The 72089-nt window shown below is 42.9% G+C and overlaps 2 protein-coding genes and 2 long non-coding RNA genes across 6 annotated transcripts in view; 1 reads left to right on the forward strand and 3 right to left on the reverse strand.

The window, feature by feature from the left end:
• Positions 1 to 15982: 15982 nt before the first annotated feature.
• On the reverse strand, positions 15983 to 19755 carry LOC134293946 (uncharacterized). The gene is made up of 2 exons (XR_010000905.1): positions 19014 to 19755; positions 15983 to 17385 (listed from the first exon to the last, which is right to left on the reverse strand). It is a non-coding gene; the product is annotated as an uncharacterized LOC134293946 (long non-coding RNA).
• A 12731-nt stretch (positions 19756 to 32486) lies between these two features.
• On the reverse strand, positions 32487 to 39676 carry LOC103282048 (uncharacterized). 2 transcript variants are annotated; one of them, XR_010000952.1, is made up of 3 exons: positions 38933 to 39676; positions 34838 to 35024; positions 32487 to 33468 (listed from the first exon to the last, which is right to left on the reverse strand). It is a non-coding gene; the product is annotated as an uncharacterized LOC103282048 (long non-coding RNA). The 2 variants fall into 2 exon arrangements; XR_010000953.1 differs by lacking the exon at positions 38933 to 39676 and adding an exon at positions 36148 to 36783.
• Positions 39677 to 46780: 7104 nt separating this feature from the next.
• fem1b (fem-1 homolog B) lies at positions 46781 to 54521 on the reverse strand. Its single transcript, XM_003227245.4, has 2 exons — positions 53695 to 54521; positions 46781 to 49760 (listed from the first exon to the last, which is right to left on the reverse strand). Exons 1-2 carry the CDS (start codon positions 53940 to 53942, stop codon positions 48125 to 48127), a joined length of 1884 nt encoding a protein of 627 aa, XP_003227293.1. The 5' UTR covers positions 53943 to 54521; the 3' UTR covers positions 46781 to 48124.
• A 6788-nt stretch (positions 54522 to 61309) lies between these two features.
• The window catches only part of cln6 (CLN6 transmembrane ER protein), a 17831-nt gene continuing 7051 nt past the window's right edge, over positions 61310 to 72089 (forward strand). The window contains exons 1-6 of one of the 2 annotated variants that reach the window (XM_062963079.1): positions 61310 to 63363; positions 65506 to 65573; positions 65833 to 65947; positions 68358 to 68528; positions 71454 to 71642; positions 71959 to 72014. In XM_062963079.1, coding sequence (XP_062819149.1) covers positions 63103 to 63363; positions 65506 to 65573; positions 65833 to 65947; positions 68358 to 68528; positions 71454 to 71642; positions 71959 to 72014 — 860 coding nt within the window. In that variant the 5' untranslated portion in view covers positions 61310 to 63102. The remainder of the gene's footprint in view (positions 63364 to 65505; positions 65574 to 65832; positions 65948 to 68357; positions 68529 to 71453; positions 71643 to 71958; positions 72015 to 72089) is intronic. The other variant, XM_062963078.1, reaches the window with a different exon arrangement.

A 72089-nucleotide genomic window follows, 5' to 3' on the forward strand; every position in this document is an offset into this window, starting at 1 on the left:
GTCAAATTTGTTGTAAAACGTGATGTTTTGGGGCTTAATTTGTAAAATCATAACCTATTTTGATGTTTAATAGGCTTTTCCTTAATCCCTCCTCATTATCCAACATATTCGCTTATCCAACGTTCTGCCGGCCCGTTTGTGTTGGATAAGTGAGACTCTACTGTATTTTTTCTGTCAAATTTGTTGTAAAATGTGATGTTTTGGGGCTTAATTTGTAAAATCATAACCTATTTTGATGTTTAATAGGTTTTTTCTTAATCTCTCCTCATTATCCAACATATTCGCTTATCCAACGTTCTGTCGGCCCGTTTGTGTTGGATAAGTGAGACTCTACTGTACTTTTTCTGTCAAATTTGTTGTAAAACGTGATGTTTTGGGGCTTAATTTGTAAAATCATAACCTATTCTGATGTTTAATAGGTTTTTTCTTAATCTCTCCTCATTATCCAACATATTCGCTTATCCAACGTTCTGCCGGCCCGTTTATGTTGGATAAGTGAGACTCTACTGTACTTTTTCTGTCAAATTTGTTGTAAAACGTGATGTTTTGGGGCTTAATTTGTAAAATCATAACCTATTTTGATGTTTAATAGGCTTTTCCTTAATCCCTCCTCATTATCCAACATATTCGCTTATCCAACGTTCTGTCGGCCCGTTTGTGTTGGATAAGTGAGACTCTACTGTACTTTTTCTGTCAAATTTGTTGTAAAACGTGATGTTTTGGGGCTTAATTTGTAAAATCATAACCTATTTTGATGTTTAATAGGCTTTTCCTTAATCCCTCCTCATTATCCAACATATTCGCTTATCCAACGTTCTGTCGGCCCGTTTGTGTTGGATAAGTGAGACTCTACTGTACTTTTTCTGTCAAATTTGTTGTAAAACGTGATGTTTTGGGGCTTAATTTGTAAAATCATAACCTATTTTGATGTTTAATAGGCTTTTCCTTAATCCCTCCTCATTATCCAACATATTCGGCCCGTTTGTGTTGGATAAGTGAGACTCTACTGTATATAAAAGCTTCACCAGCAATCTATGGTTTCTTGCCATAGATGTGGGCAAAACGTCAGGAGAGAATGCTTCTGGAACATAGCCATACAGCCCAGAAAACTCACAACAAAACCCAAAAATTTAGCCTTTTTTTTTCTTCTTCTCTGGAAAAGACCTTGTAATTTTTTTTGGTTTGATATAATAAAGTATTATTACCTAAAATAAATTGTTTTATATTTCACGAGGCTTTGCCGTTACTGAGGTAAAAGTTTGAGGTAAAGAAAGAAATGACTAAAATAATCAGGAAACAGACACGAATAAAGTGAAAAGATCTGGATTGCTTGAGGTAAAAGTTGTGGCTGAAAGAAATGTGGCTCTTCTGGCTCCATGAGGGTCTTTGGCAAGAAATAAACCAGATTATAATAAATAAAACGCAACACTATTTATCTCGTCCCTTCAGAAAAAGCTGTGCTAATTTTCAAAAGTTTTGCCTTTGTTTCTCCCTTCCGTTTCACAAGGCTCTGCCATTTCTGAGGTAAAGTCTGAGGTAACCATCTCTTACTAAATACAATTGGCATTTTCTTCTTTCTATTTCACAAGGCTTTTCTGAGGTAAAGGTTCGATAAAGAAATTCCTGAAATAATAGGGAAACGTGCATGAATAAAGTGAAAAGAAGTTCTCCAGATGACAGGAAAAACATATTCTGAGGTAAAACTTATTGCTCAGAGTAAAGCCACCTGGCTCTTTATGGCCCTTTGTAGGTCTTAAGGCTGGAAATAAATCAAATGGTGTAAATTTCCTAAAATGTTGTTCTTTGTCTTTCTCTGGACAAAGTTTTGTCATTTTTGAGGAGACAGGATATTAAAGTCTTCATCAACAAAGCAGGTATTATCTTCTATGTCGCCAGGAGAAATGGCACAGCTGAGGCAAGTGTGACAACTGAAGAGCCAAGAAGAAGCCCCGCCTCCCAATCCGGCCGCCTTTTTGGCCTTGGTCCCACCCCTTCCCCCTGGGCCGCCTCCCGATTGGACGATTCTCCCGCACGTCACAGGCTCAGACAGGGCTTCTCAAAATTGGGCGGGAAAGCAGGGAGCTGCTCAACGCATGCGCACTCCGTTGTCATCTAAAATATATGTTAGCCTGCCAATCCGGCCGCCTTTTTGGCCTTGGTCCCACCCCTTCTCCCTGTGCCGCCTCCCGATTGGACGACTCTCCCGCACGTCACAGGCTCAGACAGGGCTTCTCAAAATTGGGCGGGAAAGCAGGGAGCTGCTCAACGCATGCGCACTCCGTTGTCATCTAAAATATATGTTAGCCTGCCAATCCGGCCGCCTTTTTGGCCTTGGTCCCACCCCTTTCTCCCTGTGCCGCCTCCCGATTGGACGATTCTCCCGCACGTCACAGGCTCAGACAGGGCTTCTCAAAATTGGGCGGGAAAGCAGGGAGCTGCTCGACGCATGCGCACTCCGTTGTCATCTAAAATATGTTAGCCTGCCAATCCGGCCGCCTTTTTGGCCTTGGTCCCACCCCTTCTCCCTGGGCCGCCTCCCGATTGGACGATTCTCCCGCACGTCACAGGCTCAGACAGGGTTTCGCCGAATTGGGCGGGACAGCAGGGAGCAGCTCGACGCATGCGCTCTCCGTTTTCATCTAAAATATATATTATATATACTGCAACTTATGATATAGCACAGTATATTATGTAATACTAATCCTATAATATACCGGTGGTGTATGATATACATCGTGTTATAATACTATAGTGCAATATATATAATAATATAAAATAATTGGGTTGCTGTACCAGAAGCATCCTCTCCTGACGTTTCGCCCACATCTCTGGCAGGCATCCTCAGAGGTTGGGAAGTCTGTTGGAAACGAGGCAAGAGGGGTCCGATTTATCTCTTGATAAAATGTTTATTTTGTCCATTTTGGTTACAAGTGAGTTTGTGGCCCAGATCATATCGATTCTGGACCACGATTCGTGTCTATATTTGAATAAAACGTATAATCTCTTGTAGTTGGGTTTTTGATTATTTTTAGTCTATGTACACGTAAGAAAACTTCAATAAAAAGCATTTTAATAATAATAATAATAATAATAATAATAATAATAATAATAATAATAGTAATAGTAATAGTAATAATAATATTGAATGGAGAGGGCATCCTCCTCCTCCTCCTCCCTCTCCATTGAGATCAAGGCGGGGAATTTTCCAGTCCGCCTGCAATGCGCGCCTTTCACCACTGGATGGAGACAAACACACACAGCGGCTTCCTGGCCATTCATTTTCTCTCCGCCTGCAATGCGCGCCTTTCACCACTGGATGGAGACAAACACACACAGCGGCTTCCTGGCCATTGAATACCCTTGCAGCATCAAAGCCTGGCTGCTTCATACCTAGGGGACTCCATTGTCGGCCAACTTGAATCCCATTGAATAGCCTTGCAGCATCAAAGCCCGGCTGCTTCATACCTAGGGGACTCCATTGTCGGCCAACTTGAATCCCATTGAATAGCCTTGCAGCATCAAAGCCTGGCTGCTTCATACCTAGGGGACTCCATTGTCGGCCAACTTGAATCCCATTGAATAGCGTTGCAGCATCAAAGCCTGGCTGCTTCATACCTAGGGGACTCCATTGTCGGCCAACTTGAATCCCATTGAATACCCTTGCAGCATCAAAGCCTGGCTGCTTCATACCTAGGGGACTGCATTGTTGGCCAACTTGAATCCCATTGAATAGCCTTGCAGCATCAAAGCCTGGCTGCTTCATACCTAGGGGACTCCATTGTCGGCCAACTTGAATATCCTTGCAGCATCAAAGCCTGGCTCCTTCATACCTAGGGGACTCCATTGTCGGCCAACTTCAATCCCATTGAATAGCCTTGCAGCATCAAAGCCTGGCTGCTTCATACCTAGGGGACTCCATTGTCGGCCAACTTGATTCTCATTGAATAGCCTTGCAGCATCAAAGCCTGGCTGCTTCATACCTAGGGGACTCCATTGTCGGCCAACTTGATTCTCATTGAATAGCCTTGCAGCATCAAAGCCTGGCTGCTTTATTGTGGTATATGATTAATATAGTACAATGTAAGAAATAATAATTGGTTTTCCAGAAGCATTCTCTCCTGACGTTTCGCCCACATCTCTTATGCAACTTATCATTTAGCACTGGTATGTGACAGAATACGAATAATATAACATGCTAGTGGTGTATTATACATATTGTGGTATATGATTAATATAGTACAATGTAAGAAATAATAATTGGTTTTCCAGAAGCATTCTCTCCTGACGTTTCGCCCACATCTCTTATGCAACTTATCATTTAGCACTGGTATGTGACAAAATACGAATAATATAACATGCTAGTGGTGTATTATACATATTGTGGTATATGATTAATATAGTACAATGTAAGAAATAATAATTGGTTTTCCAGAAGCATTCTCTCCTGACGTTTCGCCCACATCTCTTATGCAACTTATCATTTAGCACTGGTATGTGACAGAATACGAATAATATAACATGCTAGTGGTGCATTATACATATTGTGGTATATGATTAATATAGTACAATGTAAGAAATAATAATTGGTTTTCCAGAAGCATTCTCTCCTGACGTTTCGCCCACATCTCTTATGCAACTTATCATTTAGCACTGGTATGTGACAGAATACGAATAATATAACATGCTAATGGTATATTATACATATTGTGGTATATGATTAATATAGTACAATGTAAGAAATAATAATTAGTTTTCCAGAAGCATTCTCTCCTGACATTTCGCCCACATCTCTTATGCAACTTATCATTTAGCACTGGTATGTGACAAAATACGAATAATATAACATGCTAGTGGTGCATTATACATATTGTGGTATATGATTAATATAGTACAATGTAAGAAATAATAATTGGTTTTCCAGAAGCATTCTCTCCTGACGTTTCGCCCACATCTCTTATGCAACTTATCATTTAGCACTGGTATGTGACAGAATACGAATAATATAACATGCTAGTGGTGTATTATACATATTGTGGTATATGATTAATATAGTACAATGTAAGAAATAATAATTGGTTTTCCAGAAGCATTCTCTCCTGACGTTTCGCCCACATCTCTTATGCAACTTATCATTTAGCACTGGTATGTGACAGAATACGAATAATATAACATGCTAGTGGTGTATTATACATATTGTGGTATATGATTAATATAGTACAATGTAAGAAATAATAATTGGTTTTCCAGAAGCATTCTCTCCTGACATTTCACCCACATCTCTTATGCAACTTATCATTTAGCACTGGTATGTGACATAATACGAATAATATAACATGCTAGTAGTGCATTATACATATTGTGGTATATGATTAATATAGTACAATGTAAGAAATAATAATTGGTTTTCCAGAAGCATTCTCTCCTGACATTTCGCCCACATCTCTTATGCAACTTATCATTTAGCACTGGTATGTGACATAATACGAATAATATAACATGCTAGTGGTGCATTATACATATTGTGGTATATGATTAATATAGTACAATGTAAGAAATAATAATTGGTTTTCCAGAAGCATTCTCTCCTGACATTTCGCCCACATCTCTTATGCAACTTATCATTTAGCACTGGTATGTGACATAATACGAATAATATAACATGCTAGTGGTATATTATACATATTGTGGTATATGATTAATATAGTACAATGTAAGAAATAATAATTGGTTTTCCAGAAGCATTCTCTCCTGACGTTTTGCCCACATCTCTTATGCAACTTATCATTTAGCACTGGTATGTGACATAATACGAATAATATAACATGCTGGTGGTATATTATACATATTGTGGTATATGATTAATATAGTACAATGTAAGAAATAATAATTGGTTTTCCAGAAGCATTCTCTCCTGACATTTCGCCCACATCTCTTATGCAACTTATCATTTAGCACTGGTATGTGACAGAATACGAATAATATAACATGCTAGTGGTGCATTATACATATTGTGGTATATGATTAATATAGTACAATGTAAGAAATAATAATTGGTGTTCCAGAAGCATTCTCTCCTGACATTTCGCCCACATCTCTTATGCAACTTATCATTTAGCACTGGTATGTGACAGAATACGAATAATATAACATGCTAGTGGTATATTATACATATTGTGGTATATGATTAATATAGTACAATGTAAGAAATAATAATTGATTTTCCAGAAGCATTCTCTCCTGACGTTTTGCCCACATCTCTTATGCAACTTATCATTTAGCACTGGTATGTGACAGAATACGAATAATATAACATGCTAGTGGTATATTATACATATTGTGGTATTTGATTAATATAGTACAATGTAAGAAATAATAATTGGTTTTCCAGAAGCATTCTCTCCTGACATTTCGCCCACATCTCTTATGCAACTTATCATTTAGCACTGGTATGTGACATAATACGAATAATATAACATGCTAGTGGTGCATTATACATATTGTGGTATATGATTAATATAGTACAATGTAAGAAATAATAATTGGTTTTCCAGAAGCATTCTCTCCTGACATTTCGCCCACATCTCTTATGCAACTTATCATTTAGCACTGGTATGTGACAGAATACGAATAATATAACATGCTAGTGGTATATTATACATATTGTGGTATATGATTAATATAGTACAATGTAAGAAATAATAATTGGTTTTCCAGAAGCATTCTCGCCTGACATTTCGCCCACATCTCTTATGCAACTTATCATTTAGCACTGGTATGTGACAGAATACGAATAATATAACATGCTAGTGGTATATTATACATATTGTGGTATATGATTAATATAGTACAATGTAAGAAATAATAATTGGTTTTCCAGAAGCATTCTCTCCTGACGTTTCGCCCACAATGTAATTTTATTGGTATCTATTTTTATTTCTGAAATTTCCCACTCTCAGCTTATACTGGAGTGAATGATTTCCCAGTTATTTGTGGTGAAATTAGGTGCCTCAGCTTATATTCGGGTCGCCTTATACTCGAGTATATACGGTAATGTAATTTTATTGGTATCTATTTTTATTTCTGATATTACCCACCCTCTGCTTATACTGGAGTCAATGATTTCCCAGTTTTTTTTGTGGTAAAATTAGGTGCCTCGGTTCATATTCGGGTCGGCTTATATTCGAGTATATAGGGTATTTGAAGAATATTCCATGGAGAGGCCTTCCTCCTCCTCCTCCTCCTCCTCCCTCTCCATTGAGGGCAATGCGGGGAATTTTCCAGTCCGCCTGCAATGCGCGCCTTTTACCACTGGATGGAGACAAACACACACAGCGGCTTATTCCCTATTCATTTTCTCCCCGCCTGCAATGCGCGCCTTTCACCACTGGATGGAGACAAACACACACAGCGGCTTATTCCCTATTCATTTTCTCCCCGCCTGCAATGCGCGCCTTTCACCACTGGATGGAGACAAACACACAGCGGCTTCTTCCCCATTCACTCTCTCCGCCTGCAATGTGCGCCTTTTACCACTGGATGGAGACAAACACCCAGCGGCCTCCTCTCCATTTACTTTCTCTCCGCCTGCAATGCGCGCATTTTACCACTGGATGGAGACAAACACCCAGCGGCCTCCTCTCCATTCACTCTCTCTCCGCCTGCAATGCGCGCCTTTCACCACTGGATGGGGACAAACACACACAGCGGCTTCCTGGCCATTGAATATCCTTGCAGCATCAAAGCCTGGCTGCTTCATACCTAGGGGACTCCATTGTCGGCCAACTTGAATCCCATTGAATAGCCTTGCAGCATCAAAGCCTGGCTGCTTCATACCTAGGGGACTCCATTGTCGGCCAACTTGAATCCCATTGAATAGCCTTGCAGCATCAAAGCCTGGCTGCTTCATACCTAGGGGACTCCATTGTCGGCCAACTTGAATCCCATTGAATAGCCTTGCAGCATCAAAGCCTGGCTGCTTCATACCTAGGGGACTCCATTGTCGGCCAACTTGAATCCCATTGAATAGCCTTGCAGCATCAAAGCCTGGCTGCTTCATACCTAGGGGACTCCATTGTCGGCCAACTTGAATCCCATTGAATAGCCTTGCAGCATCAAAGCCTGGCTGCTTCATACCTAGGGGACTCCATTGTCGGCCAACTTGAATCCCATTGAATAGCGTTGCAGCATCAAAGCCTGGCTGCTTCATACCTAGGGGACTCCATTGTCGGCCAACTTGAATCCCATTGAATAGCCTTGCAGCATCAAAGCCTGGCTGCTTCATACCTAGGGGACTGCATTGTTGGCCAACTTGAATCCCATTGAATAGCCTTGCAGCATCAAAGCCTGGCTGCTTCATACCTAGGGGACTCCATTGTCGGCCAACTTGAATATCCTTGCAGCATCAAAGCCTGGCTGCTTCATACCTAGGGGACTCCATTGTCGGCCAACTTCAATCCCATTGAATAGCCTTGCAGCATCAAAGCCTGGCTGCTTCATACCTAGGGGACTCCATTGTCGGCCAACTTGATTCTCATTGAATAGCCTTGCAGCATCAAAGCCTGGCTGCTTCATACCTAGGGGACTCCATTGTCGGCCAACTTGATTCTCATTGAATAGCCTTGCAGCATCAAATCCTGGCTGCTTTATTGTGGTATATGATTAATATAGTACAATGTACGAAATAATAATTGGTTTTCCAGAAGCATTCTCTCCTGACGTTTCGCCCACATCTCTTATGCAACTTATCATTTAGCACTGGTATGTGACAGAATACGAATAATATAACATGCTAGTGGTGTATTATACATATTGTGGTATATGATTAATATAGTACAATGTAAGAAATAATAATTGGTTTTCCAGAAGCATTCTCTCCTGACGTTTCGCCCACATCTCTTATGCAACTTATCATTTAGCACTGGTATGTGACAAAATACGAATAATATAACATGCTAGTGGTGTATTATACATATTGTGGTATATGATTAATATAGTACAATGTAAGAAATAATAATTGGTTTTCCAGAAGCATTCTCTCCTGACGTTTCGCCCACATCTCTTATGCAACTTATCATTTAGCACTGGTATGTGACAGAATACGAATAATATAACATGCTAGTGGTGTATTATACATATTGTGGTATATGATTAATATAGTACAATGTACGAAATAATAATTGGTTTTCCAGAAGCATTCTCTCCTGACGTTTCGCCCACATCTCTTATGCAACTTATCATTTAGCACTGGTATGTGACAGAATACGAATAATATAACATGCTAATGGTATATTATACATATTGTGGTATATGATTAATATAGTACAATGTAAGAAATAATAATTGGTTTTCCAGAAGCATTCTCTCCTGACGTTTCGCCCACATCTCTTATGCAACTTATCATTTAGCACTGGTATGTGAAAGAATACGAATAATATAACATGCTAGTGGTGTATTATACATATTGTGGTATATGATTAATATAGTACAATGTAAGAAATAATAATTGGTTTTCCAGAAGCATTCTCTCCTGACGTTTCGCCCACATCTCTTATGCAACTTATCATTTAGCACTGGTATGTGACAAAATACGAATAATATAACATGCTAGTGGTGTATTATACATATTGTGGTATATGATTAATATAGTACAATGTAAGAAATAATAATTGGTTTTCCAGAAGCATTCTCTCCTGACGTTTCGCCCACATCTCTTATGCAACTTATCATTTAGCACTGGTATGTGACAGAATACGAATAATATAACATGCTAGTGGTGCATTATACATATTGTGGTATATGATTAATATAGTACAATGTAAGAAATAATAATTGGTTTTCCAGAAGCATTCTCTCCTGACGTTTCGCCCACATCTCTTATGCAACTTATCATTTAGCACTGGTATGTGACAGAATACGAATAATATAACATGCTAATGGTATATTATACATATTGTGGTATATGATTAATATAGTACAATGTAAGAAATAATAATTAGTTTTCCAGAAGCATTCTCTCCTGACATTTCGCCCACATCTCTTATGCAACTTATCATTTAGCACTGGTATGTGACAAAATACGAATAATATAACATGCTAGTGGTGCATTATACATATTGTGGTATATGATTAATATAGTACAATGTAAGAAATAATAATTGGTTTTCCAGAAGCATTCTCTCCTGACGTTTCGCCCACATCTCTTATGCAACTTATCATTTAGCACTGGTATGTGACAGAATACGAATAATATAACATGCTAGTGGTGTATTATACATATTGTGGTATATGATTAATATAGTACAATGTAAGAAATAATAATTGGTTTTCCAGAAGCATTCTCTCCTGACGTTTCGCCCACATCTCTTATGCAACTTATCATTTAGCACTGGTATGTGACAGAATACGAATAATATAACATGCTAGTGGTGCATTATACATATTGTGGTATATGATTAATATAGTACAATGTAAGAAATAATAATTGGTTTTCCAGAAGCATTCTCTCCTGACATTTCGCCCACATCTCTTATGCAACTTATCATTTAGCACTGGTATGTGACATAATACGAATAATATAACATGCTAGTGGTGCATTATACATATTGTGGTATATGATTAATATAGTACAATGTAAGAAATAATAATTGGTTTTCCAGAAGCATTCTCTCCTGACATTTCGCCCACATCTCTTATGCAACTTATCATTTAGCACTGGTATGTGACATAATACGAATAATATAACATGCTAGTGGTGCATTATACATATTGTGGTATATGATTAATATAGTACAATGTAAGAAATAATAATTGGTTTTCCAGAAGCATTCTCTCCTGACATTTCGCCCACATCTCTTATGCAACTTATCATTTAGCACTGGTATGTGACAGAATACGAAAAATATAACATGCTAGTGGTGTATTATACATATTGTGGTATATGATTAATATAGTACAATGTAAGAAATAATAATTGGTTTTCCAGAAGCATTCTCTCCTGACGTTTCGCCCACATCTCTTATGCAACTTATCATTTAGCACTGGTATGTGACATAATACGAATAATATAACATGCTAGTGGTGCATTATACATATTGTGGTATATGATTAGTATAGTACAATGTAAGAAATAATAATTGGTTTTCCAGAAGCATCCTCTCCTGACATTTCGCCCACATCTCTTATGCAACTTATCATTTAGCACTGGTATGTGACAGAATACGAATAATATAACATGCTAGTAGTGCATTATACATATTGTGGTATATGATTAATATAGTACAATGTAAGAAATAATAATTGGTTTTCCAGAAGCATTCTCTCCTGACATTTCGCCCACATCTCTTATGCAACTTATCATTTAGCACTGGTATGTGACATAATACGAATAATATAACATGCTAGTGGTGCATTATACATATTGTGGTATATGATTAATATAGTACAATGTAAGAAATAATAATTGGTTTTCCAGAAGCATTCTCTCCTGACGTTTTGCCCACATCTCTTATGCAACTTATCATTTAGCACTGGTATGTGACAGAATACGATTAATATAACATGCTAGTGGTATATTATACATATTGTGGTATATGATTAATATAGTACAATGTAAGAAATAATAATTTGTTTTCCAGAAGCATTCTCTCCTGACGTTTCGCCCACAATGTAATTTTATTGGTATCTATTTTTATTTCTGAAATTTCCCACTCTCAGCTTATACTGGAGTGAATGATTTCCCAGTTATTTGTGGTGAAATTAGGTGCCTCAGCTTATATTCGGGTCGCCTTATACTCGAGTATATACGGTAATGTAATTTTATTGGTATCTATTTTTATTTCTGATATTACCCACCCTCTGCTTATACTGGAGTCAATGATTTCCCAGTTTTTTTTGTGGTAAAATTAGGTGCCTCGGTTCATATTCGGGTCGGCTTATATTCGAGTATATAGGGTATTTGAAGAATATTCCATGGAGAGGCCTTCCTCCTCCTCCTCCTCCTCCTCCCTCTCCATTGAGGGCAATGCGGGGAATTTTCCAGTCCGCCTGCAATGCGCGCCTTTTACCACTGGATGGAGACAAACACACACAGCGGCTTATTCCCTATTCATTTTCTCCCCGCCTGCAATGCGCGCCTTTTACCACTGGATGGAGACAAACACACACAGCGGCTTATTCCCTATTCATTTTCTCCCCGCCTGCAATGTGCGCCTTTCACCACTGGATGGAGACAAACACACACAGCGGCTTATTCCCTATTCATTTTCTCCCCGCCTGCAATGCGCGCCTTTTACCACTGGATGGAGACAAACACACACAGCGGCTTATTCCCTATTCATTTTCTCCCCGCCTGCAATGCGCGCCTTTCACCACTGGATGGAGACAAACACACACAGCGGCTTATTCCCTATTCATTTTCTCCCCGCCTGCAATGCGCGCCTTTCACCACTGGATGGAGACAAACACACACAGCGGCTTATTCCCTATTCATTTTCTCCCCGCCTGCAATGCGCGCCTTTTACCACTGGATGGAGACAAACACACACAGCGGCTTATTCCCTATTCATTTTCTCCCCGCCTGCAATGCGCGCCTTTTACCACTGGATGGAGACAAACACACACAGCGGCTTATTCCCTATTCATTTTCTCCCCGCCTGCAATGCGCGCCTTTCACCACTGGATGGAGACAAACACACACAGCGGCTTATTCCCTATTCATTTTCTCCCCGCCTGCAATGCGCGCCTTTTACCACTGGATGGAGACAAACACACACAGCGGCTTATTCCCTATTCATTTTCTCCCCGCCTGCAATGCGCGCCTTTTACCACTGGATGGAGACAAACACACACAGCGGCTTATTCCCTATTCATTTTCTCCCCGCCTGCAATGCGCGCCTTTCACCACTGGATGGAGACAAACACACACAGCGGCTTATTCCCTATTCATTTTCTCCCCGCCTGCAATGCGCGCCTTTCACCACTGGATGGAGACAAACACACACAGCGGCTTATTCCCTATTCATTTTCTCCCCGCCTGCAATGCGCGCCTTTCACCACTGGATGGAGACAAACACACACAGCGGCTTCCTGGCCATTGAATATCCTTGCAGCATCAAAGCCTGGCTGCTTCATACCTAGGGGACTCCATTGTCGGCCAACTTGAATCCCATTGAATAGCCTTGCAGCATCAAAGCCTGGCTGCTTCATACCTAGGGGACTCCATTGTCGGCCAACTTGAATCCCATTGAATAGCCTTGCAGCATCAAAGCCTGGCTGCTTCATACCTAGGGGACTCCATTGTCGGCCAACTTGAATCCCATTGAATAGCCTTGCAGCATCAAAGCCTGGCTGCTTCATACCTAGGGGACTCCATTGTCGGCCAACTTGAATCCCATTGAATAGCCTTGCAGCATCAAAGCCTGGCTGCTTCATACCTAGGGGACTCCATTGTCGGCCAACTTGAATCCCATTGAATAGCCTTGCAGCATCAAAGCCTGGCTGCTTCATACCTAGGGGACTCCATTGTCGGCCAACTTGAATCCCATTGAATAGCCTTGCAGCATCAAAGCCTGGCTGCTTCATACCTAGGGGACTCCATTGTCGGCCAACTTGAATCCCATTGAATAGCCTTGCAGCATCAAAGCCTGGCTGCTTCATACCTAGGGGACTCCATTGTCGGCCAACTTGAATCCCATTGAATAGCCTTGCAGCATCAAAGCCTGGCTGCTTCATACCTAGGGGACTCCATTGTCGGCCAACTTGAATCCCATTGAATAGCCTTGCAGCATCAAAGCCTGGCTGCTTCATACCTAGGGGACTCCATTGTCGGCCAACTTGAATCCCATTGAATAGCCTTGCAGCATCAAAGCCTGGCTGCTTCATACCTAGAGGACTCCATTGTCGGCCAACTTGAATCCCATTGAATAGCCTTGCAGCATCAAAGCCTGGCTGCTTCATACCTAGGGGACTCCATTGTCGGCCAACTTGAATCCCATTGAATAGCCTTGCAGCATCAAAGCCTGGCTGCTTCATACCTAGGGGACTCCATTGTCGGCCAACTTGAATCCCATTGAATAGCCTTGCAGCATCAAAGCCTGGCTGCTTCATACCTAGGGGACTCCATTGTCGGCCAACTTGAATCCCATTGAATAGCCTTGCAGCATCAAAGCCTGGCTGCTTCATACCTAGAGGACTCCATTGTCGGCCAACTTGAATCCCATTGAATAGCCTTGCAGCATCAAAGCCTGGCTGCTTCATACCTAGGGGACTCCATTGTCGGCCAACTTGAATCCCATTGAATAGCCTTGCAGCATCAAAGCCTGGCTGCTTCATACCTAGGGGACTCCATTGTCGGCCAACTTGAATCCCATTGAATAGCCTTGCAGCATCAAAGCCTGGCTGCTTCATACCTAGGGGACTCCATTGTCGGCCAACTTGAATCCCATTGAATAGCCTTGCAGCATCAAAGCCTGGCTGCTTCATACCTAGGGGACTCCATTGTCGGCCAACTTGAATACCCTTGCAGCATCAAAGCCTGACTGCTTCCTACCTACGGGGAATCCTCTTTATGCCACGAAGGAAACCCCACTAAGGACTACGCCACAGCAACGCGTGGCCGGGTACAGCTAGTTATATTATACGACTATATTGCAATATTATTAGTAATATTTCATATAATAAACATATACAATTATAGTGAATTATATGTACATCCTCTGGAGGAGAGAGGGCGGTCTAGAAATAAAGTTTTGTTGTTATTATTTTATTCTTATTGGAAAACTAAGCAAGGGGGGGTTATATCTCCTAGGCTCCAATGGCATTGAGCTGTTGTAGAGTTTGTATAGGATGGTGGGAGTTGTAGTTTGACAAGGCACCGGCACTCCTGGGCAGAAGACGGGAAAGACCTTGCAAAACCCTAACTCCCAGGATATTATTATTAGGAGTATTACTATTGTCATGTAATTAGATTTCCCAGATGGCTCAATGATATATCAATGGGATTCCTAATGTCTTTTCTCTTTGTCGCCCTCCTGTGGACAGAAGAATATTGCACTTGCCTTGGGATTCTGATTCTTCGCTCTCTGCTGCCATCAAATGGTCAGAGGCGGAAGTGCAGCCTCGAGCGTTGAAGGCGCCTTTGTGCTGCACTTTTCTATCTGACCATGTGATGGCAGCAGAGAGCAAGGAATCAGAGTTTCAAGGCAAGTGCAATATTCTTCTGTCCACAGGAGGGCGACAAACGGAAAAGCCATAAGGATTTAATGTAATATTGATATTTCTTTGAGCCATGACAGTTTAAAATAATACTAATATTAATAATAATAATCTTGGGAGTGAGAGGTTTGCAAGACCTGTCACGCCCTCCGCCCAAGAGTGCTGGTGCCTTGCCAGACTACAACTCCCACCATCCCATACAACCTCTGCAAGTTTGCATCCGCACAATACTATGGCCATGTTCCCGAAGCATTCTCTCCTGACATTTCGCCCACATTTATGGCATGCATCCTCAGAGGTTGTAAAACTAAGCAAGGGAGCTTTATCTATCTGTGGAATCACGTCCAGGGCGAGAGAAAGAACTCTTGTCTTGGAGGCAAGTGTGAATGTTGCCATTGGCCGCCTTGATTAGCATTGAATGGCCTTGCAGCTTCAAAGACTGGCTGCATTCCTGCCTGGGGGAATCCTTTGTTGTGAACGCGTTAGCTGGCCCTGATTGTTTCCTGTCTGGAATTCCTGTGGACTCGCAGGCCTGGGATAGTGAGCATTTATCGCACTTTAACTCTCCTTTTTATAAAGAAACAGCTCTCTCTTTTACACCAAGGTGGCCTTTGTGATCATTCGGAAGACCGTTTCCAGACTCAGGGCAAAATGCAACGGTTCTTCTCCCATCCTCTGTTCGTTCCCAGAGATTTTACTTAGTTTCAGGCGAATGGCGCAACAAGCAAAATGTCTGCATTTCCCTCCCCAATAAAAACACCCAAAACCTGGCCGTTGTGAAATAATAAACTTTATTGATTTCATGATGGGAGCCACCGTTTTGTATAGAAACAGAATCAAAACAAGCTCAGCGAGTTGTAACTCAGCCGTAAGGACAGACAAGTGAGAATTCAGGCGGCTCTTACGTGTGTTTTCCCTTTCAGGGTTTAAGAAATGGTGCCTGGGAAGGAAGGAAGAGGTTTCTCAAGGAAATTGCATACATTTGCAACCAAAGTTGGTGTAAAGAAGTGTGTGTTTTTATTTTGATTTATGGATGACACGTTTATTTGATTTTGTTTAAACAGTCAGGTTTGGTTAAGTTTATTTTTTTTATTTTTTTGTATCATTTTATTGAGAAGTTTCTTTTAAAACATCAAACATAAAACATAAGACGACATACGGCAGGGGAACAGGGAAGGGAGGGCAGGGGCAGGGCAAGTGTGTCTGGATTAGGGATTGTGAGAGGGGATATACACTAGCAATGGGGGGGGGGGGTTGACTTCCGATCTTTGTCACTAATCATTTATGTTCCCATTAGATAGTTCTTATCATCTTTTCTTAAGGTAATAATAATAATAATTTTAGTTTTATACCCCGCCCCATCTCCCCGAAGGGACTCGGGGCGGCTTACATGGGGCCAAGCCCAGATATCAGACAATATAAAAACATATCAATAAAACAAGTCAATCAACAATAAAACAAATCATAAAACAAATGAGGTCACATACAATAAATATACTGATAAAATCCCGGGTTGGCTCCAAAAAGTAATATCTCCTACCCAGAAAAGAAGAAACCAACAGAGAAGATGTGCTTGGGAGGGGGGGGGGGGGATAATTATACCATTGTATTACATTTTAAAAAGAACAAAAAATGTAATGCCTGCAAGACATTTGTGGAGGGGGAAAAATAACTAGACTTTCCTGCAATTTTTTTAATGAGGAAGAGCTTAAGGGTTAAACTATTACATATACCTCCCATTCTAAGATCCCCATGGATGCAAGTAAACCTTATATTTCGCTGATATTTGGGCCAGAAACATATCACAGAATTGCAGTGAAGAACATAGAGAGGCCTACAAACACTTTGGAGGGGAGAGTTTACTACAGTAAGTAAAACCATGCATATCAAATCTATAGATAAGGAGACTGTACTGCAATCAGTAAAATCTTCATTATGTTTACCTAAACTACAACTTCCCAGAAAATCTGAATACAACCTTGCTGGTTCCCTTCTCTGAAGTAACAAGGTAGTCTTCAAAGTTTGACCAGTCCGTGGCTCTTATAGCTCTTCCGTTGCTCTTTCTCATTCAGAAGGTAAGTTTGTCCATATCCTTTATTTCAGTCCATTTGGTCAGCCAGGCATCTTTCGATGGGGCTTTCTCACTTTTCCATTGTTTTGCGATTACCATCCTTGCTGCAGTAATAAAAAATGTAAATAGTTTATCTGTATTTAAATCTACCTTATGTAATTCATCATATAACCCTAGCAGGAGGAGCTCAGGCGTCTTCGCAAAGTTTGTGTTTAGAATTTTATTACTTTCGTCTAACATCATCGTCCAAAATTTTGCCATCTTTCTGCAACTCCACCACATATGGTGGTACGAGCCCACTTGAGATTTACATTTCCAGCATTTATTATTAGTATTTTTATACATAAATCCTATCTTTTGGGGGGTTAGGTACCATCTATGCATTACTTTCAGCCAGTTTTCTTTCATGTCCATGGAGTACGTGTATTTAATTTTTTTCCTCCAAATCGATTCCCACTCATGTAGGTAAATCGGACATATGAAATAACAGAATAATATAATAACGATGCAATATAATAATAATATAATATAATATGAAATAAGAACAAAATAATATAATAATGATGAAAAACAATAATAATAATATAAAATAATATAAGATCCAAATAATATAAGGATGCAAAATAATAGTAATATAATAATAATATAAAATAACAACATAATAATGCAAAATACTGTATTATAATAACACGAAATAACAGAATATAATAATGATGCAAAATAATAATTATAATACGTAATACGTAAGAACAAATATAAAAACGATGTAAAATAATAATATAATAATATAAAACAACAACATAATAATGCAAAATCATGTGTATAATAGTATGAAACAACAAAATTATATAGTATAATAATGATGTAAAATAATAATATAATATAATATGAAATATAAACAAAACGATATAAGAATGTAAAATAATAAAAATATAAAATATAAAATAAAAACCAATAAGGATGCAAAATAATAATAATATTATAATAATATAAAATAACATAATAATGCAAAATACTGTGAATTATAATAATATGAAATAACCGAATAATATAATAACGATGCAAAATAATAATAATATAATAAAATATGAAATAAATATAATATAATATGAAATAAGAACAAAATAATATAATATAATATAATAATAATGTAAAATGATAATAATATAAAAACCAAATAATATAAGGATGCAAAATAATAAAAATAATAATAATATAATATAAAATAACAACATAATAATGCAAAATCATATGTATAATAATATGAAATAATAACAACATAATAATGCAAAATACTGTGTATTATAATAATATGAAATAACAGAATAAAATAATAATGATGCAAAATAATAATATAATAAAATATGAAATAAATATAATATGAAATAAGAACAAAATAATATAATATAATAATAATGTAAAATGATAATATAAAAACCAGATAATATAAGGATGCAAAATAATAATAATAATAATAATAATAATGTTTGCTGTGTCATACAACATAATAATAATAATAATAATAATATAATATGAAATAACAATATAATAATGCAAAATCATGTCTATAATAATAATATGAAATAATAAAGAAATAATATATTATAAACGTGGTGTAACATAATATGTACGATAATAATATAATATGAAATAATAACACAATAATTTATAATATAATCTAAAGGCCTTTTCCTGCCGTTCTCCTCAGCGGAGCTTCGCTCGCCTCACTCACCCCGGCCGCCATCTTGGCTGTTCCCTTCCCCGGCTCTCACGCGCCAGGCCACGCCCCTTGCCCCGCCCCCAAGTCCCGGCAGGTCCATCACACACCCGTCCCTTCCGTCGCCAACCCTGACACATCCATACACCTAATATTCAAACAACATAATCATACGTAACGATTAGTAATAAGCTCGAAGACTATATATCTCTGATATTATATAATTCTTTATTTTGTATTATTGCGGCTACGATGGGAAACGCCCCCGCACTACATATCTGCCAGGACGCGCTTCGACCAATGAGGGAGCGAAGGAAGGGGAAAGGGGCGGGACCTCCCAAGCAACAACCAATGGGAGAAGAGAGCGGAGGCGGAGGGGGAAAAGGCGGGATAGGAGGAACATAGAGGTATGAAAAGTAAAGAGCGCCCCTGCAATGCGGAAATAGAACATAGAAGTATGAAAAGTAAAGAGCGCCCCCGCAATGCGGAAATGGAACATAGAGGTATGAAAAGCAAAGAGCGCCCCCGCAATGCGGAAAGTGAACATAGAGGTATGAAAAGCAAAGAGCGCCCCCGCAATGCGGAAAGTGAACATAGAGGTATGAAAAGCAAAGAGCGCTCCTGCAATGCAGAAAGTGAACATAGAGGTATGAAAAGCAAAGAGCGCCCCCGCAATGCGGAAAGTGAACATAGAGGTATGAAAAGCAAAGAGCGCCCCTGCCATGCAGAAAGTGAACATAGAGGTATGAAAAGCAAAGAGCGCCCCCGCCATGCAGAAAGTGAACATAGAGGTATGAAAAGCAAAGAGCGCCCCTGCAATGCAGAAAGTGAACATAGAGGTATGAAAAGCAAAGAGCGCCCCTGCAATGCAGAAAGTGAACATAGAGGTATGAAAAGCAAAGAGCGCCCCTGCCATGCAGAAAGTGAACATAGAGGTATGAAAAGCAAAGAGCGCCCCCGCCATGCAGAAAGTGAACATAGAGGTATGAAAAGCAAAGAGCGCCCCCGCAATGCAGAAAGTGAACATAGAGGTATGAAAAGCAAAGAGCGCCCCCGCAATGCGGAAAGTGAACATAGAGGTATGAAAAGTAAAGAGCGCCCCCGCAATGCAGAAAGTGAACATAGAGGTATGAAAAGTAAAGAGCGCCCCCGCAATGCAGAAAGTGAACATAGAGGTATGAAAAGCAAAGAGCGCCCCCGCAATGCAGAAAGTGAACATAGAGGTATGAAAAGCAAAGAGCGCCCCCGCCATGCAGAAAGTGAACATAGAGGTATGAAAAGCAAAGAGCGCCCCCGCAATGCAGAAAGTGAACATAGAGGTATGAAAAGCAAAGAGCGCCCCCGCAATGCGGAAAGTGAACATAGAGGTATGAAAAGCAAAGAGCGCCCCCGCCATGCAGAAAGTGAACATAGAGGTATGAAAAGCAAAGAGCGCCCCCGCAATGCAGAAAGTGAACATAGAGGTATGAAAAGCAAAGAGCGCCCCCGCAATGCAGAAAGTGAACATAGAGGTATGAAAAGCAAAGAGCGCCCCCGCCATGCAGAAAGTGAACATAGAGGTATGAAAAGCAAAGAGCGCCCCCGCAATGCAGAAAGTGAACATAGAGGTATGAAAAGCAAAGAGCGCCCCCGCAATGCAGAAAGTGAACATAGAGGTATGAAAAGTAAAGAGCGCCCCCGCAATGCAGAAAGTGAACATAGAGGTATGAAAAGCAAAGAGCGCCCCCGCAATGCAGAAAGTGAACATAGAGGTATGAAAAGTAAAGAGCGCCCCCGCAAGCAGAAAGTGAACATAGAGGTATGAAAAGCAAAGAGCGCCCCCGCAATGCAGAAAGTGAACATAGAGGTATGAAAAGTAAAGAGCGCCCCCGCAAGCAGAAAGTGAACATAGAGGTATGAAAAGCAAAGAGCGCCCCCGCAATGCAGAAAGTGAACATAGAGGTATGAAAAGCAAAGAGCGCCCCCGCAATGCGGAAAGTGAACATAGAGGTATGAAAAGTAAAGAGCGCCCCCGCAATGCGGAAAGTGAACATAGAGGTATGAAAAGCAAAGTGCGCCCCCGCAATGCGGAAAGTGAACATAGAGGTATGAAAAGCAAAGAGCGCCCCCGCAATGCGGAAAGTGAACATAGAGGTATGAAAAGCAAAGAGCGCCCCCGCAATGCAGAAAGTGAACATAGAGGTATGAAAAGTAAAGAGCGCCCCTGCAATGCAGAAAAGGAACATAGAGGTATGAAACGAAGAAAAGGAACATAGCAGAGCATTGGATGTACCAGCCTGGGCGCAGAATTCAGTAGAGTCTCACTTATCCAACATTTGCTTATCCAACATTCTGGATTATCCAACGCAGTCGACCTTTTAGTAGTCAATGCTTCTGTAGTCAATGTTTTCAATACATTGTGATGTTTTGGTGCTAAATTCGTAAATACAGTCATTACTACATAGTATTACTGCATATTGAAGTACTTTTTCTGTCAAATTTGTTGTATAACGTGATGATTTGGTGCTTAATTTGTAAAATCATAAACTAATTTGATGTTTAATAGGCTTTTCCTCAATCCCTCCTTATTATCCAAGATATTTGCTTATCCAACATTCTGCCAGCCATTTATGTTTGATAAGTGAGACTCTACCGTAATACTATTGGACCTCCGAGGCGGCCTTCCATGGTTGTGGGTGAAACATCAGGAGAGAATGCTTCACGCTTGCCTCCCACATGCACGAGTTCTTTCTTCCTCCCACCCTGGACATCATCATCCCACAGATAGATAATAAACCCCTCTTGCCTGGTTTCCAACAGACCTCACGACCTCTGAGGATGCCTGTCAGTAATGTGGGCGAAACGTCAGGAGAGAGTGCTTTTTGGATGGCCTTCTGTCAGGAGGGCTTTGATAGTATCCTTCCAGTCAGGCAGATTGGGGTTGGACTCGACGGGCTTCGGGGCCCCTTCAAACTCTAAAATTCTATGACAAGCTGGATGTCCACCTGTCGGGAGGGCTTTGATGGTGTCCTTCTTGCTTGGCAGGCTGGGGTTGGACTAGATGGCCTCTGGGATCCCTTCCAAATGTAGGATTCTATGCCTCTAAAGCCTTACTTCTCCATATCACTAATTAGAACAGTGAGGATGAATGGCCATCTGTCAGGAGGGATCAGATGGTGCCTTCCTACCTATAACATGATGTTTTGGTGCTTAATTTGTAAAATCATAACCTATTTTGATGTTTAATAGGCTTTTCCTTAATGTTTCCAACATATTCGATTATCCAACGTTCTGCCGGCCCGTTTATGTTGGATAAGTGAGACTCTACTGTACATACAATATATTATATTATTAGTACAGCACAAGACAAGCATTATATATTATTATATTGTACTATATGACTATATTGCAATATTATTAGTAACATTTCATATAATATAAATATATCATTATAATAGTGTATTATTATTATATTGTAATACATCGGAATATTATCAATATTATATGTATAATATAATATTAGTACAGCACAATACAAGCATTATATATTATTATATTGTACTATATGACTATATTGCAATATTATTAGTAACATTACATGTAATATAAATATATCATTATAATAGTGTATAATTATTATATTGTTATACATCGGAATATTATCAATATTATATGTATATTATAATATTAGTACAGCACTATATAAGCATTGTATATTATTATATTGTACTATATTACTATATTGCAATATTATTTGTAACATTACATGGAATATAAATATACAATAGTGTATTATTATTATTATTATTATTATTATTATTACATTGTATTAACCCTAGGGGAGTGGTGGCATATAAGTTTAAATAATTAATAAATAAATAAATAAATATTACATCCGAATATTATTATCAGTATTATATTATATGTATATACAATATATAATATTAGTACAGCACAATACAAGCATTACATATTATTATATTGTACTATATGACTATATTGCAATATTATTAATAACATTACATGTAGTATAAATATATCATTATAATAGTGTATTATTATTATATTGTAATACATTGGAATATTATCAATATTATATGTATATTATAATATTAGTACAGCACAATATAAGCATTGTATATTATTATATTGTACTATATTACTATATTGCAATATTATTTGTAACATTACATGGAATATAAATATACAATAGTGTGTTCTTATTATTATTATTATTATTATTACATTGTATTAACCCTAGGGGAGTGGTGGCATATAAGTTTAAATAATAAATAAATAAATATTACATCAGAATATTATTATCAATAATATATGTATATGCAATATATTATAATATTAGTACAGCACAATATAAGCATTATATATTATTATATTGTACTATATGACTACGTTGCAGTATTACTACTAACATTACATGTAATATAAATATTTAATTATAATAGCATATTATTATTATTATATTGTAATACATCGGATTATTATTATCAATATTATATGTATATACAATATATTATAATATTAGTACAGCACAATATAAGCATTGTATATTATTATATTGTACTATACGACTATATTGCAATATTATTAGTAACATTACATGGAATATAAATATACAATAGTGTATTATTATTATTATTATTATTGCATTGTTTTGCATCAGAATATTATTATCAGTATTATATGTATATACAATTATAATAGCGTATTATTATTATTATATAGTAATACATTGGAATATTATTATCAGTATTTTATACATTATAATAGTACAGCACAATATAAGCATTATATATTATTATATTGTACTATATGACTATATTGCAATATTATTAGTCATATTACATGTAATATAAATATACAATAGTGTATTATTATTATTATTATTACATTGTATTGCATTGGAATATTATTATCAGTATTATATGTATATACATTATAATATTAGTACAGCACAAAACAAGCATTATATATTATTATATTGTACTATAGGACTATATTGCAATATTATTAGTCATATTACATGTAATAAAAATATACAATTATAATAGTGTATTATTATTATTATTATTATTAAATTGTATTGCACTGGAATATTATTATCAGTATTATATGTATATACAATTATAATAGCGTATTATTATTATTATATTGTAATACATCGGAATACTATTATCAATATTATATGTATATACATTATAATATTAGTACAGCACAATATAAGCATTATATATTATTATATTGTACTATAGGACTATATTGCAATATTATTAGGAATATTACGTGTAATATAAATATATAATTATAATACCGTATTATTATTATTATTCTATTGTATTACATCGGAATATTATCAATATTATATGTGTATACAGTATATGATGAGTATAGTATAATATGAGTATTCTCTATTATTCTATTGTGAAATTGATACAGGAGGCATGATGGACAGGTGTCTTCCTGGTCCCGCCTTCTTCCTTCTGGTCTACTTTTTTACTTTCTCAAACCTATTAGTAGAGATAATTTCTAAGCCGAAGCGCCGGCGTTGTCCGTAGACACCTCCAGGGTCATGTGGCCACTGGCACGACGGCATGGAGCGCCGTTACCTTCCCGCTGGAGCGGTACCTATTGATCTACTCACACTCTGGAGGTTGGTGCTCACCTCCATTTATTTTTTTTAAATCATTTTTATTGAAAACTTTTTTTGGATACATAATTATTTTTAAAAAAAGGTCAGGAAAAAAGAAGAGGCCTGGGCGAACTTGGGACTCCAACTCCCACAATGCCTAGCAGCCAGCCTACGGGTTGGGAAGAGTCCCAAACTCCGGCAGGCAGGGAGGGCGCGCAGGCCAAGGGGGTTTTCCTGCCTGGGATTCCTTCCCCGCCTTGGCCTGCAAACGTCCGGGCAGGGAAGGGAGGCAGGCGCGGCCTCACGCCCAACCCCGGCTCGGTTTGGAAGGCCACGCTCCCGGCGCCCTTCCTCCTCCTCCCGGGCCTTGGCGACGAAGCCTCGACGGACCCGGGTCACCGTGGAAACGCCGCCCCGAACGCCTCTGACCGGGCCGGGCCGCCATCTTGCCGCCCTGTGACGGAGCTTCCGGTGACGCCGAGGAGGCCGCGCAGGCGCAGAAGGGAGGGAGAGGGATGCCTGTGGTGGGCGGGGCCAAGTTCGCTCTCATAGGGAGCAGCCCGCGCAGGCGCATAAAGGGATGCCCGCAGTGGGCGGGGCCAAGTTCGCTCTCATAGGGAGCAGCCCGCGCAGGCGCATAAAGGGATGGCTGTAGTGGGCGGGGCCACGTTCGCTCTCATAGGGAGCAGCCCGCGCAGGCGCATAAAGGGATGCCTGTAGTGGGCGGGGCCAAGTTCGCTCTCATAGGGAGCAGCCCGCGCAGGCGCATAAAGGGATGGCTGTAGTGGGCGGGGCCACGTTCGCTCTCATAGGGACCAGGCCGCACAGGCGCATAAAGGGATGCCTGCAGTGGGCGGGGCCAAGTTCGGTCTCATAGGGAGCAGTCCGCACAGGCGCATAAAGGGATGCCTGCAGTGGGCGGGGCCAAGTTCGCTCTCATAGGGAGCAGGCCGCACAGGCGCATAAAGGGATGCCTGCAGTGGGCGGGGCCACGTTCGCTCTCATAGGGAGCAGCCCGCGCAGGCGCATAAAGGGATGCCTGTAGTGGGCGGGCCAAGTTCCCTCGAATCGGGAGCAGGCCGCGCAGGCGCAGGAGTGTCTGCAGTGCCTTTTCTGTTGCATGCTTGCTGTGGGGCAGAGTGCTGGGCTTGGTGGTCCCTGTGTAGACTTGCCCACGGCTGCATGGGACAGGAAAGGCCCTGCAGACTCATCCTGCCAGAGAAGTCAACCATGAACCAACCTGGACACAGAATATTTATTTATTTATGACAGTATTTCTTCCCAAACCTTCTCACCCAATAAGGGGAGACTCAGGGTGGCTTACAAATAGAAAATACACATATAAACAATTACAATGACATTTCAATCCAATTTAAAATTCAGTGACATTAAAACTTTCATAAAATTATTATTATTAAGGCAAAAATTCAATGCCTTATTATACAAAGCAAAAAAAACATAACATAAAATCAATAGGAACAATCAACATATAAATACACTTTAGTGCCATGTAGGCAGAGTTAAATACTCTTTGGCACTTGCCAGAGGTACTTGGGGTGCAAGAAAATTATATTCCCGCTCCCATCTCCCCCAGGAGGACTCGGGGTGGCTCACATGGGAAACAAGCCCAATGACAGATGTAATAAACAGTCATACATTAAAAATATAAACAATATAAACAATTAAACCATATAACAGCATATCAGAACAATGAGTCTGAGCATAGTACAATATATATATATAGAGGCAAAAATTATACAGGTACTTTATTTGTAAAAACAAGGTCAGGTGTATAAAATGCAGTAACATAAACTGTCATGTAATCTAGATGTTTAATGCTGTCAAATATTTAACGTTGTGCCTTTGAATAATAACCAGAACACACTTTTTTGGGAAGAGTTTTATTCTTGAAAGCTGACATCGTTGGAAAGGGGTCGACCTCAGCAGCTCCGAAAAGGCAAGGCGTCCTGCTCTCCGCTCTCTCTCTGGGATCTCCCTCCGTCCGTCCGTCCGTCCGTCCGTCCTTGGCTCTTGTCCAGGAGGAGCCCCTCCCTCGGGGATTTTGGAGACATGGAACAAGGGAGAAGACAGGGGTCAGGAGGGCTGAACCAAGGGGAGCATCTCGCTTTTGGGGGGCTCTTGGGAACGACGGGAGCAAAGGCACCGCTTTACGCACGTGGCTTTTCCTCCTGCTAAGAGGAGAGGATCCCCTGTCACCAGGCATTTGTGGGGGTCCCTGGGGGGGTGGCCCTGCACGGAGACAAGGGGGGGGGTCCTGGGCCCCACGTTTGCATTCAGAAACAGGCTCCCGTGCGCCAGACCTTTGCGTGAGGAACGCGGCTGCCCCTGGGAGGGAGGGAGGGCCGTCCGTTGGCCCTGGGCGGATGGTGGGGGGCTTTCCTAGGCCGTCGGATGGGGGCAGAGCGGGGGCCAAGCCCGGTACCACAGGGAGGCCTCTGGGGGCCCGGGCGGGGGGCTCCCAGCACAGGGCAGGGGTCGGGGGGCCGGGGGGGGCGGAGCCCTTCTTCCCACGGGAGGCCCGGAGGCCCCCTCCCACTAGGTTCTTGCCAACAGGCAAAAACAGTCCTATTTAAAAGCCTAGCCTGCCCGGGTTAGAACTGGGTTAGTAGGGTTAGCGGTTAGTGCAGGGATTAATCTGAGCTACTACATCCCGGGGACGTTTTAAAATGCCCGTGACGTGGGCTGAGAGCGGCCCCTCGGGTCCCCAGGGGGGTGCCAAGGCCGGGCCCCCGCTCTCCCCCCAGCCGTGACCCCCTGCCTGTGCAGGGAGACCCCCCCCCACGACCTGCCCAGGGCAAAGGGAGGACCCGTCCGTCACCGAGTGGGGCCTCAACGCCACGCACAAGGGGAGCCGTGGGTGGTGTTCCTTGCGCAAAGGCCTAGCGCACTGCTCTTGAATGCAAAGGCCTAGGAGCCTGCTCTTTAATGCAAAGGTAGGCGTTAAATGCCTGGTCTAACATTAATGACAGGGGATCTCAGTGGGGGGGCCCTCTCCATCAGTGGGGGGCCCCTCCCCCTAGCAACAACATACTACTATATAACATACTAATATTGTGCTAGGATAATAATACACTCTATTGTATATTAATGTCATATTGATACTAATATGAATAAATAATATGAACATACATACTACTATATAACATAATAACATTGTGCTAGGATAATAATATACTCTATTGCAGGGGTCCCCAAACCTTTTAAACAGGGAGCCAGTTCACGATCCTTCAGACCATTGCAGGGCCAGACTATAGTTGGCCACCAAGCAATAATAATAATTAATAATAATAATAATAATAATAATAATAATAATAATTATGAGGGTTGGAAGGGTTGGCCATTGAGTCCAATCCCTTTCTGCCTTTGTGCACCGAAAGCACAAGCAAAGCACCCCTGACAGATGGCCACCCAGCCTCAATGCTAATGCTAATAATAATAATAATAATAATAATAATAATAATAATAATAATAAGGGTTGTGCTGTGGGGGCCGGATAAATGGCTTCGATGGGCCGCATCCGGCCCACGGACCTTAGTTTGGGGACCCCTGCTCTATTGTAAATTAATGTAATATTGATACTAATATGAATAACTAATATTAACATCTAATGACTAATACTGACATCTAATAACTAAGATGCTCCTAATAACATGCTATTCTAATTTTTATATACAGTAGAGTCTCGCTTATCCAACATTCTGGACTATCCAACGCATTTTTGTAGTCAATGTTTTCAAGACATCATGATATTTTGGTACTAAATTCATAAATACAGTAATTACTACATAGCATTGCCATGTATTGAACTACTTTTTCTGTCAAATTTGTTGTATGACATGAAGTTTTGGTGCTTAATTTGTAAAATCATAAACTAATTTGATGTTTACTAGGCTTTTCCTTAATCCCTCCTTATTATCCAAGATATTCACTTATCCAACGTTCTGCTGGCCCGTTTATGTTGGATAAGTGAGACTCTACTGTGTGTATATATATATATATATATATATATATAAAAGATATAATAATTACAACATATTGTATATACATATATTCATAATATTATATTGTAATACGTTATACTAATAATACAATATAATAATATTAATTATATATTATATTCTGCATGTAATATTACTAATAATATTTCCATATATTGATATAGTACAATATAGTAGTTTATTGCCAGTATTGTACTATGCTAACAATATAATATTGTATGTAAATTTAATTTTTAAGCCATTCTGAGTCCCCTTCGGGGTGAGAAGGGCAGCATATAAATGTAGAAAATAAATAAATAAATAAATAAATAAATAATGTAATATAATAATAACAATAATACAATATAATAATATTAATTACATATTATATATTAAATATAATATTGCTAACAATATTTCTATATAGTGGTATAGTGCAATGTAGTAATATATAATGCTAATATTGTGCTATGCTAATGAGATAGTGTATGTAAATATAACTTGTAAGCCGCTCTGAGTCCCCTTTAAGGGAAAAGAGGGCGGGGTATAAATGTAGTAAATAAATAAATACATAAATCTCCTTTTACCAGGCTTCAAATTAATAATATGGGGTCCCTTCATGCCTGGCTATGCAGTCATTGAGAATAAGGCTGGACCCCATAGGCCTGCATTGAGGTTAAGATTCTGCCAGGCATCCTATTAAAAATGGAGGGTCCCTCCCCTTACGTTAACCAGAGGGGATCTCCTTTATCCAACAAGAGAGGTTCCCACCTGCTAGGTTTGGCTTTAAACGCAGCGGGTCCCTCAGAAGGTTTTAAATTAATTGCAAACCTCCTATAACGAGGGTTTGCCTTACAAATATCGTTTTCCACGTGCCAGGCCCTTTTTATCAAGGTTGGCCCGGGCTGTGGCGCAGGCGGGAGACCAAGCCTGCTGCAATTAACTGCAATGAATCACTCTGACCAGGAGGTCATGAGTTCGAGGCCCGCTCGGAGCCTATGTTTGTTTGTCTTTGTTCTATGTTAAAAAGCATTGAATGTTTACCTATATGTGTGTAATGTGATCCGCCCTGAGTCCCCTTCGGGGTGAGAAGGGCGGAATATAAATGCTGTAAATAAATAATAAATAAAAGGGGCTCCACGTATACCTTGAATGGGTTCTCTTTGCGAGCGCTTGGCCGGAAGCCCCAAACTGCTTCAACGCATTTACAATGGCCAATCGCCAGAGTGGGAGTCCCCAATCTAGTGGGGGAGAGTCCCTGTGGGCCCCCAGCTGTATATGTATATGTGTGTATCGTGTGTGTGTCATGTGTGAGTCGTGTGTGTGTGTGCAAGGCAGCCTTGGAGGCTGGAAGGAGTGTCTCACCTGGCTTTGGGGCTCCGCTGTAGGAATCTCCTTCCCGGAATCTTCTTTTTACCTGTGTAGCAGATGCTTTCCAAACAGGAAGGATCCCTCTCGGCTGATGGGAGACGGTGTCCGGCAGGAGCCCTCCGGGAGTCCAGGCACATAAAACGGGAGAGAAAAGAGAAGGTCTATACCTGACTTTTCATGAAGAAAGAATATGATATCTCCCCAGGCAGGCCTTAAGGGTTAAAAGAACCAGGGATCTCCCCACGGTTGGCCTTAAGGGTTAAAAGAACCAGGGATCTCCCCACGGTTGGCCTTAAGGGTTAAAAGAACCAGGGATCTCCCCACGGTTGGCCTTAAGGGTTAAAAGAACCAGGGATCTCCCCACGGTTGGCCTTAATGGTTAAAAGAACCAGGGATCTCCCCACGGTTGGCCTTAAGGGTTAAAAGAACCAGGGATCTCCCCACGGTTGGCCTTAAGGGTTAAAAGAACCAGGGATCTCCCCACGGTTGGCCTTAAGGGTTAAAAGAACCAGGGATCTCCCCACGGTTGGCCTTAAGGGTTAAAAGAACCAGGGATCTCCCCACGGTTGGCCTTAAGGGTTAAAAGAACCAGGGATCTCCACATCGCCTGGCGTTACCTTAAGGAATAGGAGATCCCTATAGGCCAGGCCACCTTAGTTTAACAAAAGGAGATCCCTATAGGCCAGGCCACCTTAGTTTAACAAAAGGAGATCCCTATAGGCCAGGCCACCTTAGTTTAACAAAAGGAGATCCCTATAGGCCAGGCCACCTTAGTTTAACAAAAGGAGATCCCTATAGGCCAGGCCACCTTAGTTTAACAAAAGGAGATCCCTATAGGCCAGGCCACCTTAGTTTAACAAAAGGAGATCCCTATAGGCCAGGCCACCTTAGTTTAACAAAAGGAGATCCCTATAGGCCAGGCCACCTTAGTTTAACAACAAGAGATCCCTATAGGCCAGGCCACCTTAGTTTAACAAAAGGAGATCCCTATAGGCCAGGCCACCTTAGTTTAACAAAAGGAGATCCCTATAGGCCAGGGCACCTTAGTTTAACAAAAGGAGATCCCTATAGGCCAGGCCACCTTAGTTTAACAAAAGGAGATCCCTATAGGCCAGGCCACCTTAGTTTAACAAAAGGAGATCCCTATAGGCCAGGCCACCTTAGTTTAACAAAAGGAGATCCCTATAGGCCAGGCCACCTTAGTTTAACAAAAGGAGATCCCTATAGGCCAGGCCACCTTAGTTTAACAAAAGGAGATCCCTATAGGCCAGGGCACCTTAGTTTAACAAAAGGAGATCCCTATAGGCCAGGCCACCTTAGTTTAACAACAAGAGATCCCTATAGGCCAGGCCACCTTAGTTTAACAAAAGGAGATCCCTATAGGCCAGGCCACCTTAGTTTAACAAAAGAAGATCCCTATAGGCCAGGCCACCTTAGTTTAACAAAAGGAGATCTCTATAGGCCAGGCCACCTTAGTTTAACAAAAAGAGATCCCTATAGGCCAGGCCACCTTAGTTTAACAAAAGGAGATCCCTATAGGCCAGGCCACCTTAATTTAACAATAAGAGATCCCTATAGGCCAGGCCACCTTAGTTTAACAACAAGAGATCCCTATAGGCCAGGCCACCTTAGTTTAACAAAAGGAGATCCCTATAGGCCAGGCCACCTTAATTTAACAACAAGAGATCCCTATAGGCCAGGGCACCTTAGTTTAACAAAAAGAGATCCCTATAGGCCAGGCCACCTTAGTTTAACAAAAGGAGATCCCTATAGGCCAGGCCACCTTAGTTTAACAACAAGAGATCCCTATAGGCCAGGCCACCTTAGTTTAACAACAAGAGATCCCTATAGGCCAGGCCACCTTAGTTTAACAAAAAGAGATCCCTATAGGCCAGGCCACCTTAGTTTAACAAAAAGAGATCCCTATAGGCCAGGCCACCTTAGTTTAACAACAAGAGATCCCTATAGGCCAGGCCACCTTAGTTTAACAACAAGAGATCCCTATAGGCCAGGCCACCTTAGTTTAACAACAAGAGATCCCTATAGGCCAGGCCACCTTAGTTTAACAAAAAGAGATCCCTATAGGCCAGGCCACCTTAGTTTAACAAAAGGAGATCCCTATAGGCCAGGCCACCTTAGTTTAACAAAAAGAGATCCCTATAGGCCAGGCCACCTTAGTTTAACAAAAGGAGATCCCTATAGGCCAGGCCACCTTAGTTTAACAACAAGAGATCCCTATAGGCCAGGCCACCTTAGTTTAACAAAAGGAGATCCCTATAGGCCAGGCCACCTCAGTTTAACAAAAGGAGATCCCTATAGGCCAGGCCACCTTAGTTTAACAAAAGGAGATCCCTATAGGCCAGGCCACCTTAGTTTAACAAAAAGAGATCCCTATAGGCCAGGCCACCTCAGTTTAACAAAAGGAGATCCCTATAGGCCAGGCCACCTTAATTTAACAAGAGATCTCTATAGGCCAGGCCGCCTTAATTTAACAACAAGAGATCTCTATAGGCCAGGCCGCCTTAGTTTCTGGATAGGAGATCTCTATAGGCCTTACTTTAAGAATAGAGGATCCCCTTTAACCAGGCTTTAATTAGGAACAGAGGTCCCCTGGGTGGGTGGCCTTACATAAATAAAAGGGGGTCCCTACATGCCTATGTTTGCAGTCAAAAACCAGGTTGGCCATGTTCTGGCGGCCACGGCTGGCCTCCCCTTGTGTGTGGCGCCGAAGCTCCGCCCGGGGAGGGAGGGGGCGTCCGTTGGCCCTGGGCGGACGCTATACAGGCGGCAGGGGTCATGGGTTGGGGGAGAGCGGGGGGCCCAGCCCTGGCACCGTGGGGGGCACACTGAGGGCCCCAGGGGCTGCTCTCAGGACACCTTGCGGGCATTTTGAATGTCCTTCTAGGGGAGCCCTTCTACGGGGGGCCAGGAGGCCCCCTTCCCTCCCAGCTTGGTTCTTGCCAGCAGGCAAAACACAGTCCTATTTAAAAGGCCAGGCTGCCCTAGTTAGAATGGTGTTAGTAGCGTTAGTAGGTGAGTTAAGGTATTAATATTTTTATTACTAGCCACTGTCTAAGTTTAAGGGAGCTTTTAAAATGCCCGTAACGTGTGCTGCTCCCCGCGGTGCCAGGGCCGGGCCCCCCGCTGCCCCCCAAGCTGTGGCCCCTACGGCTTGTATAGGAAAACCCCCATCATCTGCCTAGAACAAAGGGAGGACCCGTCCGTTCCCGAGTGGGAAACTTCGATGCCACACACGAGGGGAACCGTGTTCTTCATGCAAAAGCCTAGCACACAGGTAGCCTGTTTTTTATTGCAAAGATAGACATTAAATGCCTAGCCTTACACCCATTACCCTGACAATGACCTTTTTGGGGGGCGGGCGGTGTCCTTGCGAGAGTGTCTTCAAGCATCTTCCGTCTTCTGTCTCTTCGACCTTTTGTTTCTTCCCTTTCTTCACTTTGACTTGAATTCAGCGCTGGGAGAAGAGTGAGTGGGAAGAAAGCTTTCAGAAAAAAAAACAGGCATTGTCTTCTTTCTATTTTGCAAGGCCAGGAAGACAGTTCCCATCTTGTCTCCCGTAACATGCTATGCTAATAATATAATATGTATTGTGTATATATAGTATATTGTATATAATATACAATATAATAGACAATGATATATCATAATATAATATATTGAATATAAATATAATATTGAGAATATTATAATGTAATACAATATAATTCAAATACTAATGCAATATAATATTAATTATTTTATATATTACATGTAATATTTCTAATAATATTACAGTATGATGGTATAGTACAATATAGTAATATATAATGCTATTATTGTGTATGCTAATATAATACTTTGTATGTACATATATAATTATATATAATATAATATATATAATATATAATCAATATCATTATATTGTATTATTATTATATTGTATTACATTACAATGTTACTATCAATATTATATGTATATACATTATATTGTATTATTAGATATATTGTCTATTATATATATATATATATATATATATATATATATATACACACACAAAATTTTCAGCATAGCATGTTATGGGTCTTAAGGCTGGAAATAAATCAGATTGGTAAAAAAATGCAATTATTATTCTACTCATTTCCGCTAGAAAGCTGTGTGAATTTTCAAAAATGTTGCCATGTGTTGTCAAAGGCTTTCATGGCCGGAATCATTGGGTTGTTGTGAGTTTCTGGGCTGCCACCTCAAAAAGCAGGGCCAGCTAACACCTCCAAACACAGAATTCCCCCAGGCAGGAAGCAGCCAGGCCTTGAAACTGCAGGCCATTCAATGCTAATCAAGGTGGCCAATAGCAGCATTCACATTGGCCTCCAACAGACAAGAGTTCTTTCTCCCACCCTGGACATTTCGCAGATATATAAAAACTTCACCAGCAATCTATGGTTTCCTGCCATAGATGTGGGCGAAACGTCAGGAGAGAATGCTTCTGGAACATAGCCATACAGCCTGGAAAACTCACAACAAACCAAAATTTTAGCCTTTTTTTCTTCTCTGGAAAAGACCTTATAATTTTTTGTTTGTTTGGTATAATAAAGTATTAATACGCAAAATAGAAATGGTTTTCTATTTCACAAGGCTTTTATCCTTTGATGGACAAAGTTTCTGAGGTAAAAGTTTGAGGTAAAGAAATAAATTACTAAAATAATCAGGAAACAGACATGAATAAAGTGAAAAGAAGTGATCTGGATTGCTAGAGGTAAAAGTTATGGCTGAAAGAAATGTGGCTCTTCTGGCTCCATATGGGTCTTTGGCAAGATTATAATAAATAAAATGCAACAATATTCACCTGGTCCCTTCAGAAAAAGCTGTGCTAATTTTCAAAAAAATTGTCTCTGTTTCTCCCTTCCGTTTCACAAGGATTTGTCATTTCTGAGGTAAAGTTTGAGATGACAATCTCTTAATAAATAAAATTGGCATTTTCTTCGTTTTATTTCACAAGGCTTTTCTGAGGTAAAGGTTCGATAAAGAAATTTCTGAAATAATAAGGAAACATACATGAATAAAGTGAAAAGAAGTTATTCCAAATGACAGGAAAAACATATTCTGAGGTAAAACTTATTGCTCAGAGTAAAGCCACCTGGCTCTTTATGGCCCTTTATGGGTCTTAAGGCTGGAAATAAATCAAATGGTGTAAATTTCCAAAAATTTTGTTCTTTGTCTTTCTCTGGACAAAAGTTTTGTCATTTTTGAGGTGATAGAATAATAAACTATTCATCAATAAAACAGATATTACAGTAGAATCCTGCTTATCCAACGTAAATGGGCCGACAGAAGGTTGGATAAGCGAATATGTTGGATAATAAGGAGAGATTAAGGAAAAGCCTATTAAACATTAAATTAGGTTATGATTTTACAAATTAAGCACCAAAACATTATGTTATACAACAAATTTGACAGAAAAAGTCATTCAATGTGCAGTAATACTATGTAGTAATTACTGTATTTACGAATTTAGCACCAAAATATCAGGATTTATTGAAAACATTGACTACAAAAATGCGTTGGATAATCCAAAACGTTGGATAAGCGAGTGTTGGAGAAGTGAGACTCTACTGTATTTGTGAATATTTTTTCTGAATATTTTGCTTATTTTTGGCAAATATTTCCGCAAATATTTGTATGATTTTTTTGGGTGAATATTTTATTTCAATGTTTGTGAATGTTTTCATGATTGTTTTTTTTTCTGAATACATTTGTGAATATTTTTCCCCAAATACTTTGCTTATTTTGGGCAAATGTTTCTGCAAATATTTTTTATGATTATGTTTTTGAATATTTTAATGATTTTGTAAATATTTCAGTGAACATTTTTTCCAACTGTATCTTCTCTCTTACTAGAGAAAGGCTTTGTGACGAGGTGATTTCTGAGGCAAAACCTCATTGAAGTCTTAATCAATGAAATAGTTTTCTTCTTTCTGTTTCACAAAGCCTTTATCCACCTTTATCTGGAGAAAGACCTGGTGCTATTTGAGGCCGTTTTTGAAAATTTAAGACCAGAGTAATATAATAAAACAGGCCTTTCCTCCTGTTTGTATTTCACTTTTGAGGGGATTCCTGAGGTAATGAAAGAACCCCCAAAACAACAAGGAAACCAACCTAAAATCGAGTGGGAGAGAGAGGGTCCTCTGGACGGGAAGAAAAGCCTTTCTTGAGGTAAAAGTGACTCCCCAAAGGAAAGGCGTCTCTCTCCTCTTTAAACTCTTTCCAGATGAATCCCCAAGAAAGTAGGCTGACCCAGGCGAGGCCACAGCACGGGCCCTGATTCACCTCTCTCTCCGGCTCTGGGTGGCGGGAGGAGAGAGAGAGAGAGAGAGAGAGAGCCCGCCCTTCCCGGCCTGTCTCCTCGGGGCCTTCCTTCCTTCCAGCCACGGCTGAGGGGACCCGGGCCGGCTCTTCCCTCCTTCCCAGCCCGGCCTGAACCACGGCTGCCAGGCCAGGCGCCCTTCTCTCTCTCTCTCTCTCTCTCTCTCTCGGAGGGAAAGGAAACGCCTGGGCGCCAAACGAGGCCCCGTTTCCTGAGGTAAATTAACGGCTGAGGCGCCAAGAAGAAGCCCCGCCTCCACCACGGCCGCCTTTTTGGCCTTGGTCCCACCCCTTCTCCCTGGGCCGCCGCCCGATTGGACGATTCTCCCGCACGTCACAGGCTCAGAGAGGGCTTCGCCAAATTGGGCGGGAAAGCAGGGAGCTGCTCGACGCATGCGCACCCCGTTGTCATCTAAAATATATATTATATATACTGCAATTTATGATTTAGCACAGTATATTATATAATACTAATAATATAATATACTAGTGGTGTATTATAGATATTGTAGTATATTAATATAGTAGTACAATATAAGAAATAATAATTGGTTTCCAGAAGCATTCTCTCCTGACGTTTCGCCCACATCTCTGGCAGGCATCCTCAGAGGTTGTGAGGTCTGTTGGAAACGAGGCCAGGTGGAGGCAAGCGGGAATGTTGCTACTGGCCAAAATAATACAAATAATACACACACATACAGTAGAGTCTCACTTATCCAACATTCTGGATTATCCAACGCATTTTTGTAGTCAACGTTTTCAATATATCGTGATATTTTGGTGCTAAATTCATAAATAAAGTAATTACAACATAACATTACTGCGTATTGAACTGTTTTTTCTGTCAAATTTGTTTTAAAACATGATGTTTTGGTGCTTAATTTGTAAAATCATAACCTATTTTGATGTTTAATAGGCTTTTTCTTAATCCCTCCTCATTATCCAACATATTCGTTTATCCAACGTTCTGCCGGCCCGTTTATGTTGGATAAGTGAGACTCTACTGTACTTTTTCTGTCAAATTTGTGGTAAAACGTGATGTTTTGGTGCTTAATTTGTAAAATCAAACCTATTTTGATGTTTAATAGGCTTTTTCTTAATCCCTCCTCATTATCCAACATATTTGTTTATCCAACGTTCTGCCGGCCCGTTTATGTTGGATAAGTGAGACTCTACTGTACTTTTTCTGTCAAATTTGTTGTAAAACGTGATGTTTTGGTGCTTAATTTTTAAAATCATAACCTAATTTGATGTTTAATAGGCTTTTCCTTAATGCCTCCTTATTATCCAACATATTCGCTTATCCAACGTTCTGTTGGCCCGTTTGTGTTGGATAAGTGAGACTCTACTGTACTTTTTCTGTCAAATTTCTTGTCTAACATGATGTTTTGGTGCTTAATTTGTAAAATCATAACCTATTTTGATGTTTAATAGGCTTTTTCTTAATTTCTCCTTATTATCCAACATATTCGCTTATCCACCGTTCTGCCGGCCCGTTTATGTTGGATAAGTGAGACTCTACTGTACGTTTTCTGTCAAATTTGTTGTAAAACTTGATGTTTTGGGTGCTTAATTTGTAAAATCATAACCTATTTTGATGTTTAATAGGCTTTTTCTTAATCTCTCCTCATTATCCAACATATTCGTTTATCCAACGTTCTGCCGGCCCGTTTATGTTGGATAAGTGAGACTCTACTGTACTTTTTCTGTCAAATTTGTGGTAAAACGTAATGTTTTGGTGCTTAATTTGTAAAATCATAACCTAATTTGATGTTTAATAGGCTTTTTCTTAATCTCTCCTTATTATCCAACATATTCGTTTATCCAACGTTCTGTTGGCCCGTTTGTGTTGGATAAGTGAGACTCTACTGTACTTTTTCTGTCAAATTTCTTGTCTAACATGATGTTTTGGTGCTTAATTTGTAAAATCATAACCTATTTTGATGTTTAATAGGCTTTTTCTTAATCTCTCCTCATTATTCAACATATTCGCTTATCCAACGTTCTGCCAGCCCGTTTATGTTGGATAAGTGAGACTCTACTGTACTTTTTCCGTCAAATTTGTGGTAAAACGGGATGTTTTGGTGCTTAATTTGTAAAATCATAACCTAATTTGATGTTTAATAGGCTTTTTCTTAATCTCTCCTCATTATCCAACATATTCGCTTATCCAACGTTCTGCCAGCCCGTTTATGTTGGATAAGTGAGACTCTACTGTACTTTTTCTGTCAAATTTGTGGTAAAACGTGATGTTTTGGTGCTTAATTTGAAAAATCATAACCTATTTTGATGTTTAATAGGCTTTTTCTTAATCTCTCCTCATTATCCAACATATTCGCTTATCCAACGTTCTGCCAGCCCGTTTATGTTGGATAAGTGAGACTCTACTGTATATAAAAGCTTCACCAGCAATCTGATTTCTTGCCATAGATGTGGGCGAAACGTCAGGAGAGAATGCTTCTGGAACATAGCCATACAGCCCGGAAAACTCACAACAACCCAAAAATTTAGCCTTTTTTTCTTCTCTGGAAAAGACCTTATAATTTTTTTTTGGTTTGATATAATAAAATATTAATACCTAAAATAGAAATGATTTTCTACTTCACAAGGCTTTTATCCTTCGATGGAGAAAGGCTTTGCGGTTTCTGAGGTAAAAGTTTGAGGTAAAGAAAGAAATTACTAAAATAATCAGGAAACAGACACGAATAAAGTAAAAAGATCTGGATTGCTTGAGGTAAAAGTTGTGGCTGAAAGAAATGTGGCTCTTCTGGCTCCATGAGGGTCTTTGGCAAGAAATAAACCAGATTATAATAAATAAAACGCAACACTATTTATCTCGTCCCTTCAGAAAAAGCTGTGCTAATTTTCAAAAGTTTTGCCTTTGTTTCTCCCTTCCGTTTCACAAGGCTCTGCCATTTCTGAGGTAAAGTCTGAGATAACCATCTCTTAATAAATACAATTGGCATTTTCTTCTTTCTATTTCACAAGGCTTTTCTGAGGTAAAGGTTCGATAAAGAAATTCCTGAAATAATAGGGAAACGTACATGAATAAAGTGAAAAGAAGTTCTCCAGATGACAGGAAAAACATATTCTGAGGTAAAACTTATTGCTCAGAGTAAAGCCACCTGGCTCTTTATGGCCCTTTGTGGGTCTTAAGGCTGGAAATAAATCAAATGGTGTAAATTTCCTAAAATGTTGTTCTTTGTCTTTCTCTGGACAAAGTTTTGTCATTTTTGAGGAGACAGGATATTAAAGTCTTCATCAACAAAGCAGGTATTATCTTCTATGTCGCCAGGAGAAATGGCACAGCTGAGGCAAATGTGACAACTGAAGAGCCAAGAAGAAGCCCCGCCTCCCAATCCGGCCGCCTTTTTGGCCTTGGTCCCACCCCTTCCCCCTGGGCCGCCTCCCGATTGGACGATTCTCCCGCACGTCACAGGCTCAGACAGGGCTTCTCAAAATTGGGCGGGAAAGCAGGGAGCTGCTCAACGCATGCGCACTCCGTTGTCATCTAAAATATATGTTAGCCTGCCAATCCGGCCGCCTTTTTGGCCTTGGTCCCACCCCTTCTCCCTGTGCCGCCTCCCGATTGGACGACTCTCCCGCACGTCACAGGCTCAGACAGGGCTTCTCAAAATTGGGCGGGAAAGCAGGGAGCTGCTCAACGCATGCGCACTCCGTTGTCATCTAAAATATATGTTAGCCTGCCAATCCGGCCGCCTTTTTGGCCTTGGTCCCACCCCTTCTCCCTGTGCCGCCTCCCGATTGGACGATTCTCCCGCACGTCACAGGCTCAGACAGGGCTTCTCAAAATTGGGCGGGAAAGCAGGGAGCTGCTCGACGCATGCGCACTCCGTTGTCATCTAAAATATGTTAGCCTGCCAATCCGGCCGCCTTTTTGGCCTTGGTCCCACCCCTTCTCCCTGGGCCGCCTCCCGATTGGACGATTCTCCCGCACGTCACAGGCTCAGACAGGGTTTCGCCGAATTGGGCGGGACAGCAGGGAGCAGCTCGACGCATGCGCTCTCCGTTTTCATCTAAAATATATATTATATATACTGCAACTTATGATATAGCACAGTATATTATGTAATACTAATCCTATAATATACCGGTGGTGTATGATATACATCGTGTTATAATACTATAGTGCAATATATATAATAATATAAAATAATTGGGTTGCTGTACCAGAAGCATCCTCTCCTGACGTTTCGCCCACATCTCTGGCAGGCATCCTCAGAGGTTGGGAAGTCTGTTGGAAACGAGGCAAGAGGGGTCCGATTTATCTCTTGATAAAATGTTTATTTTGTCCATTTTGGTTACAAGTGAGTTTGTGGCCCAGATCATATCGATTCTGGACCACGATTCGTGTCTATATTTGAATAAAACGTATAATCTCTTGTAGTTGGGTTTTTGATTATTTTTAGTCTATGTACACGTAAGAAAACTTCAATAAAAAGCATTTTAATAATAATAATAATAATAATAATAATAGTAATAGTAATAATAATATTGAATGGAGAGGGCATCCTCCTCCTCCTCCTCCCTCTCCATTGAGATCAAGGCGGGGAATTTTCCAGTCCGCCTGCAATGCGCGCCTTTCACCACTGGATGGAGACAAACACACACAGCGGCTTCCTGGCCATTCATTTTCTCTCCGCCTGCAATGCGCGCCTTTCACCACTGGATGGAGACAAACACACACAGCGGCTTCCTGGCCATTGAATACCCTTGCAGCATCAAAGCCTGGCTGCTTCATACCTAGGGGACTCCATTGTCGGCCAACTTGAATCCCATTGAATAGCCTTGCAGCATCAAAGCCTGGCTGCTTCATACCTAGGGGACTCCATTGTCGGCCAACTTGAATCCCATTGAATAGCCTTGCAGCATCAAAGCCTGGCTGCTTCATACCTAGGGGACTCCATTGTCGGCCAACTTGAATCCCATTGAATACCCTTGCAGCATCAAAGCCTGGCTGCTTCATACCTAGGGGACTCCATTGTCGGCCAACTTGAATCCCATTGAATAGCCTTGCAGCATCAAAGCCTGGCTGCTTCATACCTAGGGGACTCCATTGTCGGCCAACTTGAATCCCATTGAATAGCCTTGCAGCATCAAAGCCTGGCTGCTTCATACCTAGGGGACTCCATTGTCGGCCAACTTGAATCCCATTGAATAGCCTTGCAGCATCAAAGCCTGGCTGCTTCATACCTAGGGGACTCCATTGTCGGCCAACTTGAATCCCATTGAATAGCCTTGCAGCATCAAAGCCTGGCTGCTTCATACCTAGGGGACTCCATTGTCGGCCAACTTGAATCCCATTGAATACCCTTGCAGCATCAAAGCCTGGCTGCTTCATACCTAGGGGACTCCATTGTCGGCCAACTTGAATCCCATTGAATAGCCTTGCAGCATCAAAGCCTGGCTGCTTCATACCTAGGGGACTCCATTGTCGGCCAACTTGAATCCCATTGAATAGCCTTGCAGCATCAAAGCCTGGCTGCTTCATACCTAGGGGACTGCATTGTTGGCCAACTTGAATATCCTTGAATATCCTTAGCCTGCCAATCCGGCCGCCTTTCTCGCCTTGGTCCCACCCCTTCTCCCTGTGCCGCCGTCCGATTGGACGATTCTCCCGCACGTCACAGGCTCAGACAGGGTTTCGCCAAATTGGGCGGGACAGCAGGGAGCTGCTCAACGCATGCGCACTCCGTTGTCATCTAAAATATATGTTAGCCTCCCAATCCGGCCGCCTTTCTCGCCTTGGTCCCACCCCTTCTCCCTGGGCCGCCGCCCGATTGGACGATTCTCCCGCACGTCACAGGCTCAGACAGGGCTTCGCCACATTGGGCGGGACAGCAGGGAGCTGCTCGACGCATGCGCACTCCGTTTTCATCTAAAGTATATATTATATATACTGCAACTTATGATATAGCACAGTATATTATATAATACTAATCATATAATATACCGGTGGTGTATGACATACATCGTGTTATAATAATAGAGTGCAACATATATAATAATGTAAAATAATTGGGTTGCTGTACCAGAAGCATTTTCTCCTGACGTTTCGCCCACATCTCTGGCAGGCATCCTCAGAGGTTCGGAGGTCTGTTGGAAACGACGCAAGAGGGGTTTCTATAGCTGAGGAATGACGTCCCAGATGTGAAAAAGAACTCTTCTCTGTTGAAGACAGGTGTGAATGTTGCCATTGGTCACCTTGAGTAGCATTGAATGGCCCTGCAGGTTCAAAGCCTGGCTGCTTCCTGCCTGGGGGGGGGGATCCTGTGTGGAGAGGTGTTAGCTGGGACTGATTGTTTCCCAAGCAATTCCCTGTGTTCTGGGTGTCGCTATTTATTTGCTTTATTATTATTACGTGTATTATTCTGTTTTTATTATTATTATTATTATTATTATTATTATTATTATTATTATTAATACATTTATTATTTCACTCTGATATTATTATTATTATTATTATTACATTTATTATTCTACTCTGTTTATTATGACTTGTATTATTTTCCTGTATTTATTATTATTATTATTATTACATGTATTATTCTGTTTTATTATTAATAATAATAATAATACATTTATTATTTCACTCTGATATTGTTGTTATTATTATTATTATTATTATTATTATTATTACATTTATTATTTTACTCTGTTTATTATGGCTTGTATTATTTTCCTGTATTTATTATTATAATAATAATTATTATTACATGTATTATTTTACTCTATTATTAATTAAAAGGATACATAAGCACATTTATATTGAAGAAGGTGAGAATAATGATTTAATCAGGGCTGGACAGTCTTATCTTAAATTACAGTTTTATGTACATATTCCAAAATATTAAACCTATTGATGCCTCAATTAATGTAATTTTTGGCATCCATTTTTATTTCTGAAATTTCCCACCCTCGGCTTTTACTGGAGTCAATGATTTCCCAGTGGTTTTCTTTGTGGTAAAATTAGATGCCTCGGCTTATATTCGGGTCGGCTTATATTAGAGTATATACGGTATTTGAATAATATTGAATGGAATTGGCTATAGTATTTTCTAAATTCCTCTCTTATTTCTTCATCTGTCGTGTGTTCTTTAATTTTTATTATTTGTTGTTGCTGTCTTTTCTTTCTTATCTTTCTTGCCAACCATGCTCCCGGTTTATTGGCATTTTCAAAGTTATACTGTTTCGCCTAGGGTTCCTTTTGTAATTCATTGTCAACTCCATAGGGCTGTGGTCCGATTTATCTCTTGATAAAATGTTTATTTTGTCCATTTTGGTTACAAGTGAGTTTGTGGCCCAGATCATATCGATTCTGGACCACGATTCGTGTCTAATAATAATAATAATAATAATAATAATAATAATAATAATAATAATAATAATAACTTTATTTTTATACTCCGCCCCATCTCCCCGAAGGGACTCGGGGCGGCTTACATGGGGCCAGGCCCGATAAAACAAACAAATAACAGTAACAAAGCAATAAAACAATTATCCCAGTAAAAAACATCAACATCAATAAAAACAATTATTAAAATCAACAACTATATTTGAATAAAACGTATAATCTCTTGTAGTTGGATTTTTTATTCTTTTTAGTCTATGTACACGTAAGAAAACTTCAATAAAAAGCATTTTAATAATAATAATAATAAAAATAATAATAATAATATTGAATGGAGAGGGCTTCCTCCTCCTCCTCCTCCCTCTCCATTGAGAGCAATGCGGGGAATTTTCCAGTCCGCCCGCAATGCGCGCCTTTTACCACTGGATGGAGACAAACACACACAGCGGCTTATTCCCTATTCACTTTCTCTCCGCCTGCAATGCGCGCCTTTCACCACTGGATGGAGACAAAAACACACAGCGGCTTATTCCCTATTCACTTTCTCTCCGCCTGCAATGCGCGCCTTTCACCACTGGATGGAGACAAAAACACACAGCGGCTTATTCCCTATTCACTTTCTCTCCGCCTGCAATGCGCGCCTTTCACCACTGGATGGAGACAAAAACACACAGCGGCTTATTCCCTATTCACTTTCTCTCCGCCTGCAATGCGCGCCTTTCACCACTGGATGGAGACAAAAACACACAGCGGCTTATTCCCTATTCACTTTCTCTCCGCCTGCAATGCGCGCCTTTCACCACTGGATGGAGACAAAAACACACAGCGGCTTATTCCCTATTCACTTTCTCTCCGCCTGCAATGCGCGCCTTTCACCACTGGATGGAGACAAACACACACAGCGGCTTATTCCCTATTCACTCTCTCTCCGCCTGCAATGCGCGCCTTTCACCACTGGATGGAGACAAACACACACAACGGCTTCCTGGCCATTCACTCTCTCTCCGCCTGCAATGCGCGCCTTTCACCACTGGATGGAGACAAACACATACAGCGGCTTCCTGGCCATTCATTCTCTCCGCCTGCAATGCGTACCTTTTACCACTGGATGGAGACAAACACACACAGCGGCTTCCTGGCCATTCATTTTCTCTCCGCCTGCAATGCGCGCCTTTCACCACTGGATGGAGACAAACACACACAGCGGCTTATTCCCTATTCATTTTCTCTCCGCCTGCAATGCGCGCCTTTCACCACTGGATGGAGACAAACACACACAGCGGCTTCTTCCCTATTCACTTTCTCTCCGCCTGCACTGCGCGCCTTTCACCACTGGATGGAGACAAACACATACAGCGGCTTCCTGGCCATTCACTCTCTCTCCGCCTGCAATGCGTGTATTTCACCACTGGATGGAGACAAACACATACACAGCGGTCTCCTGGCAGAGAAGGTCCCCCTAAAGGGAACCCGGTCTAGAGAAGGTACCCGGGACAGAGAAGGTCCCCCTAAAGGGCATCTAGTGCAGAGAAGGTTGGTGGGGACGAGGGAGTACTGTGTCCAATTCTGGGCACCGCAATTGAATGGAGATATTGATAAGCAGGAAAGTGTCCAGGAAAGAGCGACTAAGATGATCAAAGGTCTGGAGAACAAGCCCTATGAGGAGTGGCTTAAAGAACTAGGCATGTTCTATCTGTCTAGGGACAACCTGGCTACGGTGATCCAGGCCATGGTCATCTCGAGACTGGACTATTGTAACGCCCTTTACATTGGCCTTCCTGTGTCGGTGATCCGGAAGCTCAAATTGGTGCAAAATGCAGCTGCCCGGCTCCTTGCGGGAGTCCCGATGAGATGCCACATAACACCAATCTTACGGCAGCTGCACTGGTTACCAACTGAGCACCGGATCACTTTCAAAGTGATGGTACTTACCTTCAAGGCCTTACATGGTCCAGGGCCGATGTACCTGAGGGACCGCCTCACTCCCTACAAACCCCAGAGATCCCTCCGTTCTGAGGACCAAGACCTGTTGGAAGTCCCCAGTTTTAAGACCTTGCGTCTAATAGCAACTAGACGCAGAGCCTTCTCAGCAGTGGCACCATCTCTCTGGAACTCCTTGCCACCTGAAGTCCGTGCCTTGCAGGACTTGTCGGCTTTCCGCAGGGCATGTTAGCCACACCTGTTTCGGCAGGCGTTTGAGTTCTGTTAGATGTTTAAAAGGTGCTTTTAGGATGTTTTAAGATGTTTTTTAAAGATGTTTTAAGATGTTTTAAAATTGTTGATTTTAGCCGGTTCTTGTAAGCCACCCCGAGCCCTAGGGAAGTGGCGGCATAGAAGTTTGAAAAATAAATAAATAAATGTTTAGTCCGCAGAAGAGAAGGCTGAGCGGAGACATGATAGCCATGTACAAATACGTGAAGTCATAGGGAGGAGGGAGCAAGATTGTTTTTTAGACTAGGACACAGAACAATGGCTTCAAACGACAGGAAAGGAGATTCCACCTGAACATCAGGAAGAACTTCCTCACCGTGAGAAGGGCTGTTCACCAGTGGAACTCTCTGCCCCGGACTGTGGTGGAGGCTCCTTCTTTGGAGGCTTTGAAGCAGAGGCTGGATGGCCATCTGTCGGGGGTGCTTTGCATGCGATTTCCTGCTTCTTGGCAGAATGGGGTTGGACTGGATGGCCCATGAGGTCTCTTCCAACTCTACGATTCTAGGATTCTAAGAAGGGAGGGAAAAAGAGAGGGAGGGAGGGGGGGAGAGGGGGGGGGAGGGGGAAGGGAGGGGGTGTTGCTTTTGGCAGAAAAGGGTGCCCAGCCCCATCTTATTTGGAAAGAGTCACGTGGGAACACCACCACAAAAGTCAACCACCCCTCCTCCTTTCAGGCCTCCCCTCTCGTGTTCCGGATGGAAAACCACAAGGATTTCCGCACATTTCCCTTCCAACCGAGCAAATGTGCAAGTCAGATACTAGATCATTTCTGTCCCTCAACGACACCTGACGAAAGCAGCAGCGACAAACTGCTCTGCTGCAGGAAAAGGCGGAACTAGGAGATGATTTCACATTCAAGATTTTATTTGTTTTGCAAACATACACACCAGTGCCTGGAATGCCCTTTTTGCTCTTATTTTTAATCAAAGTTCTTTCATTCATTTCTTTTTAACAGATGACTGCAAAACATTATTTCATTGCTCGACTGTTAGAAAGAGGCCTGTAAAATAATTGCAAGTATATTCCGAAGCCTGTCGAAACAAAAAATTGAACCTGGATCTGCGGAGGCTTTTGCCAGGAGATTCGTTCCACAGGCCTCACCTTCCTCATTTAATAAAGACACGGCTCCTCGTGATTGAAAAGCGGCCTTGTTGTTTTAGGGAGAGAGGAGTAGTCTCACAAGTCATCCGTAATAAAAGGAGCAGAGACACAGAACCTGGCTGCCAATACCCTTTCCTATTCCTCCCTGATTGTATTTCCATTTCAAAAAATTAAAACTTCATCCTCTGAAAATATTCTTCTTTACCAGCTAGTTAAAAGGTCTCTGGAAAATGCCTTTCAGCTGACTATTTCAGGTGTGGGACTGAGAACGGTCCTCAAGCAGACCTTTAGAAAACAACGATAAGACATACAAACCCACACACACACACACACACTAAAGTCCTGCGTGAGTGTGACTTTCGTTTTTAAAAAACATGTCCACCCTTTGAAGAAGGAATGATCTGCAGAGGTATGCCTGGCTTTTCCCCCCTCAGTCTCAACAAAAAGAAATCATCTTCAGTTAGGCCACTCAAACACCTGAATTTCCACCTGCATTTTCCTGCTCGGTTTTTCCCATTTTCATTTCATGGCAAATGGAAATTTTAAAAATAAAATTTGTTATGAACCAAAAGGCATTAAAAAGAGGCTGGTGAGCAATAAATGTTTCCCTGGGTCGCTTTGCACATTTCAGTACATTCTCAACACGTCCCTTCCTTCCTCCCTGCTTCCCAAACGGCTGCATAGGCAACAGGCGGGTCCAGTCGCTTCAACACAAATGATCTTTGCAGGTAGCTGCTTAAAAATGCATTCTTGGCTGTCAATGGTACAAAAACCCGTGTGAATCGGAGTATCAAAACACACTCTGTTTTCATGGTGAGTCTGACTTCTCTCCCTGTCCTTTCTCTGCCCAAAATCACAAAAAGAGAGGAAGAGGCTGGAAGGTAACAAACCAAAGAAAGATGGCAAGTTCCTGAGGGCATGAAGGGTGTGCGCTTGGCTTTGGAAAGAAGGGAGCGGAAAAAGGAAACCCAGAATCTCTGCCTGGTTTTTTATTGTGCGGCGTATGGAAGGGAGGTGAGACGGTGCACCGCCGACCCACCAAAACCCACTTCCCACCCCATTCCTTCCCCAAGAGATATCTCTGCCCTAGTGAAACTCTACAAACTCTTCCAGTGTCTTGGGGATCTGGTTGCGATAGCTGATATGATGGGCCCGCACGGCTCGGGCGGCCAGGCACTTCAGACTCAGCTTCATTTGAGTTTTCAGGAGGATTTCGGAGACGCCGGTGGTGCTCTTGTCCAGCGGCGTCTTCTTCTGCTTGTTGGCCATGTCCGTGTGCGCCCCGGCCTCCACCAGGCCGATAATGATGGAGTGCAAAGTCAAGAAGTCACTGATGGGCCGGTTGTACTGGACGATGACGTGGAGCGGCGTGTTGCCTTCGAGGTCTGCTGCGTTGACGCTGGCCCCACAGTCCAGGAGCAGCTTGGTGACCAGCGCGTTGGGGAAGCTGCAGACATCGTTGGTGTGGAAGTCGTCCACCGGCGTACCGGAGTTGACCGCGTGGTGGAGCAAGCTGGACCCGTCTCGCGTCCGGGGGTCCAGCTGGATCAAAGTATAAATCTGCTTGTTGATCCGTGCTTGCTCCTCCTCCCGGCACTGCGTCTTGGTGGAGATGCACACCAAGTACAAGAAGGTGAAGATGTTGCACTCGTAGTTGTCCAGGGCGGTGTGGAGCTCGGCCTCTTGGGAGCTTTTAACCCGGGCCATGCCCTGCTCGATCTCCAAGACGCTGCACCTCAAGACGCTCTCGATGTCCTTGGCCCTCACCGGCTCATTCAAGTGGATCATCTGAGAGAAGACCTGAGCGAACCGGAGGAGGTCCTTGTGAGTGTTCCTGTTGCCCTTCTGCCGGAGATGCAAGGCGTGGAGCCAGAGCTTGATGCACTGCTCAAACTGCATGTTGTCCGCGTACACGGCGCCGCGGTAGATGATGGGGTGCGAGACGTCAATGTTGTCGGAGCCCAGAATCCGCTCCCGGACAATGAGGCCCTCCATGTGGAGGGCGTCTCTGTCCTGCCGAATGACCTCCAGCTCCTGAGGAGTCCGGCACTCGGTCCTGCCACCATAGGCTTCTATCGGAGGCAGGACCTCCTTCTCAATAATGTTCTCGCTGTCCCTGTATCGCTCCAGCATGGCTAAATATAAATAGTGGTAGGTTTTCATTATGTCGTAGTTCTCTCTGTCGTTGGCGAACGAGGCGCCCAGCAGCTCCAAAGCTTCGATCCGGCTCTTGCGGGTACAGTCGGCATGAGCCAGCAGCATCTCCACCACGTCCGCCTTGCAGCTCTCAGCAGCCACTTTCAAGGGCGTCATGCCGTGGCCATTCACCATCATGGCGGACTTCCACTTCACCAGTTCGCGGACGATCTCCAAGTGGCCTGCCTCGGCAGCAAAATGTAAGGCCGTGGCGCCACAGTGAGCTTTGGCGTTGGGGTCAGCATTCTGCTCCAGGAGGTAGCGCACCACATCCACGTGCCCCTTGTACGCAGCGATCATAAGGCAAGTGTTATCATACTTGTTGGCGATGCTGATGTTGGCATGGTTCTCTACCAGGTACCTCACGATGTCAAGTCTGCCGTCAAAGCAGGCGGCCCGCAGCGGAGTGGAGTTGGTCACTGTAGTGTGGTTGACGTTGGCCCCATGGCTCACCAGGAGCTTCACGACTTCAAAGTGGCCGGCTCCAGCTGCGCACCACAGTGCCGTGGCACCGTCGATGACGTAGCTGTGGAAAAAAGACCAAACATTAGAGCTGGCATAACGTCCAAAAACCAACCCATGATAAGCCGTTTCCCAGTATGGAGAAATATGTTTGGAGAGGAGATTATGCAATTCAAGAGAGATACGTGACAAACTGGAATGTGTCCAGAGTAGGGCAACTAAAACGATCAAAAGTCTGGAAACCACGAATCCCTCTGAGGAGCAGCTCAAAGGGCTGGGTCTGTTTAGCCTGATGAAGAGAAGGTTGAGGGAGACATGACAGCCATGTATAAATATTGAAAAGGATGTCCTAAGGAGGAGGGAGCAGGCTTCCTTTCTGATGCCTTGGAGACTAGGACTCGATGGAGCCATGTGTCCAAATGGCAGGAAGGAGATTCCATTAGGAAGAACCTCCTGACCGTCAGAAGGGCTGTTCAACAGTGGAACTTCCTGCCTTGGAGTCCGGTGGAGGCTCCTTCTTTGGAGGGCTTTAAACAGAGGTTGGATGGCCATCTGTCGGGGGTACTTTGTGCTTTTCCTGCATGGCAGAAGGAGGTTGGACTGGATGGCCCCTGAGGTCTCTTCCAACACTATGATTCTCTGATTCTATATTCCCAAGACAAACCCTGGTAGCAAATCCCTATATAGTGCAGTTGAGAGAAAGGGCCCAAAAATCACCACTATAGTTTTAGAGCATGCGCACTATAAGACGATAGAGTACATGCTCTCTGTGAGAAAGAGCCACATTCATTCCCTGCAGTGGAAAATCTGTTTTCTCAATGACATAATTGTACGAGGCTCACTTCATATTAACAGATACCCTGTTTATACAATTTTGCAACTGGCTTCCAAACAGGTTGGGAATGTCTGCATGCCATCTGGGCAAGAGAAGCCCAAAGCATGTTGTCATTGATGACTCACCATAGTTTAAACAGGAGAAGATACAACAATTACAAGTCATGTTGCAACATATCAGGACCACAATGCACCCCGCCATTTTCAAGGTGTCTCAAAAGAAGCAAGAAACTGGAGACCTTATTTCTCAGCAAGACTAATAATCTCTGTTAGAGGGAGAGAGAACTTGGGAAAGAGTTGATACTTGGACCCCCAAGTCCACATCCCTGCCTCCAGCTACAATGTGTGTGTGTGCCGCCTTCAAGTCACCCATCAACTTATGGCAATTCCACAGATTTCATAAGGTTTCCTTAGGCAAGGAATACTCAGCTACTATGCCGGGGTTCCTCTCCTAGTTTACAAAGTGCTGCAGTTTCTTTAAAAGGATGACGAGCCCTGGCAACGAGCCTCACCCAACTGGTGACAAACAACAGGCTTCAACAAACCTGTTTCAGTGTCGGATCTGAACACACAATGAGCTGCTTCAACAAAACTCACCTTTCTACACTTCTTCTTATAGCCTATTGGAATGATACCAAATAAGGGAACTATGAACACAATCTGTTCCCTGCTTCCTTCCAAGCTGGGCTGAAATTCAACTTTACAAACTCTTTGACTCCATAGTATTTTCCTCAGATCCTTCCTGGCTCCAAGATTTTATTGCCATTTCATTTCTGCCCCCCAAAAATTCCATTCAACCAAGATTCTGTTGTCAACGGATTCCTCCCTCCAAAAATCCATGCTGCTAAGGTGTCTAGATCTCATCTGAGAGTACATGAATGTCCTTGTCCATCATGCTTCTTTGACCGAAGCCTGCACGGCTATCCTCCTACCTAGTCCATTTCAACAGGTGAGTCTGGCTGCACCGTGGGTCAATCTGGGCTCCCCCCTTGATGACAGGCTTCCCAGCTCTCAGCAACCAGTGCCTCAGCGATGTCACAGAAAGGGAGTGTCAGGCCAAAGCAAAAGGAAAGCACCTCTCTTACACAAAGGGCAGGCAGTACAGGAAAAGGCCCAACTTCTCCACATCTTGGAAAGTAACCGGTTGTTCTCAGTCTCAGACGTTATGATGACAAGAAAAGGTAACTTGGTAGAATACATATTATACTGCTTGTTACTTTCCATTACTTTGTTACTTTCCGGGCACACAAAATGGGAAAAGCATTAAACTTGAAACTTATTTTCAAAATGCTTTGGAAAGGAGCTTTAAAAGAACTAGAAACGGTTTGCTTGCTGTGCCAAACTTTGTTATACTGCTTTTAAAAATGTTACTTCGTTATATTTAGACAAAATAACTAGTTGCAAAGGCAGCCTGAGGTGCTCAAAGTCTGTTACCTCTTTTACAAATTTTACTTTATTATAGTACTTAGACAAAGTAACTACTGTAGTTCCCAAGTTCAGTACAGTAGAGTCTCACTTATCCAACATAAACGGGCCGGCAGAATGTTGGATAAGCGAATATGTTGGATAATAAGGAGGGATTAAGGATAAGCCTACTAAACATCAAAATAGGTTATGATTTTACAAACGAAGCACCAAAACATCATGTTAGACAACAAATTTGGCAGAAAAAGTAGTTCAATACACAGTAATGCTATGTAGTAATTACTGTATTTATGAATTTAGCACCAAAATATCATGATATATTGAAAACATTGACTACAAAAATGTGTTGGATAATCCAGAACGTTGGATAAGTGAGTGTTGGATAAGTGAGACTCTACTGTACTTTTGTTTGCCAAACTTCAGAAAATTGAAGCAAATATGTAAACTACTTCCACAACTAATAGCTAGTTTTGCTCTCTTTTTTTGAGTACTGAAGCGAAACAAGACATACGCAAAAATCTGCATTATTATCTCTTGGTTTGAAAGACGCCAAAACTTATCCTGAAGTCTTCCAAGCGAGGCCTCTGAGCCTCTTCTCTCATTTGTTATCTGTGGCGTTTTTTTAGACTGTCAGCACATCTGCATATGTTTTCTCCCGTTTCCTACCATAAACTGATATAGACCACTGGTTATGCTGCACCCTACTCTGCTATTCCTACAGGTTATGGACTCAACAGACTTCTGCCACACTCTACTCCGCTACAGATAACAAACAATCCTACACGAGCAACCTACACAATTCCATCCATTGAGCAAGACTGGCATAATAACACCCAGAACTCAGTCGTTAGAAACTAATGTACCCTATTTACTCGAATTTAATGCTCACCTTTTTTGGCTAAATTACTCTGCCAAAATTAGGTTGCATATTAGATTATGGTCATCTTCATGCTGAGCCAAAGTCCAAGGGGAAGCTGCTTCGGGAGCTATTGGAGGGACTTCCATCTCTGATTTAATGGCCACGGCTCAATATTATGCATTCCTGGGAATTGTAGTTTGGCGAGGTACCAGCCTTCTTTGCCAGAGAAGGCCCACAGCCTTGTCAAACTACAGCCCCCACGATTCCATAGCTCTAAAACAAGGCAATTAAAGTAGATTCAATCTACAGCATAGATGCACCCCAAGATTTTATTTTTCATTGCTGGAAGCTTTGGTGCTCTAACACTTTTGTTTTTGAAGAAGGCATTCTAAGTATGCAGCAACTGTAATGGCCGGGTTACGAAGAGGGCACTTTTTGTCGCTGCACATTACATTTGGCAGCAAATACTTTTTTGGTTTCAAGATTTTGAAAACGGAAGTGCACATTAGAAATGGGTATTTTGAAACATCTCTTCTTCCTACCAGGAGAACCCCAGTAGGAATGGATCATAGAATCATAGAGTTGGAAGAGACCACATGGCCCATCCAGACCAATCCCCTGCAATGCAGGCAAAGCACAATCAAAGTATCCCTGACAGATGGCCATCCAGGCTCTGTTTAAAAGTTTCCAAGGAAGGAGCTTCACTCCAAGGCAGAGAGTTCCACTGTTGAACAGCTTGTAAAATCAGGAAGTTCTTCCTAATGTTAAGGCGGAATCTCCTTTCCTGTAATTTGAACCCACTGCTCCTAGTCCTAATTTCAAGGGCAACGGAAAATAAGTCTGCTCCCATTTTAAGCATTCACACCTCCCGAGAACGTACCCATCAAACCGGACGGTGCCTGTCTGCTGGGTCTGGACGTGGTAGTGTTCTAGGAGCAGCCGCACCACTTTGGTGTGTCCGTTGCGGGCGGCGATGATGAGCGGCGTGGAGCGCTGCCCGCCTTGGTGGGTGACGAAGCCCAGCAGGTAGCGGACATCGCTCTCGGAACGGTTCAGGAGCAAGGCGGCCAGCGTCAGCACCCGCCCCTCACTGGCCGCCTTGTAGACGTAGCCGGCCAGGCTCTCCATGGCCACCTGCTCCTCCCGGGAACGCCAACGCCAACCCACGGCGCTGGCGGCACTCTCCCCGGCCGGCGCCAGGGCTGGGCCGGGCAGCTCCTCTTCCTCCTCCTCGTCTTCCTCCTCCTCCTCCTCCTCCTCCTCCGTGGCTCTGCAGCAGGGAGGCGCATGCGGGCCGACCCCCGCGGGGTCCGGGGGGGCGCCGGGGCTTCTCGTCGTGGTGCCGGTCCCGCCGCCGCCAAGGGACACGGGTTCAGGGCGGCCCCCGAGGCAGCGGCGCCCAAGCTCTAGCAGGCCCTGCGGAGGGCGGGGCTCATCCTCCTCAGGGCTGGCAGCCCCGTTGGCGTGAGGGCCGCGAAGCCGGCCTCCTCGGGGTCTGGAAGCGGATGCCGCGCGGTCAACGCCGTGGCCCTCCAAGTGAGAAGGAAACGGGGACGGGTCAGGGTTCTGAAGTGGGGCCAAACTCAGTCCAAGGGGGCCACGGACACGAGGGGGCGGTGCAGGCCCAACGGAAGCCTCAGGGCAGGGCCTCAAAGAAGCCCCGGGGGAGGACGAGGCTCCCCGGGACGGAACGAGGGCCAAAGCCCGCAGGATCCGGGCGCGGAGCCAGCCTCATCCGAGGGCGGAGGGGCGCGGGCCGGCCTGCTCCAAAGAGGCTGAACGCGGGCCCAGGTCCTGTCAACACAAGGCTTCCGGCGAGGAGGAGAAAGCAAGGCCTCGGCGCCCCTGGGAGTGCGCGTGGGCCAGGCCGAGCCGCCCTTTCCCCGGGAGCAAGGCCAGGCCTCCGTCCCTTCCTTGGCCCAGGGCCGGAGGAGGCGCTTGCGGCCTGCCCGGGCCCTCGCTGCCGAGGCCGGAGCCTTCTCGCCGGAAGCGGCCCAGGAGGCCTCTCGGAAGGAGACGCGCGCGGCGGGGCCTCGGCTCGCCTCCTCAGCCAGGCCGAGGGCGAAGGAGCCGCCGCGGCAGCTACGGAAAGCCGGAAGGGCCCCGACAGTCGCCTCGCTCGGCTTTCGCCTTCCTAACGCGGCGGCGGCGGCTGCTGTTGCGGAACCCGGAAGCGGATTCTGCGGCAGCTCGGTGTGTTTCGAGAATATGTCGTACTGGGAAACCGCTCCCCATGAACAATAGTTCCGGGAGCGAGCAGTCGCATTCCAGGGTGGCTGTGAGTTTTCCGGGCTTTTTTTTGTTTTTTGGTGTCAGGAGCAACCGGAGTTGCTTCTGGAGTGAGAGAATTGGCCGTCTGCAAGGACGTTGCCCAGGGGACATTGCCCGGATGTTTGATGTTTTACCATCCTTGTGGGAGGCTTCTCTCATGTCCCCGCACGGGAAGCTGGAGCTGATAGAAGGAGCTCATCCGTGCTCTCCCCGGGTGGGATTGGAACCTGGCAGCTTTCAGGTCAACAACCCAACCTTCAAGTCACGAGGCTTTTATCCCCTAGGCCATCGGAGGCTCCTAGTTTTCCGGGCTGTCTGGCCATGACCCAGAAGCATTCTCTCCTGAGGTTTCACCCATATCTATGGCAGGCATCCTCAGAGGTTGTGAGGTCTGTTGGAAACTAGGCAAGATATCTGTGGAATGATTTCCAGGGTGGGAGAAAGGACTCTTATTTTGTACATGTTGCAATTGACCACCTTGATTAGCATTGAATGGTCATGCAGCTTCAAGGCCTGGCTGCTTCCTGCCTGGGGGAATCCTTTGTTGGGCAGTGTTAGCCAATGCTTCAATCAGACTCAGAGGCAGAGAGTTCCAATGCTGAACAGCTCTTCTTACAGTCACGAAGCTATTCCCAATGTTCAATGAAATCTCCTTCCTTCTCTGTAATTTGAACCTGTGGCTCCATGGAGTTCTAGTTTCCAGGGCAGCAGAAAACACCGCATCAGCTCTGGTTTTTAAGATATGATTGTTAAAGGACATTATGTTCTGTATCTCAAAAACTAGAGCTGATGGGGAGAACAGGCACTGTTTTGGAATCAGCAGTTCAAATAAAAACAGGGCTCACAGGTGAGGCACCCCAATGTGTGTTGGTCAGTGTTGTCCATCTCATCTTGGGGCCTCGCGCAGCCCTTCTTTGGCCTCAGTGTAGAACCAGGCCTTGAGAGGCAAGTCTTGCCGGGAACTGGTTGGCTTTCCCTCCTCTTTGAGACTGCAAGAGAAAGAGCTTTTAACATCTGAAGGGGTTGATGATGCCTCCTTCCGAGGGCATCCGCCTTTATTTGAGTGATTATATTGCTTCTGTGTGTTGTCGAAGGCTTTCATGGCCGGGATCACAGGGTTGTTGTATGTCTTTCGGGCTGTGTGGCCATGTTCCAGAAGTATTCTCTCCTGACGTTTCACCCACATCTATGGCAGGCATCCTCAGAGGTTGTGAGGTATGGAATAGGCAACCTCTGAGGATGCCTGCCATAGATGTGGGCGAAACGTCAGGAGAGAATACTTCTGGAACATGGCCACACAGCCCGAAAGACATACAACAACCCTATATTGCTTCTGTTTATGTGATTGTTTTAGTCAATTGTTATGTTTGTTTGTTTTTTATTCTTATAGTGTTTTATAATGTTTTCAGTGTTTTTATTGTACAATGTTTTATGCTGATTTTATATTGGAAACCGCCCTGAGTCCCTTTCGGGAGAGAGGGCGGTATACAAATAAACTTTTGCTTACTTACTTACTTTCCAGGTACAGAGGCCGCAGCCCTTTCCCCACAAGCCCGCTCCTCCTCTCTCCCATCTCAGTTTCCAGGGGTCTTGGGGAGGGACCCCAAACTATTGTCATCTGCTCAAGCCAGCTGGCAGGGTTAGTAACTGGATCTGGCTCATTGGACCTCAGGCTGAGTCAGCGCCATTGTTTGGCAGAGGTTTCAATGACAACTCCATGAATAGTTAATCTGGAGTCCATGCAACTGGATCCTCCGTCCCAGGTGGAAACTGCAGCCGGGCTGGCCATGCATTATGCAGCAGCAGGCCCTCCGTGTGCCGTACACAGAAGGAGAGAAAAAACAAGGCTTGGAAAAGAGCACAGCATACTGTGGGACTGCAATTTGCCCTCCTTGAACAAATAAAAGTAGCAGCATTTCATTATTTATTTATTATTATTATTATTATTATTATTATTATTATTAATAATATTATGAAGGAGCAAAGATGTAAAAATACTCCTCTTAATCCAAGGTCAAAAGCAGGAGGCCCATTTTCTGTGGAGAGGGCGAAGAAGGACACCACGAAAGTTGGATCTTCAAACTGCCAAAGAACTATTTATTGCGAGCTTAGCAATGTGACAAAACATGCATACATGCAGTCAAAGGATTTGTCCACTTTCAAAATGGTTGCAAGTGTTTTTATCACTTTCACAGAAAATAGTAAGCATATCCTTATTAGCTTGCAGAGATCATTTACCCCATTCGTCTAATGTTGGCTACATCACAAGCATCTTAACCATCATGCACTTCCATTGGTTTTCTATGCTGTAACAACATGTGACTCTTTAGACAATGGTGCTTTCATGTTATTGACCCTGATCTCAGTACCTCCTTATCTTCCTCTTGTTGCAAGTATAGGTTCAAAACCGTATGATCATCTAGGGAGTAGTGGGTAACTGGTTCTGACTTGATGTATTGTTATTATTTGAAAGTAACTTCTTTTTTTCTGAAACGACTCTTTTCCCTTTCCATCATCATCATTATTATTATTATTATTATTATTATTATTATTATTATTATTATTTTATTATGACACAGCAAACAAGATAGATATGCTGGATTTCATATCACAAAATCACAAGTCGAACACTTCCCAAGTGTCTAGGACTCTGTGATGTATTTTCGGATGATGCGTGCAGATCCCAGCAGGGTGGCCTTTTGCAGCTGGCAGATCGTAATTTTGTCAATGTCTGTTGTTTCCAAATGCCGGCTGAGATCTTTTGGCACGGCACCCAATGTGCCCATCACCACCAGGACCACCTGCACTGGTTTCTGCCAGAGTCTTTGAAGTTCAGTCTTGAGGTCCTGATAGCAGCTGAGTTTTTCCTGTTGTTTTTCGTCAATGCGACTGTCACCTGGGATGGCGACATCAATGATCCAAACCTTTTTCTTTTCCACAACTGTGATGTCTGGTGTGTTGTGTTCCAGAACTTTGTCAGTCTGGATTCGGAAGTCCCACAGTATCTTTGCGTGCTCGTTTTCCAAGACTTTTGCAGGTTTGTGATCCCACCAGTTCTTTGCTGCTGGGAGGTGGGACTTGAGGCATAAGTTCCAATGAATCATTTGGGCCACATAGTTGTGCCTCTGTTTGTAGTCTGTCTGTGCGATTTTCTTACAGCAGCTGAGGATATGATCCATGGTTTCGTCGGTTTCCTTGCAGTTTGCATTTTGGGTCATCAGCTGATTTTTCAATCTTGGCCTGAATTGCCTTTGTCCTGATGTCTTGCTCCTGGGCTGCAAGGATCAGGCCTTCGGTCTCCTCCTTCAGGGTCCCATTCATGAGCCAGAGCCAGGTCTTTATTATTATTATTATTATTATTATTATTATTATTATTATTATTAATGGCCTTTGTCCAGATGTCTTGCTCCTGGGCTGCAAGGATCAGGCCTTCTGTCTCCTCCTTCAGGGTCCCATTCATGAGCCAGAGCCAGGTCTTTATTATTATTATTATTATTATTATTATTATTATTATTAAGCACACAACACCCTAGCGATTCCGGACGTGAAAGCCTTCGACAATATTATGATTGTTGTTGCTGATTTTGACTTAAGGCAACCCTATAAAGGAAAGACTTTCAAGAGTACACTCATGAGTGCTTTTCATCAGGTCTTGCAAATTAAGTCTGGATTCCACCCAGCTAAGTATATAATGCCACCTTCCTCTTTTACCTCCAACTTTAACCATCAATATTGCCTTTTTCCAGTCGGTCCCATCATCTCATCATCTCTCCCAAAGTACAACCGTCTCCGTTCAGATCTCTAACTTTTAGGATTAATTCAGGCCGGATCTGCTCTTGAAGCTATTGCTTTCTCTTTGGGGATTGTCTGTAGTATCTGTATGACTCTCCTCCAGGACCACATTTTGCCCCAAACTCCGTAGAAGCTTCAAGAAAATGCTGTATAACCAAAACACACACAATTTTTGCATATACAGTAGAGTCTCACTTATCCAAGCTTCTGGATAATCCAAGCCATTTTTGTAGTCAATGTTTTCAATATATTGTGATATTCTGGTGCTAAATTCGTAAATACAGTAATTACAACATAACATTACTGTGTATTGAACTACTTTTTCTGTCAGTTTTGTTGTATAACATGATGTTTTGGTGCTTAATTTGTAAAATCATAACCTAATTTGATGTTTAATAGGCTTTTCCTCAATCCCTCCTTATTATCCAAGATATTCGCTTATCCAAGCTTCTGCCGGCCCGTTTATCTTGGATAAGTGAGACTCTACTGTATATATATTTTCTCTCCCTCAGACAGCTTTCTGCCTCTCTTCCTTGCCCCCTTCTCTCCGCCTAATCTCCCAGAGAGGGATTATTTTAGTGCAATAATCTATGAGCAGACATTCCCCGGAATCAAATCAATGTTTCCACTCGCAGGCCAAGAGGTTGAGTGCAGAGGATTTACCACTTGTGTTTATGATCGGCAGAGATTACCGGCTTCCTTCTCTGAAACCCCAAATGTCCCTTTCAATCCCAACTCTGGCTGCCTACAACATTTTTTTTGTATTTTGGTTTCGTGTGAGCAAATCCAAGCAGTGCGTAGTGCAATTTTGGATGCAACTCTCTCTGGGTTTCATCCGAAGCAAAGCTCAAGGATCCCAAACTGAATCCAGAAGGGTTGGTTGGTGTCCGAGGTTCGACCATGCTGTTGAGTGGCTTCCAGGTCCTTTGGAGGCACTACATCTGCTCCGGGTTTTAGTCTAAACTGTATAAAGGAGTTAGCTAAATGCTTGCTGTCGTTGACATTCATCTTCAAGTTAAGTCAAGACTCGCTCCCCAGGGAAATTAGACCGGCTTATTATTATTATTATTATTATTATTATTATTATTATTGACACAACGACATAGTATGACACAGCAAACAAGATAGATTTGCTGGATTTCGTATCACAAAACCACAAGTCGAACACTTCCCAAGTGTCTAGGACTGTGTGATGTATTTTCGGATGATGCGCACAGATCCCAGTCGGGTGGCCTTTTGCAGTTGGCAGATCATTATTTTGTCAATGTCTATTGTTTCCAAATGCCGGCTGTCACCTGGGATGGCAACATCAATGATCCAAACTTTTTTCTTTTCCACAACTGTGATGTCTGGTGTGTTGTGTTCTAGAACTTTGTCAGACTGGATTCGGAAGTCCCACCTTATCTTTGCGTGCTCATTTTCCAATACTTTTGCAGGTTTGTGATCCCACCAGTTCTTTTCTGCTGGGAGGTGGCACTTGAGGCATAAGTTCCAATGGATCATTTGCGCCACATAGTTGTGCCTCTGTTTGTAGTCTGTCTGTGCGATTTTCTTACAGCAGCTGAGGATATAATCAATGGTTTCATCGGTTTCCTTGCACAGTCTGCATTTTGGGTCATCAGCTGATTTTTCGATCTTGGCCTGAATGGCCTTTGACCTGATGTCTTGCTCCTGGGCTGCAAGGATCAGGCCTTCTGTCTCCTTCTTCAGGGTCCCATTCGTGAGCCAGAGCCAGGTCTTCTCCTTGTCAGCTTTTCCTTCAATTTTGTCAAGGAACTTTCCATGCAATCTTTTGTTGTGCCAGCTGTCAGCTCTAGTTTGTAGTGCAGTTTTCTTGTACTGGTTTTTTGTCTGCTGTGCTTTGAGGAGTTTCTGATTTTTTACTTCAAAGCAGGTTCTTCACTTACTTTCCATATTCTGCCAGGGCATGTTCTTCTTCTTTGACTGCTTGTTTGACTTGCAAGAGTCCTCTGCCCCCTGATCTTCTAGGCAGATATAGCCGGTCAACATCACTGTGAGGGTGCAGTGAATGATGAATGGTCATGAATTTTCTTCTTCTTATTATTATTATTGTTATGGCAACTTTTATCCAAGGGTTTTCTTTGCTAGAATTTCTGCGCAGGAGGTTTGGCCTTGCTTTCCTCCGAGGCCGAGAGAGTGTGACTTGCCTAAGGCCACCGTGAGCAGGATGCAAGCAGTTCAAAACATGCCTGTATCTCTCCCCTTCTGTAGCTGATGGCAGAAGCAATGTTTGTTCCCATCAGAAGATTAACGGGAACGAAAGCCGGCCAAAGACTTGATCCCGGCAAAGCCCAGCTGCGCTGCTCTGCGGCCACCTCCGTCCTGATCCGCTTTGGACATCTGGCCTGCGAGGCGGGGAGGGAGGGAGGGAGGGAGGGAGGGAGGGAGGGGTCCAGACAGACTCTCTCCGTTCCTGGATGATCCCGGCAGAGAGGGAGGTGGATGGGCTTCTTTCTTTCTCGTTCACCAGTGGACCTCTTCCCAATTGATGCTCCTACGTTGCCAAGGCTGAGTGGGGAATGTTCATCCTACAGTTGCTCATTTGCTCTTGAAACTATTGTGGTGCCTCGCCAGACTACAACTCCCAGCATTCCATAGTACCGAGCCATGGCAATGAAACCACTTTCATAGCAAGCTGCATGCATTCAACAGCGTCAGCCAGCGCACTCCAAATCTGGCCAAGAGAACCCCATGATAGGCTTGTTCTGCATCAGAGCAAACTTTAAGGGATGCTGCAAGGACCATCGAGGGATTCCCAAACATTGATCCTCCAAGGTGTAAGGGCCGGGCTGTGGCGCAGCTGGCTAGTAACCAGCTGCAATAAATCACTACTGACCGAGAGGTCATGAGTTCAAAGCCCTGGTCGGGTTAAGCCCCTGACCATTAAATAGCCCGGCTTGCTGTTGACCTATGCAGCCCCGAAAGACAGTTGTATCTGTCAAGTAGGGAAATTTAGGTACGCTTTATGCGAGAGGCTAATTTAACTAATTTACAACACCATAAAACTGCCAGCAAAACACGAGGAAAGGAACGAGGAAGTACAGCCACTAGTGGACGGTGAAGCAACAGCTCCCCCTGTGGTCGGAATTGTGAAGCTGGAAAAATGTTAAATGCCTCTGTGTCTGTCTATACTGTATGTTGTTTGTCTGTTGGCATTGAATGTTTGCCATATATGTGTTCATTGCAATCCGCCCTGAGTCCCCTTCGGGGTGAGAAAGAAGGGCGGAATATAAATACTGCAAATAAAATAAATAAATAAATAATGCATAAGCTTCCATCTTCCTCGCAGTTACGACTGGTGGGGACGAGAGAGAGAGAGAGAGAGAGGGCCTTCTCGGCCGTGGCCCCATCCCGGCTCTGGAACCCCCTCCCCAGGGAGGTTGGGTTGGCACCCTCTCCATCCTCCTTCGAGAAACAACTAAAGACCTGGATGGTCAGGTTGGCCTTTGGAGAGACAGGCACTGGATGACCAGCCTCAGTTGCCGTCATAACTCTATCCTGAATTTTATTAGGTCCCTTTTATTTTGGTATTTTAACTGATGGTGTTATTTTTATATTGCTGCTGCAGTCCCCCCCCCCCCCCCCACCAATGAAGTCGACTGAATTGTACTTGGTGGTTGATTGATTTACTACTGTATTAACTCTTGTCTTATTGTCTTACTGTATTTTTTTTTGTACAGTAGAGTCTCACTTATCCAACATAAATGGGCCGGCAGAACGTTGGATAAGCGAATATGTTGGATAATAAGGAGAGATTAAGGAGAAGCCTATTAAACATCAAATTAGGTTATGATTTTACAAATGAAGCACCAAAAACATCATGTTATAGCTCAGTGGCGTTTGAACTGGGGCTGGATGGCTGTCTGTTGGGAGGGCTTTGACTGTGTCTCCCTGCCTGGAAGAAGCGGGTCGGACTAGATGCCCTTTGGGGCTCCCTTCCAAGTCTAGTGAAATATAAACTGCTTGGGAGCCCTATGGTTTTTGAACTGAGGTTGGATGGTCCTCTGTTGGGAGGGCTTGACTGTGTCTTCCTGCCTGGCTGCAATGGGTCGGACTGGATGCCCTTTGGGGGCCCCTTCCAAGTCTAGTGAAGTATAGACTGCCCGGGAGCTCAGTGGCTTTTGAACAGGGGCTGGATGGCCGTCTGTTGGGAGGGCTTCGACTGTGTCCTTCCTTCCTTCCCTGCAGGAGGGGGAGGGGCTAGATGCACTTTCCAAACCAGGAGGCTGGCGGGGAAAGGCTCCCCCGGAGCATGCGCAGAGCGCGGCCTTTGCTTTGGGGCCCGGGAGGGGCGGGGCTCCTTCCTCCTCCTCCCGCTCCAGATCCGGAGCCCTGGCAGCATGCGGACGCGCTCCAGAAGCGCTTTCGCCGCGGGGAAGAAGCCCCTCTAAGGACCCGCGATGCAAGGCTCCTCGGTGCGGCGGCGGGCGGCGGGGGCGGCGGGGCTCCTCCCGGGCAGCGGCAGGTGAGTCTCCCGGACGGAGGGAGGGCGGGCGGGCTTGGCGGCCCCGGGAGGAAGGCAGGCCAGGCCAGGCCGCCGTGGGACCCGATGGCCGGCCGGGCGAGCCCGCTCCCGGCTCCCTGCGGCCAAAACTACAACTCCCAGGATGCCATGGGGCAGCCCACGTGCATGTGATTCTGGGGCAGCAGATAGGAATCCCCCCCCGCCCCCCCCGCCCCCAATGGAGGCAAAGCAAGGCCTTGATTTGTGTTGCAAGAAGCAGGAGACACCTGGGCTCATAGCAGAACATAGAGCACTTTGGGACCACTGCTCCTTGGAATATAATAATAATAATAATAATAATAATAATAATAATAATAATAATAATAATAATAAAAATAATAAAAATAATAAAAATAATAATCAACAACCAGAACATAGAGCACTTTGGGACCACTGCTCCTTGAAAAATAATAATAATAATAATAATAATAATAATAATAATAATAATAATAATAATAATAAGCAATCAGAACATAGAGGACTTTGGGAACACTGCTTCTTGAAATATAATAATAATAATCAGCAATCAGAACATAGAGCACTTTGGGACCACTGCTTCTTGAAAACACACCAGACATCACAGTTGTGGAAAAGAAAAAGGTTTGGATCATGGATGTTGCCATCCCAGGTGACAGTCGCATTGACGAAAAACAACAGGAAAAACTCAGCCGCTATCAAGACCTCAAGATTGAACTTCAAAGACTGGCAGAAACCAGTGCAGGTGGTCCCGGTGGTGATGGGCACATTGGGTGCCGTGCCAAAAGATCTCAGCCGGCATTTGGAAACAACAGACATTGACAAAATCACGGTCTGCCAGCTGCAAAAGGCCACCCGATTGGGATCTGCAGCATCATCCGAAAATACATCACAGAGTCCTAGACACTTGGGAAGTGTTCGACTTGTGATTTTGTGATATGAAATCCAGCATGTCTATCTTGTTTGCTGTGTCATAATAAAATAATAATCAGTAATCAGAACATAGAGGACTTTGGGACCACTGCTCCTTAAAATATAATAATAATAATAATCAACGACAACAATGAGAACATAGAGGACCTTGGGACCACTGTTCCTTAAAATATAGTAACAACAACAGCCAGAGAGCACTCTGAACCCAACCAAAGATGCATCCAGAGCAAATTTGCCCAATATAATAAACTTCAAGTACTGATCTAATTTCTCAGGGTTTACGTGTCATGATGTGAGTTGTAGTTCACCCACAACCTTAGGCATTTTCCACAATTTAAAAATTGGCTTTTTCAAATAACCTGGGCAACGCCATGTATGCAAGCAATATATATATATACACACACACAATAACTAAACTCTAATAAGGAGTTTGTTTAATCTATATTTTGCTGATAAAACCCAATTGCCGTGTTGTGGAAGGAGGCATAGCACTTTAGCACTTTATCTATGTTTTGAGTTTACAACCTATGATGTGCACTTTGCTAATCTACTATTACAACCTCACTGTTTTTAAATCTTATGTTTTTAATAAGTGTGTTTTTATTCTTTTTGGTTAATGTGCAAATATTACAATTGGTGCATGTTATTGTTTATTGATGTATTGTATATTGTTATTGTTTTGTATTTGATACTTCTGTGAGCCGCCCCAAGTCCCCTCCAGGGGAGATGGTGGCGGGATACAAATAAACCTATTATTATTATTATTATTATTATTATTATTATTATTATTTTATTATGACACAGCAAACAAGATAGATATTCTGGATTTCGTATCACAAAATCACAAGTAGAACACTTCTCAAGTGTCTAGGACTGTGTGATGTATTTTTGGATGATGCGTGCAGATCCCAGTAGGGTGGCCTTTTGCAGCTGGCAGATCGTAATTTTGTCAATGTCTACTGTTTCCAAATGCCAGCTGAGATCTTTTGGCACGTCACCCAGTGTGCCCATCACCACCGGGACCACCTGCACTGGTTTCTGCCAGAGTCTTTGAAGTTCAATCTTGAGGTCTTGATAGCGGCTGAGTTTTTCCTGTTGTTTTTCGTCAATGCGACTGTCACCTGGGATGGCGACATCAATGATCCAAACCTTTTTCTTTTCCACAACTGTGATGTCTGGTGTGTTGTGTTCCAGGACTTTGTCAGTCTGGATTCGGAAGTCCCACAGTACCTTTGCGTGCTCATTCTCCAATACTTTTGCAGGTTTGTGATCCCACCAGTTCTTTGCTGCAGGGAGGTGGTACTTGAGGCATAAGTTCCAATGAATCCTTTGGGCCACATAGTTGTAGACAATAATAATAATAATAATAATAATAATAATAATAATAATAATAATAATTGTCTACCAAGGTGTTTTGCCACCATGACTAAGTTTGGCAAGTCCTGCTGTGCGGTGTGGATGCCCCGCTTGGTCAGGGTCCGGCCAGGCCAAGGGGTCACGCGGCCTCTCTCTCCTCCGCAGGCACGGGGCGGGCGGGGAGGACGGACCCTGCAAAGCCCCCCGCTTCCACTTCGACCTGTGGTTTTATTTCACGCTGCAGAACTGGGTCCTGGACTTTGGCCGCCCCATCGCCATGGTGAGTCCCTCGCCTTTTGTCGCGTTTGGGGCCAACGTTAGCTTGGAGAAAAGAAGGCTGAGAGTGCGGGGGGGGGGGCACTGGGGAGGGAGGGAGGGAGGGGGCAAGGCTCTTTTTCCGCCCCAACACAACACGATGGAGCCACGGAGTCCAAGGGCAGGAAGAGAGATCTCCCCTCAACCAGTGCTTCTCAACCCGGGAACCCAGGTGTTCTTGGCCTTCTCCTCCCAGAAATCCTATCAGCTGTTAAACTGGCTGGGACTTCTGGGAGTTGTAGTCCAGAAACATCTGGGGAGGGACCCCAGGTTGAGAACCACTGCCCTAAACGCTAGGAAGAACCTCCTGATGGTAAGAGCTGTTTGGCAATGAAATAGACTCCTCCTCTTACGGTTTTTAAAGAAAGGTTGCTTGGATGGCCACCTGTCAGGAGGGCTTTGATTGTGCTTTCCTACCTGGCAGAATGGGATTGGACTGGATGGCCTTGGGGTCCCTTCCAACTCTAATAATAATAATAATACAATATAATAATAGTAATTATATATGATATATTAAATGTAATATTACTAATAATATTACCATATAATGATATAGTACAATATAGAATTTAATGCTTATATTGTGATATGCTAATAATATATTGTATGTACATTTGATTTGTAAGACGTTTTGAGTCCCCTTCAGGGTGAGAAGAGCGGGATATAAATGTAGTAAATAATAAATAAATAAATAAAATACTAGGAGTCTATTATCTGTCAGTTATGGCAAAATTATTGGACTTTGTGGCCTTTGGGGGCCCCTTCTCTTGATTCTATAGCCTTACGTCTTCATGAACCCACTGATTTATATCAGGCTGGATGGCCATCTGTTTGGAAGGCTTTGTGCTTTTCTTTCCTGGAAGAACGAGGTTGGACTGGTTGGCCTGGAACTTCCCCCCACCTTCGAAGTTGACTGAATCGCATTGGTGGTTGTTTGATATTATTACTATTGATATTATTGTTGTTGTTTAAATCTTTGTTTTAACTTGTTTTATCATCTTCTTGTGTTTTAAACTGTGTGTATTGTTAATGTATTTGTGCTGTTACTTTTGTAACATTGTGAGCCACCCCGAGTCCCCACGGGGAGATGGTGGCGGGGTATAAATAAAGTTTTATTATTATTATTATTATTATTATTATTATTATTATTATTATGGCCTTGGAGCCCCTTCCAACTCTAGGATTCTATCTATTATGGCAAAATTATTGAACTTTATGGCCTTTGGGCCCCCTTCTCACTCAAGGAAGCTTTGATTCTACAGCCCTATTTACCCATGAATTATTTCGGGCTGGATGGCCATCTGTCTGGAGGGCTTTGATTGTGCTTTTCTTTCCTGGAAGAACGAGGTTGGACTGGGTGGCCTCAGGTCCCCTTCCAACTCTAGGATTCTATTTATCTCTTGTGGCAAAAGGGGGTGGACTGGGTGGCCTTTGGGATCCCTTCCAACCCTCGGATTCTATGAAGTCTGGGTATGTTAAATGGAACGCTGGGCAGGCCTCCCTTCTCCCTCCCAAGGCACCATCTGCCCTCCGTCCGTCCGTCCGTCCGTCCCGGCCAAGGCAGGCGTGCCTAAGCTGCTTAACCCCCCAGCTAGGCCTGCCGGCCCCCCATCCGAGATTCCTTTGCCTCCCCCACTTGGGACACGGCACCCGCCCTTGGTTGGCATTACCAAGCCAACAACATAAAAGTTGATTATGTCTGCTGTGTTACGTTTCTGTATGTTGTTTTTGACAATTGACTATTTTGCACATATGTTGGAAAACGCCCTGAGTCCTCTTGAGGAGATAGAGCATTATATAAATAAAGTTGTTGTTGTTGTTATTATTATTATTACTAGCTGTGCCCGGCCACGCGTTGCTGTGCCGTTGTCTGGTGGTGTTGGTGAGAAATTGTTGAGGCAGTGGTGGTATTGAATGTCTGTTGTATGGTTGTCTTTATGTTTAGTATACACACTGAAGTGGATTATATGGCAGTGTGGAGTCAAGATAATCCAGTTCAAAGCAGATAATATAAGATTCCAAATGGGTTATATAGCTGTGTGGAAGGGCCTTGAGTCTACACTGCCATATAATCCATTTAAAATCTGATAATCTGTGGAAGAGGCCTAAGTGAGGCCTAACTGTGCCTGTCCCCTGGGCTGAGTAGGTTGCTAGGAGACCAAGTGGGTAGAGCTTAGCCTTCAAACTGGCAGCAATTGGATAAAAACAATTATTCCCCTCCCTGTAATTAGGACTTTATTTTTCTTTTCTTTTTGTTGTATCAACCTTGAGGCGTGGATGATGGGTTGTGTTGTCAAATTTCAAGGTGGGGGGGGGGGCTGTAGTTTTGTTGTTTTGTCCGCTGCCCTGATGCCATCACTCTTTTATATATATAGATTATTCTTAATCCTCTACTCAGTTTGGGATGGGGCTCAACCACCTTGCCTGCCTCCCTCCCTCCCTTCCAGATCGTGCTTCCCCTGGAGTGGTTCCCGCTGAATAAGCCCAGTGCCGGGGACTATTTCCACATGGCCTACAACGTCATCACGCCCTTCATTCTCCTGAAGGTAAACCTTGAGCTCTGTGAAGGGTCATCGCTGTCAGGAGGAACTTCTCAATAACTTTAAAGCACAGGTTCTTTTGGATGCAATTTCTGTGTGACATTCGACATACAGATTCTATGTAACTACATTCCCAACCTACTTACTTACAGTAGAGTCTCACTTATCCAACACTCGCTTATCCAGCGTTCTGGATTATCCAACGCATTTTTGTAGTCAATGTTTTCAATACATCGTGATATTTTAGTGTTAAATTCGTAAATACAGTAATTACTACATAGCATTACCGCACATTGAACTACTTTTTCTGTCAAATTTGTTGTATAACATGATGTTTTGGTGCTTAATTTGTAAAATCATAACCTAATTTGATGTTTAATAGGCTTTTCCTTAATCTCTCCTTATTATTCAACATATTTGCTTATCCAACATTCTGCCGGCCCGTTTACGTTGGATAAGTGAGATTCTACTGTACTTTTACTTACATAGGCAATCCCTCGTAGCCTGATGATGATGGCCCCCCAAGTGTAGTGTCTTGGTGGTGGATACGCTATTCTTGACCCACACGTTCTTCCTTCCGCAGTGAGGACATCGGTTTCCAGGTGGAGGCGGCACTTTATCAGTCACCTTGTTTACAATATTTATATGGTGCACTTTACCCAGTCTACTTTTACAACCTCTCCATTTTAATCCATGTTTTTATTAGTTTTTGTCATTTATTTTTATTGGGTAATGTTTAAATTTTTATAATTGTGCATGTCTCTTGTCTATTGTTGTGTTTTATATTGTTACTAGCTGTGCCCGGCCACGCGTTGCTGTGGCAAAGTGGTGGTGGTATTGGTTAAAAATTGTTGTGTAATTTTTATTTGACGTTATTTGCGATTTTTTATTATTTTTATTGTAAGTTATATTTTTATTTATTATATTTTATTATTTTCTTATATTATTTTTAGTTATTTTCTGTTATTATAGTATTTTATTGTATTAATTTTTAGTGTTTTTTATTATTTTTTATTGGGTTGCTAGGAGACCAAGTTGGAGGAGCTTAGCCTTCTATCTGGCAGCAATTGGATAAAAGCAATTATTCCTCTCTCTCTAATTAGGACTTTATTTTTCTTTTCTTTTTGTTGTATCAACCTAGAGGCATGGATGATGGGTTGTGTTGTCAAATTTCGAGGTTGGGGGGCCTGTAGTTTTGTTGTTTTGTGGGTCGCCGTGATGCCATCACTCTTTTATATATATGTTTTTATTCCGGCTTGGCCCCATGTAAGTCGCCCTGAGTCCCCTTTGGGGAGATAGAGGCGGGGTATAAAAATAAAGTTGTTATTATTACTATTATTACTATTATTACTACTACTACAAGGCGGGCCCGGTCAGGGTTGGCTTGACGCGCCTCCCTTTCGCCCTCCATTCGTGCCTCTTTGAGTTCCACAGCACTGCTGGTCACAGCTGACCTCCAGTGAGACCTCTCAAGGGCCAGGGCTTTCCAGTTCTCGGTGCCTATGCCACAATTTTTAGTGTCAGCTTTAATCCCATCTTTCAGTCTCTTTTCCTGCCCACCAACATTACGTTTTCCGTTCTTGAGTTCGGAGTAGAGGAGCTGCTTTGGGAGACGGTGATCTTTGGGCATTCGGACAGCGTGGCCTTCAGTCCAGCGGAGTTGATGGCGTAGGAGCATCGCTTCAATGCTGGTGGTCTTTTCTTCTTCTTCCAGCACGCTGACATTCCTCAGCCTGTCTTCCCAAGAGATTTAAAGGATTTTTTGGAGGCAACGCTGGTGGAATCGTTCCAGGAGTTGAACCCAAACACCAATGGATCTGAACCAAACTAAAATAAAAACATGGGAAAAGTTCATTAAGCCTGTCTTTCCAAAAGAGAACGAAAACGTGGTTATGGGACCAGGCATTTGAGCAAGAGTAGCAGCAGAAATGAGATACAGTAGAGTCTCACTTATCCAACATAAACGGGCCGGCAGAACGTTGGATAAGTGAATATGTTGGATAATAAGGAGGGATCAAGGAAAAGTCTATTAAACATCAAATTAGGTTATGATTTTACAAATTAAGCACCGAAACATCATGTTATACAACAAATTTGACAGAAAAAGTAGTTCAATACGCAATAATGCTATGAAGTAATTACTGTATTTACAAATTTAGCACCAAAATATCACGATGTTTTGAAAACAATGACTACAAAAATGCGTTGGATAATCCAGAACGTTGGATAAGTGAGACTGTATGAATATATGACTCACTGACAGACCCCACCTGGACATGAAAAGCGCCTTAAATGTATATTTAAATGTATAACTATGTATGTTTTTAATGTATACTCTTAATTGTATTGTAATTTTTAATCTTGATGGATTTTTAAATCTGATGTAAACTGATCTTTGATGTATATGCTTATATTGTAAGCCACCCTGAGTCCCCTGATGGGTGAGAAGGGTGGGGTAGAAGTGATGTAAGAAATAAATAAATAAGCCGCAAAAACTTTGTTTTTGAGGGATATCCTGCTATAGCACGTTTTACGATAGATTTTCCATTAATATCTCATCAAGTCTCAACCAATTCAGCGTTGTTTTTAGAGTAGAACAACTACTTTTAAAGCACGGACCACACAACCAAACAGGAAATTTCACTTTTGAAATTTGGTTACATAGTGTTATGGTATCCATGGATCCTCCACGCATGGGTTCCATGGGCCTTTGAAAGGCAACCGTAAGGGGGGTTTGGCCCTCCATGGAAATGAGCTTGACCCCTCTGCTATAATGGCCTTGCTCTGGTTCAGACTGGAATCTGAAACTGGATTTTGGTCCAGGAAGGGACTGAACCGTCCCCGTCCGTCTTCATGGGGGGCTTGTGGGAGCGGAGGAAGGTCCTCCTGGCATCCCTGCGAAGCCCTGTTTCTTCTCTCCCTGCTTTGTAGTTGATCGAGCGCTCTCCCAAGACCCTTCCCCGGTCCATGGTGTACATCTGCATCATCACCTTCGTCATGGGCGCCAGCATCCACTTGGTGGGCGACTCCGTCAACCACCGGCTGATCTTCAGCGGCTACCAGCTCCACCTCTCCGTCCGAGAGAACCCCATCATCCAGAACCTCAAGCCGGAGACCCTGGTAAGGAGCACTGGGGTTTAATCCAGGCTTTAAAGCAGGCATGGGCCAACTTCAACCCTCTGGCAGTAGGCTGTTAGAAATTGTGGGAGTTAAAGTCCAAAACACCTGGAAGGCCAGAGTTTGCCCATGCCTGCTTTAAAGAGTTGTGAATCCACTCCAGGTTTTGATGGAGCTCTCCAAGGTGCTGCAGCCTGCTCCTAAGCACATTCAGCACCATGGATAGAGGTCAGATGAGTCAAGACCTGGAATGGACTCTCTGGAAGGGAAGCCACCAATTGCTGCTTCTCTCTCCTTGAATTTTTTCATTCCTTCCCAGATTGACTCCTTTGAACTGCTGTACTATTATGACGAATACCTCGGGCACTTGATGTGGTAAGTTCTTATTTTCTTCATGCTCCCCCCCCCCCCCCCCGGGGCCTATTTTTAACTTATTAGCTGTTAGAAGTA

The sequence above is a fragment of the Anolis carolinensis genome, unplaced genomic scaffold, assembly GCF_035594765.1.
Source record: "Anolis carolinensis isolate JA03-04 unplaced genomic scaffold, rAnoCar3.1.pri scaffold_11, whole genome shotgun sequence".
Classification (NCBI taxonomy): Eukaryota; Metazoa; Chordata; class Lepidosauria; order Squamata; family Dactyloidae; genus Anolis; species Anolis carolinensis.

Excerpts from the sequence above, each read along its gene's own strand:
- fem1b (XM_003227245.4), bottom strand. The coding sequence starts at position 53,942 with ATGGAGAGCCTGGCCGGCTACGTCTACAAGGCGGCCAGTGAGGGGCGG. Across the intron at positions 49,761-53,694 it reads GGCACCGTCCGGTTTGATGG|CTACGTCATCGACGGTGCCA; the intron begins GTACGTTCTCGG and ends TTTTTTCCACAG.